This window comes from Pelmatolapia mariae, linkage group LG12 (genome assembly GCF_036321145.2).
Source record: "Pelmatolapia mariae isolate MD_Pm_ZW linkage group LG12, Pm_UMD_F_2, whole genome shotgun sequence".
In the NCBI taxonomy this organism is placed as follows: domain Eukaryota; kingdom Metazoa; phylum Chordata; class Actinopteri; order Cichliformes; family Cichlidae; genus Pelmatolapia; species Pelmatolapia mariae.
In genome coordinates, this window is record NC_086237.1 from 6098170 (window position 1) to 6168933 (window position 70764).

Here is a 70764-nt window from a genome sequence, read left to right on the forward strand (position 1 = left end):
GAAAAACCTAAATGCAGAGCAGAAACTACAGAAAGTAGAAGAGCTAAAGAAGAATCTGACATTTCAGCAGACTTTTTTCACCAGAGCAAAATCACAAAGTGAAGCTGTTGCGAAAGCAAGTTGTAGCAGAGGAGATAACCAAATCAGCCCAGTACCACTCTGAAGAGCTGCATGATGAAGGTGTGCGATGTCTTGTGTCCAGACAAAACGCAGATTTTGGCAAATGTGAGCCTGAGGAGAAATACGATTGCTGATCGGGTTTGTGAGATGGCCACTGATTTAAGAACACAGTTGTGTGAAAGAAGCAAAAACTTTATTGCATACTCTCTTGCTGTGAAAGAAAGTACAGACATGATGGACATTGCACAGCTGGCCATCTTCATCCATGGAGTGGAAATATTGGACATTAGATTGATGCACGGGACAACGACAGGAAAAGACATTTTTGAAAACGTATGTCAAAGTGTAACCGACATGAAACTGCCCTGGGACAAACTTCTTGGACTTACAAAAAAGTGGACTAGCCGGCAGGATGCGAGTAAAGATGCAGGAGGAGAACTGCACCGGTGAGTTAACAGCATATCACTGCATCATACACCAGGAAACACTGCGTGGTAAAGTCCTAAAAATGGAGCATGTAATGAGCACCTTAACGCAAACCGTAAATTTTATCCGAGCAATTTCAGTCTTTTATGCGGGAAATAGATTCAGAGTTTGCCGAAATTCCTTATCATACAGAGGTCCGTTGGCTGAGTTGGGGAAAAGTTCTCAATAGAGTTTTTGAGCTCAGCAAGGAAATCTGTCAGTTCATGGACATGACATGTATGATGCGGTGAAGGCATTTCAAGTGAAGCTGCTCTTAAGGGAGTCACAAATGCACCAGTGCAACTTGCATCACTTTCCCTGTTGCCAAGTAATGTTGAACCAAGTCGGCGCAACAGTGTTCCCAAATGCGCACTTTGCTGATAAGCTAAGCGCACTGCACACTGAGTTCACTCGGCGCGGTGACTTTGAAGCGCAAAAAGAGAATTTCGAGCTGCTTCGCAACCCATTTACAGTTGACATGGAAACTGCACCTGTGCAGATTCAGATGGAGCTGATTGAGCTGCAGTGTAATGGGACACTCAAGGCAAAGTACGACACTGAAGGGCACAGTTTATTCGTTCCATTCCTGAAGCAATGCCCCAGCTCCGTCTACATGCGGCTCGAACCTTGTAGATGTTTGGTAGCACATATCTGTGTGAGAAGCTGTTTTTAGTGTTGAAGATTAACAAAACAGCACACAGGAGTCGTCTCACCGATGAACGCCTGCAGTCCATCCTGAGAATCTCTACAACACGAGACCTCACACCAAACTTAAACAAACTTGTTGCCAAAAAAAGATGCCAAGCATCCAGCTCTGACAAAGTGGCATAAGAGCCAAGAAAACTGAATGTTATGATTTGTTGTTGTTGGGTTTTTTTTTACTTTTTTTAAAAGCAGAAATTTTATTTATATTTCCAGTTTGTTTTTTGCATCATGTTCATATTTTGAATTTGTATCAGGAGATATTTTTATGAAGAGCAAAATATTTTAAGTTTATTTTATTTTTTTATAAACTGGCATAATAGCAACAAAATCTCATTGTTTTGATTTGTTGTTATTTTAGGGTTTACTTAGACGCACAATTTTCATGTATTTTTTCTGGGGGTTTTGGCAGCATTTTCATATTTCTAACTTGCATAATTTTGACAGGATATATTTTTATGGAGAGCAAAATATTTAAAGTTAAAGTTAAAGTTTATTTTTTCTAAGTTTATTTATTCTGGAATAATATTCCTGTCCGTTTTTATTCATATTTATATTTAAAAAACATTGTTTTAGTTTGTTCAATGAATGTTTATCTTGTTTGGCCCGCGACCTAAAGTGTGCCTTGAGTTTTGGCCCCCTGTGCAAATGAGTTTGACGCCCCTGGTTTAAAGTAACAGAGTTGCATATACAGTCACATCATATTTCGGTTTGTGACGAATTTTAAATGACGTTAGAGACGAAAACACTCCTCTCAAGTGTTGCAGGAAGTGACGTATATAACTGTCTGGGTACAATGGCGCCTCTAGATTTGGATAAATATGCAGAGATTGCAAAGCAGTGTAAATACCTCCCAGAAAACGATCTTAAGGTAAATGTGACTTTCTTGACGTGTTTCTGCTGAATCCGTGTTGTGGGCTGATAATAACGGCGCACTCTCACTCCTGCTGTCTGTTGGAATAGCAGAATTAGCTATAGCTAGCTAGTGATGCTAGTCTGTTGATTTCAATATCTCAGACAGTAAAATAATAATGTATCTTAGCTGTCATGGCATAGTTAAAGTTTAGTAACATCCTCTGAGATGGTATGGGAGCAGGAGCGACAGTGGCCTGAGGGATTGTTATTTTTCTGAAGGTACCACAATATCAGCAGTGAGCCGATGCTGCTAGCTGTTATCATATGGGCTGACCGCTGGGTTTTTCTCACCGGTGTAAAGCTGTACTCAGTCTTGGTTGGCTTCATACGATTTTAAGAGTAGTTGCAGTGACCAAGAGTACCGTTCCTTCCCATCCTTTCAAACTCAATTACACTCCCCCGTAGTAGCCAGTGACAGTTTCATGGTTGTTCTAGTTGGTGAAAGTCATTGTGAAACCGGGAGACTAGTCAAGCTGATCAGCGGTTTGTGAAAGGAAACAATAGTTAATGTGCACTCAAAGTTATTGTCAAGATCTGAATTTAAAGGAAACAGTCGTTCAGTTACTGTAAGTGACACTGACGGGCTACAAATATGTTTTTGGTGACACGTCACCTAGGGGCAGAGGAAAAAATCGATACAGCGTAGTGTCACGATACTCTACATGATGATACTTAAAAGGATACGGGGACACAAATTATAAATTTTTTATTAAATACACAATTATACTCTGGCAATACTGTGAACAATACGGCTCATCTCATGTCCCACCAACCGAAGATTTAGCTGCACGAATTTGCATCAGATTGGCTAAACTGAAAAACAGGAACAGGTCTCTCTTGTGCTGTTTTTTTTTTTTTTTAAGTCTTTCTTGTAATTTTATTTTAAGTGGTCTTGAGCAATAGTTGTCCAAGCTTTCTGAAGGTCTTTCAGAGTTTGTATTTTGACATTGGTTACTTTTTTGAACAAATTACAGATTTGATTAGCACGTCTCATTAGATGTAAACATCTAATTGGCAACAACTTTATTTTTCAGTGTGAACAATTCCCAGCGCATTGCTACACTTAGATGGAAAATCCACAGTGAAACACTATCAGTTATGACTGGCCTGGGTGGCTGTAGGTCAGGTGGTAGAGCAGGTCATCTACTGATCGGAAGGTTGGTGGTTCGATCCCTGGCCAAATATCCTTGGACAAGATATTAACAACCAGTTTCATCCACCGGCGTATGATCGTGTGTAAATAGTAGCTAGAAAGCACTTAAAACCAAGTGCTTGTGTGAATGTGGCACGTTGTATAGAGCACTTTGAGTCCTCCAGGAGAGAAGAAAAGCATTATAAAAGAATCAGACCATTTACAATTTACCTCCTCAGAGGCCAGATGTCAACATTATTAAAGCAGTGACTGAAACAGTAACAAAAGGCAGCAAACATCCAAGGAAGAGCATTAGCATGCGTAAAAAAGCCTGGTGAACTATTCTTGAACACCACTTGGTTAACAGGGCTCAGGCAGAATGAAAGTAGTTGAACTTCCCAGTTGCTTAGGAAATGCTTTAGATTCATACTTCTATTATGAAATTGGTCTTATTTACAAACAGTGAGTGGCTTATGTTTTCTGTCTGTTATGCTGTGATCTGTACAGAGGTTATGTGACTACGTGTGTGATCTTCTGCTGGAGGAGTCCAACGTGCAGCCCGTCTCCACTCCTGTAACAGTGTGTGGGGACATACATGGACAGGTAAAAATGGAGTCTCAAAACACCCTGATCACTGATGTTTCTAAGCAACATGTTTACACTGACTCTTAACATAGTTTTCACCTTTTTTAATGTTGGTCTGGGTTTTAAATAAATACCCGAGTGTCTATGTCTGTGTTCTAGTTTTATGATCTTTGTGAACTCTTCCGAACTGGTGGCCAGGTTCCAGACACAAATTACATCTTCATGGTTTGTTTCTTTTATTAAGTTTGGAACACATTTTTAGAAGCAGCTTTCTTAATTGGTTCTGTTTAACAGGTATGTTGGCACAGTGTCTGTAATAAACCTCCGTCATCTGTAGGGTGACTTCGTCGACCGAGGGTATTACAGCTTGGAGACGTTCACCTATCTGCTAGTGCTGAAGGCCAAATGGCCTGACCGCATCACTCTTCTACGTGGAAACCATGAGAGCAGGCAGATCACCCAAGTTTACGGCTTTTATGGTGAGTTTTGATTCACAGAGCTGATGAGGAGCAGCCCTTTTTTTTTACTTTGGAAAACAACAAATGAAATAATAATAATATAGAACTAACAAATAGATTGTGTCGAAATAGGACCAAAAAAATCAAACAACAAAACAAAATATTTTTTAAAGCTGTTTTTCACAATACTTAGTTTATATGACATGCACAGTACTTTGAAGAAGCATTTTTCTCCCTTCCTGATATAATATTTTTGCATATATTTCACACTAAAATGTTTAAGATCAAGCTAATGTTTATATTAGACAAAGACAACCCAATTGTTAAACTGATGGTTTTATTTATTGACAATCCAAACGTACCTGTCCCTATGTGGAAAAAGTCATTGCTCGCTCTTATTATCCACCTTTATGGAAAGGTGAGTACAGTCACACCCAGACCTGATTCCAGGCTGACCTCAGACTGGAAATGGTTACAAAGCCAACTAAGGCAAATCACGAGCACCATTATCCACAAATTGAGAAAACTTCAGTGGTGAACAGTGGCAGGCCTCCCAAAATTACTCCAAGGGCACATCAATGGTGCAAAAGAACCCACAGCATCATCTACAGAACTGCAGGCCTCACTCGCCTCAGTTTAGCTCAGTGTGCATGATACAACAGTAATAAAATTCTGCAGTGAAAAGAGATTTTGCAGAAATGGCATCCAAGGCACAACGGCTTGTCTCACATTTGCCCTGATCTTGGTGATCCTCAGGACTTTTGGGAAAAATTCAGTTCAATTTTATTTATATAGCACCTTGAGGCAACCATTGTTGTGATTTGGTGCTGTATAAATACAGTGGCTTGCAAAAGTATTCGGCCCGCTTGAACTTTCCCACATTTTTTCACATTACAGCCACAAACATGAATCAATGTTATTGAAATTCCACGTGAAAGACCAATACAAAGGGGTGTACACGTGAGAAGTGGAACGAAAATCATACATGATTCCAAACATTTGTTACAAATAAATAACTGCAAAGTGGGGTGTGCGTAATTATTCAGCCCCCTGAGTCAATACTTTGTAGAACCACCTTTTGCTGCAATTCCAGCTGCCAGTCTTTTAGGGTATGTCTCTACCAGCTTTGCACATCTAGAGACTGAAATCCTTGCCCATTCTTCTTTGCAAAACAGCTCCAGCTCAGTCAGATTAGATGGACAGCGTTTGTGAACAGCAGTTTTCAGATCTTGCCACAGATTCTGGATTGGATTTAGATCTGGACTTTGACTGGGCCATTCTAACACATGGATATGTTTTGTTTTAAACCATTCCATTGTTGCCCTGGCTTTATGTTTAGGGTCGTTGTCCTGCTGGAAGGTGAACCTCTGCCCCAGTCTCAAGTCTTTTGCAGACTCCAAGAGGTTTTCTTCCGAGATTGCCCTGTATTTGGCTCCATCCATCTTCCCATCAACTCTGACCAGCTTCCCTGTCCCTGCTGAAGAGAAGCACCCCCAGAGCATGATGCTGCCACCACCATATTTGACAGTGGGGATGGTGTGTTCAGAGTGATGTGCAGTGTTAGTTTTCCGCCACACATAGCGTTTTGCATTTTGGTCTCATCTGACCAGAGCACCTTCTTCCACATGCTTGCTGTGTCTCCCCCATGGCTTGTGGCAAACTGCAAACAGGACTTCTTATGGTTTTCTGTTAACAATGGCTTTCTTCTTGCCACTCTTCCACAAAGGCCAACTTTGTGCAGTGCACGACTAATAGTTGTCCTATGGACACCTGAGCTGTAGATCTCTGCAGCTCGTCCAGAGTCACCATGGGCCTCTTGGCTGCATTTCTGATCAGCGCTCTCCTTGTTCGGCCTGTGAGTTTAGGTGGACGGCCTTGTCTTGGTAGGTTTACAGTTGTGCCATACTCCTTCCATTTCTGAATGATGGCTTGAACAGTGCTCCGTGGGATGTTCAAGGCTTGGGAAATCTTTTTGTAGCCTAAGCCTGCTTTAAATGTCTCAATAACTTTATCCCTGACCTGTCTGGTGTGTTCTTTGGACTTCATGGTGTTGTTGCTCCCAATATTCTCTTAGACAACCTCTGAGGCTGTCACAGAGCAGCTGTATTTGTACTGACATTAGATTACACACAGGTGCACTCTATTTAGTCATTAGCACTCATCAGGCAATGTCTATGGGCAACTGACTGCACTCAGACCAAAGGGGGCTGAATACTTTTGCAAGCCACTGTAAAACTGAATTGAAAATGGTCTGTGGACTGACAAGACAAAAGCTGAACTATCTGGAAGGTTTTCATCTTGTTGTTTAATCTGATGTAAAACTAACAGCATTTTATAATAGACAACATCACACCAACAGTCCAATGTGGTGGTGTGGTGTGATGGTCTCGGGCTGCTTTGCTGCTTCAGGGGCCGGACGACTTGCCGTACTTGAATGAACCTTGAATTCTGCTCTTCACCAAAATCTGAAAAAAACAAACAAAACAAAAACAAGAAAAAAAACCTGAAGGAGAATGTCCGCTATCACTTCGTGGCCTTAAGCTGTCTCATCACCGACAAGTCCACCTCTGAATGGCTCACAAATAACAAAATAAGGTTTTGGAGAGGCTTACTGAGACTTTACTGGAATCAGACTGAGGTGCTTTTGCGTAACCTTAGGTAGGATGTTCATTATGGCTTGATGAAAAAACAACTATGCAGAGAATGGTGGGCCAGAATTCCCAACTTTAAGGTCTCATTGCTAGTTATATCTCTCTCACACACACACACACACACACACACACACACACACACACACACACACACACACACACAGGGTTAGTTAGCTTTTTCTCTTAATAAATGAAATTGTTATTTAAAAACTCTTTGTCTAATATAAAAACATGTTTAAACAAAACGAAGTAAAAACAGTAGAAAAAGAAGCAGAAGAAGAATGAAATCAACAGATGACATTGCTTCTGTACCACTCAGCTCTCTTTTTTATTCTTACAGATGAGTGCCAGACCAAGTATGGGAATGCTAATGCCTGGCGTTATTGCACCAAAGTCTTTGATATGTTAACAGTTGCAGCTGTGAGTATTACACTGTTAATGTAATTTGTACTGTTATTACATCTTTCCAGGTACATGACAGCTGCTTATGCTTTCAAAGTGATGTATGTAGGGAATGACAGCTCTCCAGAAGTGAAGCAGCTGTGCACACTAAACTGATGTGCACCAGCAGTTATCACAAGATACCAAAGGGAGAGGTTAGAGGTGCAGACCACGGCTGAAACAAGTCAGACAGTGAGACAAGAGAAGCAAAACTACATCAAATGGACCAGAGACAGACTGGTCAAAGACAAAGAAGCATGATAGCGTGAGGCCATCTCATCTTTTACAGCATCGACAGGAAGGGAAGGGGCTAGCAACTGAACTTTAGAAAAAGATCAAACGGCAAATGTTTGCGAATGCTCTGCTGAGAACGTTTTTCTTAGCCAACAGTTTCACCTTCCTGATGACGTGGTAGTTCTTAGAAATATGATCAGTTTGTTTTTGGTTCAGTTGAGGTTGAAGTTCACGTTTGTTTATTTAGTATCAGTTTATAAAAACGGCTTTCTCAGGCTGCTTGTTTTAAATAAATCCCTTTGCTGTCGGGTGAAAACCATGGCATACTTTGCTGTCGTTAACCACCAAGGAGTCTTTTAAACTCTGAAAATCACCCATCCCTTAGTCACTGTGAGACCTAAGTAACCAGGTTTAGTATTTCACAACTTTTTAAAAAATGTCTTTATCTTTGATGTCTGTGTTAAGTGCAGCCATGCACAGCTCGCAGCACTCTTGTCGCTCTCTAAACACTCGATGGAAGTCAACCTGTCACACACGGTTGCTCTCCATGTCACGGTGCACCATGTCAGAACTGCAACTCTTCAACTTGAGTAGTTGAAATGTTAAATTTCTTGTGTTTGGGTGCTTCACCGTCATGTGGCGCCTGTTTGCCATGTAGCACAGGGCCCCACATGGAACACTGGCTCGCACGTTATTCTGTGCTCGTGTAAAGTCTCAGAAGTATGACCCTATAACGCATCTGTGATTCCAAATTATTCTTCTTGGCTTGTTTTCTTTCAGCTGATGGACGAGCAAATCCTGTGTGTCCATGGAGGCCTCTCTCCAGACATAAAGACCCTGGACCAAATTCGAACCATTGAGCGGAACCAGGAAATCCCCCACAAAGGAGCTTTTTGTGATTTGGTGTGGTCAGACCCTGAAGATGTGGATACCTGGGCCATCAGCCCCAGAGGAGCTGGTTGGCTTTTTGGTGCCAAGGTCACAAATGAGGTTGGTTTTTTATACTTGATTACTTTTGATGATATTGATGTAATAAATGTCCTGCTACATGAAAATGTGTTTTTAGGTGTAAAATGATAGCTGTGAAAATATGCAGTTGGTTACTATTGCCACAGCTGTAGTCAGATTCCCATCTGTATGAACTCATTACAATTTTATCCTCTTGCTACATTCAAACTGTAGCAGGCCCCAAGCTACGCTTTACCTATACTCCCTTCCCCTTGCAAATGGAAGAGATCAAGCTGATCCACAGCAGTATGGTCAGCTGCTAAACTTTATTCATAATGAGCTGTCACCCTTGGCCTCTCCAAAGCCACAGGACTCTGCTGACACAAACTGTGAACAGTCTGAGGTTAACTGGGATCCAGACTTGGTGTATCAGCAGGCCACCGTAGCTGGATGAACATGTACTCCTGTATTTGAAGTACTTGTAAAACTAACAGCGTGCCAGAGACGCGTTAAATTCAACTTTATGTAAATGATGTAGTGAACATGAGGAGAGCGATATCATGTGAACAGCTGAAGTGAAACACTGTTTACCTGTTTGTATAGGTGTAAAAACAGTTTGTGGCAGAGAAGTAGATTTTTTTTCTAAATAACATTTTTCAGTAACTCCTTCGACCTCTCTTACTATGACACAATTGCAGTGTTTGGAGAAATTTCCCTTGCAAAATCAACTTCTCACTTGAATTAGTTCATGGCAGCAGCACAGGATTACTGCAGCCTTGTTTTGGGATTGTAATAATTTTTTTCCTCCTCCTTTTCTTCTCTCATTTCTTTCTTTAAAAAAACTGCAGTTCGTGCACATCAACAACCTGAAGCTGATCTGCAGGGCTCATCAACTCGTCCATGAGGGCTACAAGTTCATGTTCGATGAGAAGCTGGTAACCGTGTGGTCAGCTCCCAACTACTGCTACCGCTGTGGCAACATAGCCTCCATCATGGTCTTCAAAGACGCTAACACGAGAGAGCCCAAACTGTTCAGAGCAGTGCCCGACTCTGAAAGAGTCATCCCGCCCCGAACAACAACACCTTATTTCCTGTAAGCAGGTTAAAGCTCAAACACAGGCATTTGTGCAGTGCACAGTGCTGACGGGGACAGCTGCATCAGCACTTGAGAGCCCATATACATTTAATACATTTAGAGTATCTAGAGTGCATTTTTGGTGCCAAGTGTCAATTGCTACTCCCACTCTGTGCATTTAATACCATTATTCTGCAGCTTAAATCAGTACAGCAAAGGAGGCTTGCTGAGCAGTGTCACACTGCTGGTGTGTAACAGAAAAGAAGAAAGTTGGCTAACCCCTGTAAAATATTCATATTTATAAATCAACATAAGTTGTCACTGCTAAGCAAACTGTGCGCAGTGTCCTAAAGACTCTTCTAATTTAGTTTCTTATGTAAATACAGCTGCGTGTCAGAGGACAACGCACTGCACAAACGGAAACGTTGTATCTATCCAACCAAGTTTCAAAAGAGGTATCCTCCTCATGTGATATCATAAATGAATAAATATGTAAACCAGAGAGTTGATGTATTAAATAAAATGTATTCTTTCCTATCTTGTTGGAAATATCAGTATTGTTAAATCCATGGTACCAAAACATTCTCTGTAACTTTCAACAATCTGCTCTTGTAATTATATTTTTTTCTGTGTGTTGCTTTAAATAAAGAAATCCAAAAAATTCTGATTTAACGTTGCTGCTTGGAAGAAGAGCCAAGAATGACCCCTCGGTTCATCTGTACTCATGAGCTTAACATCTTTGGTATTAGTGCTATTTATGGTATATCCTGGATATTGTGAAATGCAAACACTTCATTTATTTTTGGAGTGTCATTTATTTAAGTAAAAGAAAAACCAAAAGTCAGGCACTGTGTTACAATTCATTTTATACTGAGTACATGAACACACAGGTGTTGTAAAAGTTACAGCATTTTGAGTTTCATGCTTTTAAATGACACCAACTCCATAAAAAATACACAGAAGACTGTTTTTTATGAAGCCATGATGGGGGGGGGGGGGGGGGGGGGTGTTCTATGATTTTTTTGCATGTTCATGTCTTACAATTAATCCCAAAAGGTTGAGCTGACGGATTTCTTCCTTTAGTAAAGCAGTTTCTTTATCATCTGGAAAAACTGAGACATACTGTTGAAACTGCGCTGTGAGGTTAAACTTCTTTACACAGGAGTTTCACAGGTCCAGCCCACTTAAGGTAAAGTGGACTGTATGTGGCCCATCATGTTAAATAAGTTTGCCTGAGCTTCCAATATATTTAGCTGTATGAAAAGTTGCATTTAAAATCTGCCACAAATGTTACTTAATTTATGCTTGCTACTTTTATGCAGTGCTAACTAAAGGGCTGCAGCCTTTGCTGTGTTGACACAGAATGAAAAAATGATGGTTTTTCTGTGTAAACAGGGCTGTGGGATGTCATTATCTTCTTATTGCTGAGAATTGTAGCACATATACAGTTTTGGAGATGCTCTGATGCAGTCATCTGCAATCAGAATTTGGCACTTTTCGGACTTGTTCAGATCCTTACACTTGGCCATTTTCCTGTTTCCAACACATCAAGTCTGAGGACAAACTGTTCAGTTGCTCCCTAATGTATCCCACCCTCTAACCGCCATGATGAAGAAATAATCAGTGCTATTCACTTAATGTGTCAGTGTTAACATTTTACAGAAATAAATGTAAAGGATTAAAGGATGAATAAATAATACTTCACAGTCGTCTTTGAAGGGTCTCAGTCATCCAGGTCATCGTAGTCTAAGGCGCTTGGACAGAAAAGCGTCTGGACTTCTTTAAGTTGCTTGAAGACGTTTCACCTCTCATCCGAGAAGCTTCTTCAGTTCAAGGGTCAAATGATCGAGAGTCCCAGATTTAAGCCCTGTGGGGTTAAACTTATGAACTTCACAGTTCATAACCAATCGGAATTTTAATGACTGCTAAAGTAATTGAATAACTGATTATTTATTTATTTTTGTCTATTTATTTAATGCATATACTCTGAACCCTAGACTTTCCGTACTAATACAGGGCAGCAAATCTCAGGGTATTCACTGGATTTCATTTTTCCAAGACTTACAGTGGCTATCGCAATCTAATCGGCGGTTATGACAGTAATTTTGTATACAATACTTTTATATACGGTTTCTAAATGTTCCTGCTGGTTTTACATATCGTTCATATATATATATATATATATATATGTATATATATATATATATATATATATATATATATATATATATATATATATATATATATATATATAGTAACCATTGTCCTTAATGTAAATATTTAAGAAAAATTGTGTATGTTTCTGTTCTGTGTCCTGTGTACTGTTTGTTTGTATATGTGTCTTTTTGCTGCTGTTACAACCAAATTTCCCCTTGTGGGACAATTAAAGGATTATTCTATTCTATTCTATATGTGTGTGTATATATATATATATATATATATATATATATATATATATATATTTATTTTTATTTTTTTTATTTTTTTTTTATTGAGCGTCTGTCTCAAAGCCACCGGGAATCCCCCGCTTCTGATTGTAATTGTGATTGCTCTTAGTGCCTACAGGGAGCGCTACATTTCCCCACCTCTAACTCCCTCTATCCAATGAGCAGAGGGCTAATCGTGACGTCTTCAGTCATCTGGGGTGATTACGTGTAAAGTCTCCTGTATGAGCTGTAGCTCGCTGACTAGCACTGGCTAGCATCCCGTTGGAAACACAAAGTCTATAGCTCATATTCCGGACTGCCACGGCTCCAGCCTTCCTTTCAGTGTTTGTAGAGAGCAAAAAAGGGCATTTCACCCTCGAGAACCACACGAAGTGACTTTTAATCGAAGTGAAAATGGTAAGAGGAAGGCGACTTCAGTGTACGGGCAGTGTAACGTCAGCTAGCACCACCGGTGGTAATGTTAACTCTTATTGTTATGGTTAGAAGAGCTAGATGGCTAGCTGTCTGTCAGAATAGACTCTCATGTCGTACTTTGTTTTTCCCCTTAATTAATTTAACTCTAGGTTTGTCTTTGCTGCAGTTTGCGACTAAACTCGTTCTTTAGCTGTTGGGTTGAGTAGGGTAGGATACTCTGGAGCCAGGCCAGGGGAACTGATTTAGTTAGGAACTGCCCAGAGTCAGGGACAGTTGTGATGAGTAACTGTAAGGTTTTCAGAGCTGCAAGAAAAGCCACATCAATGACACAAACGTTTAAAGGGCTGGTGCACTTGCAACAGGAACCACACAGAAACCTGCGGTCTCCTCGGAGTAACCAAAATGATTGGACTACTGTTGGAGCTATGCTGGCTTCCCCGTGCCATGTCTGATGGACAAACGGTCTGTTTTACTGCCAGTAAAAGTTTGTCAAATAGGGCTGTTAGTGGGCTGTAGTGTAGCCAAATGAAACAGCCAGGATTTTGCCCGTCATAGATATGAGTCCAGCACATCTACCACATGATGCCAAAAACTGTGGATCTTGTTCTAGACTCATTACAGCAATGTGACAGTTGTCAAGCTTGGGCTTCTGAAGAATGTATATGGTCTCCGTGTTAAACACACAAATAACACATTACATATCCTTCCCTGTTGTGATTTCCTAACATCTCATACCACAGTCACATGTTGTGCACTAAGCTTCTTCCTGGATATTTAATAACTTTATTTTCTCATTTTGTAGATGTAGCAGTATGGAAGTACTATCAGGAACCTCTCTCAGGTGTTACTGCATAAGGAAGTGGTGCTGTCTGAGGCGACACAGCAGGGAGCCTTAAACTCTGAGCACTGGGTGAAGAAACTGAACTGCACCCAAGAAGAGAAACTGAAAGAAGAATATGTTTGCTAAGCTGAAAAAGAAGATTGCAGAGGAGGCCGCCACAGCACCTCGGAGTGGTGTTCGCATACCCCGTACCATCAGCAAGGAATCCATCACCTCAGTGGGAGCAGACTCCGGGGATGACTTTGTAAGTTCTTTAGAATTTTGACAGTTTGGTTAATAACATAAACCAAGTTTATTAATAGGAAAAAAAGGAGGAGTAGACTTCAGACTTGTCCTTCTTTTTGCTTTAACATGACAGAAAACATTCATCTCTGGGTGGTCATTCAGTAACAGTTTGCAATATGTTTTCCTATATTACTTTAACATGTTCACCGGTCCTTGGAGTGCTGCTTTGCATTAAATATTAAATGACCATTTAACACAGAGATGATTGAGAAGTATTGTATCAGCAACAAAGTAAATGCATTTCACTTTGTTTCTTTATGCTTTTGAACTCAGTTTTTCTCATGTTGACTCTCATGCTTGTTTTTTAGTTTCATATTGTATTTCACTTATTTATTTGCTGTTCCCTGTTTTTGCTGTTCTGCAGTAGTGCATCTACTAGTAGGATTGCTTATGCGTGTAAATTGTCAGTGTCAAAGCTCAGATATGAAGGCCTCACTGTGCTTCTCTGGCAGCTCCTGTTGATGCTAAACACTGTGGCCCTGGTACATTAGTTATCCTCTGTGGCTGTCAGCAGAGCCATTCCTGGGTAGCAGGCCTTAGTTTTGATGGACATGCCTATAGTAAAGGTGATGGTGGAGTGGAGATGTGCTCTTTTGTACTGATTGTGTGTCTTCATGATCATATTTGAGTCCAGTCTTAAGACCAACACGTTTAATGCAATGCTGTGTGTATATTATGATATTGTACTTGATTGTTTTCCTTATTTAAGAACAACTTTTTAAAGACAATTGCTTCCATTATAGTTTGTTAATCAGATCCATCTCATTGTTAAAGCTCTTTTAGTAGCTCTAATAAGTAGCTCTCTCTCAAGAGAGAGAGGAAGCCAGACTCCTGAGGCTCAGGTACAGCTGACTAAATAATTTAGTGAAGTTGCTTAGTCGCGTTACAGCCAGCTGATATGTTACTTTGTGTTTTTGGTTTGTAGTATAACAAACATAGTAGCATAGCTGCACACCCTGGTCAGCTTGTCTGCACAACTCTTACTGCTGGCACATGTATTTTTCTGTCGTCCAATTTATTTTGTTAGAGCTTTCTTGCAGCTGACCAGCATTTGTCATGTGACCCAGCAGAACATCTTTCCATGAATTAAAACACTGGTTCTCAGATGGCATGCTGAGTCAAGTCCAGCCACCGCCATATTTTACGACAATACATCATTACTACATCTACAACTACACAAAAGTTAGGATAAACTGTGTTGTTGGGAGAAGTTGGCTAATGTTATCTTGGTGCCACAGGCTAAAGAGGGACTTGGAAACCAATCAGGCCTTCTGTTAGAAATCTAGCCTACTTTGAAAGGCACTGGGCCCGACCTATAGACGTCAAGACTTGAGGCGTCTGCGATGGTCTGACCATTGTGGCAAAATCTATGTTAATAAAACACTGAATTGATGGCAAAACAGTCAAAGAAAACTAGAAACACAATAACGGCAACACTCTCCAATAACATAGTGTAGGTGTCCTGGTACACTGAGATGCTTGAAAGGCTGTCAGTATTGTCTTTGTTTGAAAATACAGTTACAAGAAGAATTGATGACATGTAGGATAGCATAGAGGCCTTTTCGTGCGGACATGGATGCAGGTGTGCTTTGGTATATCTTGGACAAAATCTCAAATGACTGAACACTATAGAAGAGTGGCGTTCATCCCTCCAGTAGAGCTCCAGAGACTTGGAGAGTTAATGTCAGGACACACTCCAGAGCATATGCAGAGCTTTGCAGACTGTCATCTACATGTTGTAGCTGTTAACTGACACCAGCGGGCCGTGTCAAAAATATGTGGACTGTCCTGTACGCTAATCTTGTTTGTTCGTCTTCTTTGTAGTGATGTAAAAACAGAGTATGAAACCATTAAAGTCGTGCCATGCTTCTCAGGGTGTTTTTCCCTTTTGGTGCTTTATCCTGTTTCTCTCCCTCATGGTGAGCCCACTTTTCAGCCAGTCAGCATGTGTTCAGTACCTGTTGTAGTCAGATACTACACACAGACTTCCAGTGTGATGGCACCGGCTTTGCTGCTGCTTCAAAGTACAGGTCCTCTTCCACTTGCCTATGGTGTATCATGTAATGTTTCTAGATATAACTACTATGTAGTTATATCTAGAAAGTGGTTAGAAACAAGCCTTAAGTTTCAAATCCTGAATAGTGCTTACATTCTATTAAGTTAGACAACTGACCATGTTTTAAACTTAATGAAGACTAAACAGTCCATATCTGTCCCACTGTGAGATTTGTGTTGAAGGTCATGGAAACTCGCTGCTCTTTGTTAAAACTTCTATCAGGAATGTTGGTGTTACGTTTAACTTTGGATACTGATGTTAAATATCTGGTTTGTTCTCGCTTCTACCATTTAAGAAATATTGCCAGGTTATGCTTGGCAATATTGGTTTCACACTCTGACCTTGTCATTCATGCTTTTACTTTATTTTGTCTGAATCATTATTAGTTAGCTGCCTCAGCAAAACCTCCTGGGAACCTCTTTTACTGGATGTTCAGAGTGTTACTGTGAGACTTCTGACAAAGTTGTCCAATTCCACTGCTGATTTACTATTAACTTCAGAGTCCATTTTAAGATTCTGGTTTTGACCTCTAGAGCTCTGCATGGACACACACCAGTGTGCATAAGCAAACCCTCACATCCATACGTCTCCAGCAGGTCACTGAGGTCATGTGATCAGAACCAGTTGACCGTCGATCACACTAGGCTGAGACCTAAAGGAGACGGAGCTTTTGCAACAGGGTCCAGGCCTCTGCACACTCTCCCTCTGAGCCTGGCATCTGTAGACTCGCTGATCACATTAAAGAAACAGCTAAAACTCATCTTTTTAAACTTGCATTTGTGTAACTTTTTGTTTTTATGTTCTAACATTATTTTGTTGTGAAGCACTTGATGAAGTCTGTCATGAAAGGTGCTATATAAATAAAACTTTGTTTTGCTGAAATCGTGAAATATTTGGCACTTTTTCTCTATAAATGACTGAAAATACTGGTAAATCAGAGTGGCTGTACATCTTCTATTATTCTAACCAATTGATTGACCAGTTCCACTTCTATAAACGTCTGTTTTGTTTTAATTTATTTTCAGGCATCTGATGGCAGCAGCTCCAGGGATGACCTTCCTGCCCAGCTCCTCAGAAGAAATGATCAGATCCGGAGGCTGGAGGCCAAGCTGTCAGGTATGATCTACAAGACTAATGCAAGCAGCTGCAGTGATGCAGTGTGCAGTTTTCAGGAGCAATCTGAGTTCAATTTAAATGCAAGTGCACCCTGTACCAGTAATGGAGAAGGCTGTAAGCAATATAGCGTGTCTTAACTGATAATAATAATAATAATAATAATCTGAGAACATCTAAATGATTTCAGTTTTATCTCACACAAGTTCAAGATGCATATGTTAAATATAGAATTATAATGAGTACAGGTGTTTGAGGATTAGCTGCATTAGACTGAGGCCTTTCAGCCAGGAGAAACCATGGAAACAAGCAAGAAAATCATATATACAAACATGCATTTAGACTTTTTATGGTCTTGGTAATAGAGTGTGAATGCTTCATGTTTATGAGCCTCACAGCACGACTGTTACTGCACAGCGTCAAAGCTGGGCAGCATGAATACTGGAGTTATTGTGAGCGTGTAAAGTATATTATATGACTAAGGCAAAAGTCTGTGCTTAATCCCATTTCAGTCAAATGGCAAACAGGTTTGAGTAGCAGGTGGGCGGGGCTGAAACGGATTTTTCAGAGCTGTTTGGCTCTCAGGGATTACGTGTACATGCATCGACCTTAATATGTGACACATATGACAGAAGATGAGGAAGAGCCTGATAGGCCAGTTTGAAGCAGGGTAGCTGACTTCTCTGCTCTCCATGCTGCAGTGCACAGACTGATGGCCATGAAGTGATTGTGTTAATGTCTCAGTGTGAATATTATTTTTAGTATTTAACTGTGTGTGGCTTGTTTTTCTGTTGTAAATAAATATTGAACTACTTCTTTTTTCTTCTCAGAATAATGACATTTTTTTTCCTTTAGGCAGCTTTAATGACTTTCAATCCCTAGAAAAAGGTTAAAGGTGGCAGATTCTCACGCAGCCTTTAAACCATTATGGTTTTCTCAGATAAGCAAGTCATCAGTATTTTTACCTTCCATTATTTCTCAACCATGTTTTCCCTTTTGTTTTCCCCCACTCCTTCTGTTCACCTCCTCTCCTGCTTCTCTCTTAACTGTCATCTGCCTCTTTCTCCTTCTTTGTGTGTGTGTGTGTGTGTGTGTGTGTGTGTGTGTGTGTGTGTGTGTGTGTGTGTCTCTTTCTCTTTCTTTGTGCGTGTGTGTGTGTGTGTCTCTTTCTCCTTCTTTGTGCGTGTGTGTGTGTGCCTCTTTCTCCTTCTTTGTGCGTGTGTGTGTGCCTCTTTCTCCTTCTTTGTGCGTGTGTGTGTGCCTCTTTCTCCTTCTTTGTGCGTGTGTGTGTGCCTCTTTCTCCTTCTTTGTGCGTGTGTGTGTGCCTCTTTCTCCTTCTTTGTGTGTGTGTGTGTGTGTGTGCGCGTGCCTCTTTCTCCTGTGTGCGTGTGTGTGTATTGTTGATACCCCACCCTATCACCCTACTTCCCAACACTAGACTACGCTGAGCAGCTACGAATTATGCAGAAGACCAAGGAGAAGCTTGAAATTGCATTAGAAAGGCATCAGGATTGTACGTACCTCTACTCTCCTCCCAATTAGCTTCCTTTCTGTCTCCTGTCTGTCAGCTGTACTAAACATTACCTGACACATTTTCACTCACAGAGATGGTTCAGGGTTCCAGATGCTAATATCTTTAGAGGGTTGATGTGGAAGTGCTTTTTTCTTTTCTTTTAATCTAAAGTAGGATTGGGGTTTTTTCATACCACTGGTATGTAGTGTTCAGAGCACTGATTCCAGAGCCATGCTTTGTCTGTCACTTTGCTCTCAGTTTGTTTGCTTTTGCTAAGTGGTTTCTCGAATTTGCCAGAAAATATAGCAGCAGCTCCAAAGTCAGACTAATAAAACCAAAGCTCTCACACACAGTGTTTGAATGTTTGTTATAATAATGGTACACACACCCAACATTTGTTACATTCTGGTCTATTAAACCTGGTACAGCCACCTATATATTTATATACTCTTTTGTTGGGCTGTGTCTCTGACATTGTTTTAAGTTACTCTGTGATGAACTAAAAACGGGGCTGGTAAGAAATATCAAAACCCGAATGCACGGTTGGATTGAACAACAAGACCAACTTGCTTGTGACTCAGTAAGTGTAGCAATAGAATTTTTCCACTTTGTTTAGAGAGGAAGATTTGGGAAATTGGTCTGTGTGTAGCTGCTGCGTGTGGCAGATGCTGATGCAAACAAAGTTTTTATACCTGCTGTAATACAAGCAAAGCTAAATATATTGGAGTATGCAAATGTTATATGTTCACACTAAAAGCCTCGAGCATTAAACACACACACTGGCAGAACCTCCTTTTTTTTAAGTTTAGTAACAGGTGATTTGCAAAATCTTTAAAAGTTAAAATTGACTTTTTGGCCATCTATTTTAGCAAACTGACTCAGTTAATCTGGAAACACTTCAGTTTGTCCCGTCTCTACCTTTGAATACACTCCAACCTCAGCATCTTGGGTTGCAGCTGCTGATTTTATTCCTTGTTCTGCTCTGCAGCCTTCATGAGGGTCATGCAGGTTCAGGTAAAGCGACCCTCATGCTCACAGCAGATCTCTTTTTTTTTAAATTATATCTTTATTTGGATTGGACAAGTAGAGATAGGAAAACATAAGGCATCTGCATAGCAGTATACAAGAAACATATGAGCCAAGTCCATTCCGGGTTTTTAGATTTAGTTTAGGAGAGCAGATGATAAACAACAATAATCAACAGATACATATTACCCTCCTTTGGCCATTACTGGGAGAGTTGTTCACCTGCTCTCCAAAGGGTGATGCTTAGAACACATTACATAGAACTATAAGCACAAATTGGGGGGAGGTCCGTGCTGCTGTCATGGTAAACAAGTAAATAAATAAACGAATAATAATAGTACAAAAAAAACAAACAAAAAAAAAAACAGGTAACAGTAAAAATCAAGTGAAGTCAGCTCTGGTGGGGGTAATAAATTGTATCCAGTTGTTCCAAATTTCGTAGAATTTGGCCTTTTGGTTTCTTAGCAAATATGTCAATTTTTCCATCCTAAATATCTCTAGAGTGATCCCAAACCAGTCCTCTAGTGTAGGCTGGACTGGGCTTAACCATCTTCTAGTAATTGTTTTTTTACTTGCCACCAAAAGTAATTGTGCCAACTTAATCTCACTCTTACGCTCCAGAAAGGGGACCAGACCCATGTATAAAACCTTAAAATCTAAAGGTATTTGGACATTGAAAACTGCACTTAGAGAGGTCTGGACACCCATCCAGAAATTTTTTAACTTGGGACAATCCCAAAAGACATGAAAGTGGTTAGCCATGGTCGAGCCGCATTGTCTCCAGCATTGCATATGGACCCCTTTGTATCTCTCCTGATATGGTGTCTTGAAATACCTAATGATATTCTTCCAGCCATGTTCCTTCCAGCTCATAGAACTGGATGTGGCCCACTGACAGTGCCAAAGATTTTCCCATTCACCCCCAGAAATAACAATCCCTGATTCCCTTTCCCATTTATCTTTGATGTATAAAGTATTATCTTCGCTGGCACTAGAAAGAGCTTTGTATAATTTGGAGATGGATTTAGTAGGAATCGTGGTTGTGGCATTTTTCAGAATAAGGAAAAAATGCGACTCAACATCACTAAAGTCGGACAATTTGCATTCATGATCAATATATGATCTCAGCTGTAGATACCTGTGGAAATCGTATTTTGTCAAATAATGGTTTTCCCGCAGGGCCTCAAATCTGAGCACAATATTTATATGAGTAAGAGAGAGGAAAGTCGTAAGGCCATAGGATATCCATGCTTTAAAATTAGAGTCATGTCTATTTGGGATAAAATCTGAATCGAAAGCAAACCACCTGAAAATTTTTAACATTTTATGTATCCCACAAATGCTAATTACCCTCTGCCAAACTTGGAGGGTGTGAGTTAGCCAGGGGTTCCCCAAGGTTTCCAGCCGACACATTAAACCCTTATCTGCCATAGCAGCTTGTAGAGGGAGCCGGTCCACTAGGCTGGATTCCAGTTCCTTCCATCTAGCTGTATATGTTTCGTTGCACCAGTACAGGAGAGGGGTTATTTGAGCGGCATAATAGTAGTTCCTGAGGCAAGGGAGGCCCAATCCTCCCTTTTCCTTGGGGAGCTGTAGGGTGGCATATTTAACCCTTGGCTTTCGGCCCTGCCAGATAAATCTGGAGATCCATTTATCCCACTCAATAAATTGATAATCACACACTTCTATTGGCAAATTTCTAAAAAGGTAAAGCAGTCTGGGAAGCATATTAATTTTAATTGCGGATATCCGGGAGCTGAGACTCAAAAAAGGGACCAGATTCCATCTATGCAGATCATCTTTTATACTTGCAGATATTGGCTCATAGTTTGCCTGGAAGAGCCCCGAGAGGTCTGCAGTCAGGTATATTCCCAGGTACTTGATTTTCTCATTATCCCAATTTATTTTAAATTTCCTACGTAAAGCTGTAGAAGCTGTGTAATTTAAGGTCATCACCTGTGTTTTTGAAATGTTAATCTTATAGCCAGATAACTTCCCAAAATCAGTTAAGGTAGACATCAACTCACTAAAAGACCTCTCTGGGTCCTCCAGGCAAACCAATACATCATCGGCGAACATTGCTACTTTATGTTCAACTCCTGATAGTGCAACGCCCTTAATGTTGTAATTTTGTCTAATCGATTGGCCTAATGTTTCTATTAATAAATCAAAGAGAAGTGGCGAAATTGCACACCCCTGTCTACAGCCACGTTCCAGGATAAAAGGTTTAGAGAGATCGCCATTCACCTTAATTCGGGCTGAGGGTTGAGCATAAAGACCTTGAATTATTCTAATAAACTTATCTTGAAAGCCAAACTTCCCCAGAACCTTGTATAGAAATACCCATCTGACGGAGTCGAAGGCTTTCTCGGCATCTAAACTTCCTATTGTGGAGGTATGTAATAACGACAAGAGAGGTCTCAGTGTCTCACTCCAACTTTATTAACTGACTCTCTCAAGAACTTCACAAACAGTAAGCGCCAAAATCTCCACCCCAGCACTTCCCTTCAACTTGGGTGTGAGTGGAGCCACCTGGTGGTCCGCCACACATACCCCCCCCTGAACACACAGTTAGGTCTCCATTCAGTCCAGGACCCTGGGCCTAAGCAAACGGCCCGAACGACTGAACCTGGGAGGGAGAGAACAGGCAGAGGAAGGTCCATCCTGTGAACGAGGCTGGTGAAGGCGAGCAGGAAAGGCAGGAGGAGGCACAAACGCCGGTGGTCGGGGGGTAATCCTGGGGGGAAAACCAGAGCGTGTTAACCCCGTCGAAGGAGGGCGGCCACGGCGAGGGGCCTGGGCCGGCACTACATGACTGTCCGGAAGAACATGTGCAGGTTTAAGTCTGTCAACACACACAGTCTCCCTACGACCCCCAAAATCCAAAACAAAATGTTTCTGGCCCGGTTCGATAACCCTGAATGGGCCGTCATACAGCGGCCGCAGCGGTGTCCTGTGGGCATCGTGCCTGACAAAAACAAACTTAGCAGTCTCTAAAGTCTTTGGAACAAAAGTGTCAGCCAGGCAATGGTGCACCGGACCAGGAACCCGAAGCGAGTGCAAAAGCGGGTTGAGAGACAGCACCGAGGGATCGAAGCAGGGGGGAGGGTTCTCGGGCAAGAATTCTCCAGGCACGCGGAGGGGCTGACCAAACACCAGCTCAGCTGGGGAAGCGCCGAGATCCTCCTTAACCGCAGAGCGCAGCCCAAGCAAAACCCACGGGAGGCGGTCAACCCAATTGCCATCCTTTAAGGAGGCGCGAAAAGAAGCCTTAAGCGACCGGTGGAACTGTTCACACATCCCATTAGCTTGCGGGTTGTGTGCGGTTGTGCGGTGGACCTTGGCCCCCAGTCCATCAGCCATGGCCGACCAAAGCTCGGAAATGAACTGGGGGCCTCTGTCTGAGGTAATGTCCGCGGGGGGCCGAAACGCGAGACCCAGGTTGACAAAAACGCCTTGGCCACCACTGCCGCGGTAGTGGATGCCAGGGGGACCGCCTCCGGCCACCGGGTGGTGCGGTCAACAATAGTCAAAAGGTGCGTAAAACCTTGTGACTGCGGCAGAGGACCCACCAGATCGACATGCACATGATCGAAACGTTTGCCGGGTATGGAGAACTGCTCCAGGGGCGCCTTGGTGTGTTTATGAACCTTCGCACGCTGGCAAGGAATGCACGCCGCCGCCCATTCCTTAACCGATTTGCGAAGGCCCGGCCAAACAAATTTAGAGCTGACCAGCTTAACAGAGGCCCAGACCCCCGGATGAGAGAGAGCATGTACAGAGTCAAAAATTTGACGACGCCAGGAAACGGGAACCACCGGGCGGGGGCGGCCGGTGGAAACATCACAGACCAGGAGGGGACCGCCGTCCTGCACGCGTCTGTCCTCCAGTATGAGGCCCGTCTGCGTGGATTTAAGCGCGAGGATGTCTGGGTCACTGCTCTGATCGGCAGCCATGGCGGAGTAGTCTACGCCGAGAAAGACGGGTTAAACCAGCGCACGGGACAAACAGTCAGCCACATGATTGGATTTACCAGCCACGTGCTGAATGTCCGTGGTAAACTCAGAAATGGCTGCCAACTGGCGCTGCTGGCGTGCACTCCATGGATTAGAAACCTTGGACATGGCAAACGTCAAGGGTTTGTGGTCCACGTATGCGGTAAAGTGACGACCCTCAAGAAAAAAACGGAAATGACGAGTCGCCAGGTGGAGAGCCAGTAGCTCCCTGTCAAAAACACTGTAATTGCGCTCGCTGTCACGTAGCGTACGGCTGAAAAAGGTGAGCGGTCGCCAGACACCCGAGATTCGCTGTTCCAGCACCGCACCCACCGCTATGTCTGACGCATCGGTGGTCAACGCAATCGGCACCGACGGGGATGGGTGGGCCAGAAGGGCAGCATTAGCTAACGCCGACTTAGCATCAGAAAACGCTTGGATGCTTTCCGGAAACCAGTCAACGGAGTCATTAACCTTCTTACCTTTTAACGCCCCATAAAGGGGCTTCAGCAGATGCGCCACTCTGGGGAGAAAACAGTTGTAAAAATTCACCATCCCCAAAAATTCCTGCAGTGCCTTAACATTCGTGGGACGCGGAAAATCTGAAACAGCCCGGACTTTGTCAGGCAACGGAACTGCGCCCTCGGCGGAAATACGGTGCCCGAGGAAGTCGAGAACCGGCAACCCAAACTGGCATTTAGAGGGATTAATGATCAGTCCATGCTCCACCAAACGCCGAAAAACCTGACGCAGATGGAACATGTGTTGCTCCTCCGAGCCGCTGGCCACCAGTATATCATCAAGATATACAAAAACAAAGGGCAGCCCGCGCAAGACCGAGTCCATCAACCGCTGGAAGGTTTGGGCGGCACCTTTCAGGCCAAAAGGCATGCGCAGAAACTCGAAAAGGCCGAAAGGTGTAATGACGGCGGTTTTAGGGACATCCTCCGCGTGCACGGGAACCTGGTGATATCCCCGCACCAAATCGATCTTCGAAAAAACCGAGGTCCCCGCAAGATGGGCGGAAAAATCTTGGATGTGGGGAATGGGATAACGATCGTTCTCTGTGACATTATTGAGACGGCGGAAATCCCCACAAGGTCGCCACCGACCGTCAGATTTGGGCACCATGTGTAACGGGGAAGCCCAGGCACTATTCGAACGCTGCACGATGCCCAGGCACTCCATGGTGGCAAACTCTTCCCGAGCGACAGCCAGTTTGGCAGGGTCGAGGCGGCGCGCGCGAACACCGAGGGCCCTACTGTAGTTATGTAATGCTCCACCCCGTGCTTCGTCACAGTGCTCGAGAAAGTGGGGACAGTGAGTGAGGGAAACTCAGAAAACAAACACTGAAAAGCGTCACCCGAAACCACTGAGTTAGCATGCACCACGGGCTGAGCACCCCGAGTCAAACAGGGTAATGAGGAAAATGACACAGCATCAATTAAACGTTAGCAACATCAACCAGCAGTCCGTGAGCACAAAGAAAATGAACGCCTATTATAGGCACAGAGCTAGCAGCAACAACAAAGTTCCACTGAAAGTCACGGTCATGAAAGCAAACAGTCACCAACCTTTCACCGAAGGTTTTGATGGGAGAGCCATTAGCCGCAGTTAGCAACGGTCCGCAGCCCTCAGCTAGCCTGTCCGAGCCAGCCGGGGGAAGAAGGCTCTTCTGTGAGCCGGAGTCCACCAGGAAACGCCTCCCCGTGCATGAGTCCTCTATGAAAAGCAGCCTTTCCTTGTTGCCAGCGGTCGCGGCTGCTACAGAGCGCTGGTGTGCCCGTTTCCCTGGGTCTGGAAACTGCAAGGCGGGAGACAGCGCCGTGCCTTCGCTCCAGAACGCTGGTGATAAAAACAAAGCCCTTTACCGCGGTGCCGCCGTGCAGCGATTCCAGCCACCGTGGACGAGTCGGAGGGCCCCTGGAGCATCGGTGAGGGGGCGGGGGAAACCGCTGGTGAGTCCGGGATAATCGCCTGGACGCCAAAACTCCTGGTAGCCAGGAGGATGCGATCCGCCTCTTCCGCAAGGGAGCGGTAATCCTTCGTGGCCAATAGCGGGGAGTTGGCAAGGCCAGCGCGCACTGGAGCCGGCAGCTGTCGGAGAAAGAGGTGGGTGAAGAGGAATCCTCCGTCATCCACGCCCAGTAAGGACAGCATGCTCTCCATGAGCTCGAGAGCGGTGCCGTCGCCCAGGCCCGCGAGTGAAAGGAGTTTCTCGGCCCGCTCAGCATCAGAGAGGGAGTAACGCCGCAGCAGCAGCCCCTTGAGGGCGGTGTACTTGGCTTGGGCTGGGGGGTCCCGGAGGAGAGTCATCACGCGGCGGGTTGACAGCGGGTCAAGTGAGGCCACCACATGGTGGTATTTAGTATCGTCGGCTGAAACTCCACGAAGCGCAAACTGAGCTTCTACGTGCACGAACCATGAAGGAGGGTCGTGAAGCCAAAAATCCGGCAATTTAAGCGCCACAGCAAATGCAGCCATCGGCGGAGGTGGAAGTCCAGCGGCAGCCGATGCTTCCAGGCCGGAGCTGGCCTCGTCGTCGAGCCTTAGCATGTTCGCCACAGGGGTCACCAATGTGGAGGTATGTAATAACGACAAGAGAGGTCTCAGTGTCTCACTCCAACTTTATTAACTGACTCTCTCAAGAACTTCACAAACAGTAAGCGCCAAAATCTCCACCCCAGCACTTCCCTTCAACTTGGGTGTGAGTGGAGCCACCTGGTGGTCCGCCACACTATTATTGATTGAATTTTATTTTTTTGTATTTGAGTAGAAATGTGTAGTATTCTCTTAATGTTGTCACTTGTTTGTCTATAATGAATAAAACCAGTCTGATCTAAATTGATGAGGACAGGTAGTAACCAATGTTCCCTCTAAGCTGCGCGCGTGCGCAATTGCGCACTGCTGTCACGGTCTCTGCGCAGAAAAAATCTGAGTTGCGCACAAAAAAAATCTAACCTGAATTGAAATTAAAGTAAATATGTTAACAATTCTGTTTTGCAGTGTTAGTCAGTAAGTGACTGGCTGCTCCCGTATGGGATTAGAACGATGCCACCTTATCCCATAGTCCAGCCAATAATTCACATTCATATATACGCAGCTAATCAATGTCGTTGAGAGGCTATGACAGCGTCCTTATGTGCCGACACCGGTGTTTTAGCTAGCAAAGCGGCGTGACTGATGTGGAGTGAAGCCATGTTAATGACAACATGTACAAACATTGGAGATGTGAGCAGGACAGACGGAACAATTGACTGAAAAAGTGTGGACTTTATACCAGTTTTTAAATTGTGTTGATAGGCCACGTAAAACCAGAGTTATGATAAAAATATATTCAATGTTTGGTTTTCTTCCTGAATACTGTCGTTGTTTATATTTACTGCGGGAAGAAACGGTAAAAACGGCATATTATAAGGAAAACGCTCGAAAACACTCCGTCTGTGAGCAAAAACAAAACCAAAACACCCCTCACCCTTTCCCATTGGTCGAAAAATGTACCATGTCGACCAATCAAAACATGGCATTTGTTGTTTAGGTCGGGGGGAAGTTTTAGGAGTGACGGCGGTGTTTTGAGATGTGAGAGATTTGCCACGTTTAGCACAAATCTTGTGTAGTTAGTGTGTAGTGTAGTCAATAGTTATGTTGTGTGTGTCAGAACAATGAGGCGACTGCTGAATGTTACAGGTGTTACAGGAGTGATACATCTCCTGTTGTCAGGCCTGCAGGTATCAGGCTGTTGTTCTCCTTTATCTCATAGTGGACAGAAATTATTTTTTGGGTGGCACAAATAATTTGTGTGGCATCAGATTTGATGCAGAACAGCTGATTGTTCTGTAAATAGTTTGAAATGTTTATTTAAAAAAAACGCATTTTTAGGTAAACAGCTGCAAAAAACTTTGTTGTTTGCAAAACTCAGTTACTTTTTTGAAGAAGTAACTATATAATTAATTACCCAACATTGGTCATTATATGAGCTTGTATTTTGCAGACAGAGAGTTACAGGACTCTCTCCCAGACCACACACTCATACTCATAATAAGTCAGAGCTATATATATATATATATATATATATATATATATATATATATATATATATATATATATATATATATATATATATATATATATATATATATATATTTTTTTTTAAAGAAAGCAATAAAGTTGTGTTTTGTTATTTTTACTTCCAATAGTGTTAACATACTACACAGGTCATGAACAAGATTTTTTTAAATTTTCATTGTAAGTGGGCTAAAGCAGTTAATTAAATGTAGTGTAACATAAATGTAAATGCTGTAATTTGATTATTTTAATAAACCATGTAACTTGGATGGATTCGATGCTGGCGTGACCACAGTGCACACGTCTGATGTTGCTCACAGTGGTCCAAGGGGTCGCTCAGGAGGTTTGTGCGGTCGCTCAGACACATGAAAAATTAGAGGGAACATTGGTAGTAACTTCTTCAGTCTGTGAGCAAGAATAGAAGTAAATAACTTGTAATCCAGGTTAAGGACACTGATTGGTCGATAAGTTCCACATTCTCGTTTATCTTTCCCCTCTTTTGGGATGATTGAAATAATTGCCTCCCTCCAAGAGGGTGGGATTTCTCCCTCCTGTAGAATATAGTTAAATGACTTCAGCAATATGGGGAGTAGATCTGCCCTTAGGGTGCGGTACCACTGGGAACTGAACCCGTCCGGCCCGACTGCCTTACCTGGTTTTAATCTGGAAAGAGCTACATTAATTTCTTCCGCTGAAATGGGATGTATTAAATACTCATTTTGAGAAACGAGGAGTGAAGGTAATTCTAAATGACTTAAAAAAGCATCAATACAGTTCTCCTCAGTAGCATTCGGTTGTGAATACAGTTCACTAAAGAAGGTCTCAAAACAGATCTCAAGCAGATCTCAAGACTAGAACAGAATCCACTGACCCCAGCTGCTATCAAGAATGGTAGATTTGGAGAATCCTCCGAAATGATATTGAGGACAACCACAACAGCAACATGGCCACCAACCAGTTGGTAGGAAAACATGAGATGCGAAGCAATGGAGCTGGCTTGCAGCAACTAACCATTCAAATTAAAAGCAAAGTGAATGAATAAAATAAAATACACTTAATATATAGTACTATAATATAGACAAAACTCTGAACTTTGCCTAAATGTTAGGTAAACGTCTTTTTTTGAAAACACCAAGGATATCTGTCCTTCACAAAAATAATGGATTAGTTCAGGGAGATAAGTGATGTAAACCTTATGAAAGTAGCACCAGGGATCGTGTGGCAAATGAGGAACTGGTTAGATGAGAGCTTATTGGAACATCCAGTCAACAACATCCTTAATGAGCGAATCTTGGAAGACTTAAACATTTCATCTTTAGCACTAAAAATATCAGAAATATCATATCAAAGTTCTCCCTGAAACCTCTCGATTTAAAGCCCCACTGCAGCCTCTCTGCTGTCCCTCCCTGCTTACTTCCATAGTAAGATGGACTTGCTGCTCTAAGATTATTTGTCTTGTGTTGTAGTAATGTGAGTTGAACTCTGCAGTTTCTAGGGGTTCTAAGCTTTTAGTCTAGACGACTTCATTTCTTTAGGGTGGGTTTGTTTTGTTCTGCACAGACGTTGTGTTAGGATCTTTACTACCTTTCTGTTTCTGCCATGTGTCACGCATTGCTCGTCTCTGCCTGTTTTTGCTTCTGGGATGAACACACTTGTTAAACTGACTCCAACTTTTCACAGCTACTAACGGTGCCGCTCTCTGTGCTGTTTAACATTTCTGTTCTGCTTGGTACGTACAAACCTTTCTGTGTCCTGTCTGTCTGTCTCTTTCTCCCTCTCTCACTGCTCAGCATCCATAAAGAAACTTCAGGAACAGAGTGACTCTCATCAGGCCAGCAGAGCCAAAATGGCAGAGGGGATGGCTTTAGCGTTGGAGAAAAAAGATCAGGTAAAGATGCGTTCTGTCTCACTTATTATAGAGTTCTGATTTGTTCACACTGAACACTTTCTATCCTTCTCCTGCAGGAGTGGATGGAGAAAATGGCCAATTCAGACAAAGTAAGTTACATTTCTTTTAAAACATGTAGAACAAATATAATTCTTTAATTTGAAGACTGTAAAATCGCCCCCTTGTCCACAAAAATATAAAAGATGGACGTGGTCTGTAGGTTTTAAGGTTGAACCCAGTGCAGAATTACCTTAGCCTGCATTCTTTCTCGTGGCTTGACGGCAGTAACTTCTTCGCTCTAGTAGAGGAAAAAGTCCAGTTGTAAAAATCTATGGCAAACTGGACCTTGAATGTTAAACTGGTCAGATTTCTTTTAAAAATAAAGCAGCATTCTTTGTTTCACTGGCACAAAGAGGGTCATATTTAAATAACAGAAACAAAATAGGAAGAGTGAAAAATACATTACCCCAGCAGTTGGGCAAATTATCATTCTTTAACACTCATATTCCTCAGAATTTCTGTCATTACATCCCTACTAGAATAACATTACTTATTTTTAAACATGGGTTCTGTCTTCTTGGTCACCCCTTTGTAATATGCTGAGTTATTGCTAACAATGTGCAATGTTTGGTGTATATCCCATCACAAAGAAGATAAAGGAGAAATCTTCCTGGGGGGGCGGGGGGGATCTCTAGTAATACTAGAGACCTTTAGAATTGGTTCTTTCATAGTATTTGTCTTGTGTTTCACTGTGGGGAACGCCTGCTGCATGACCTCAACAAAATCTCAAATACCATCATACCGGCTCCTTTACACTTGCTCAGTGACACTCGTGTCAGGAGTGGCCAGAGCAGTGTTAAATAATAGACTGTCATAACCTCAGATGTTATTCAAACACCTCTTGGTGACAAGTATACTATTGGGCAATAGCTAAACAGATTGAAGTGCACGACTCTGTCACTGCTTCTTTGTTCCCAGTATTTCAGTTCTAAATTGGCTCACGAGAGGTAACAGTGCTGTCCTGTAGCTGATGCTGATGCTAAGGTGCCACTGGCATTTCAGGAAGAAATACATCTTTTTTTTTTTTTTTAAAAAGTACAATTACTTTTTACTCCAAGTTAACTGAAAAACACTAATATTCTTCTCAGTGCTTTAACCTGGTGGCTTCACAAGCTGTTTAACTGTTTGTAACATTCATAGCCTAAACGCTAATCATGGCTATAGCTTCTGTGTGCTAGAGCGTAGTCTTACAGGACTCTGTATGAGCATAAGTAACGTATTTGAATCATAGGCCATCCCATTTCAGTGCTTCATGGCCGTGATCCCATCATTTCTTCAGGTTGAAGAGAGTAAGGCATTCTCCACCTTCAAGGTGTATTTGGCCACTATTACAGCCTGCCATGTTGGTTTTATGTTGCATACCTTGTGTCCAGTCCATGCATTGTAGGTTTACCTGGACAGGACTCGGGGTTTTAGACGAGGACCAGTTACCTGTGTCCTGGACTAAACCACACATGGCCTGTGTCTAAACATCGTCTTTCCCTTGGATAGCAGGAGCAGTTGCCCTTGCTTTTACTAGCAGGTGTCTGGCAGCCTCATGGCTTCTCTTAAAGGGAGTTTCTAAGAGGTTTGTGCATAACTGCCTTACCCCACACATTTGCTAGGTTTTACCAGTTGGGTGTGTCTACAGCATCTACAGAGCAGGTGAAAGTCCCACCCTTTTGAAGGGGACAATTTCCCTCTAATGTTTGAATTACTGCAGCAGGAAATCTGCATTGTAACTTATGATGTAACCAGAAGTCACTCTTAACCCTACACCATATCCTCACATGTAACTTAAGAAATGAAACTACGGCTGGATGGCTTGGAAGGTTACTACGCTGTGCAGACTTCCTGCAGGAGCTTGTTTTGACTCTGACAGGAGTGTAGCCAGCCAGGAGGGGCTAGTGTATTGGTATTTGAGCTCTTGGTGAGGCCATCAGTGAACCGGGGTCATATCCATAATCTTAAGATTCTTGACACCTGCATGAATCCAATAAATGGTGCATGTGAGAAACAATATTTACCACAAAGGTGTGTTTGTTTAGGAGAAGGCTGCCCTGTCAGCTCGGCTAGAGGAGATGATGGAACAAAGCTTAGCACTCTTTCAAAAAAGGGACGACCTGGATGAACTGGAGGGCTTTCAGCAGCAGGAGCTCGCTAAAGTTAAACACATGGTGCGTACATGTGGTGTGCCAGCTTCTTCCTGACATTTTGCGATTAAGGAAAAATGGCGGTCAGTTATGTAGTCGTACATTGATTGTACCTTAGTGCAGGACTGGCGAGTCTCTACATTGGTTTGAAAACACTTTACGATGTGGTGTGATGGTTGGATTCTGTTTATCAGTTGCTGAGGAAGGAAGAACTGCTGAGCCAGCGAGAGCGGGAACTTCAGCATAAGGAGGCTGATATTCAGTCGGCAAAGCGAGGGCTGGCCGAGGCTCGGGGGAAGCTCCAGGCTCTGGAACGGCAGCACGAGGAGAGCTGCAGACTCAACTCTGAGCTGGAGATAGAGCGGTATGGAAAATGCAACATTCGGTTTTTGTGGAGGGAGTCAGCATTTTCAACATTTAGTCGCTTGTTCTAGAAGTGAGCTTGGATTTGTTGTGGGACTGTGATTTATTTTGTGACATGACACTGTAATTCAAAGAGCATTTATTGGCTCCATGTAGAGAAGAGCTGCTGCTGCTCAGAGAGGAGGCTGACAAGAAGGTCGGCGAGCTAGAGGGACGATGCCAGGAGCTGCAGTCAGTCATCCAGCAGGTCTCTGAAGACTTCCAGAAGGTCAGCACTGAGCACACTACACTACTACTACTACTACTACCATCCTCTCCAAAACTGCTTATTCACTTGTTGTTTGTTGCCTTTGTTTTTCAGTCACAGAGTATGGTTTCCACGTTGGAGAAGTCCCTCCATGAATTACAGACAGAACATGATGCTCTGAAGCTGCAGCAGCAAAAGGTCAGAACATGAGGGGCAGTAAAAATGTAATGCCCTGCAGCTAAACATTGACAGTCTGTGTCTAACTGGGCTTAAATAATATTTTATCATTTTTCAAACCCTCTGCATTTTGGCTCATAGTTCATACTCGTTTTTTTACGTCATCATTTTACAGTGGAAAAGCAAAAACAGGACTAATTTTCATTTACTAAAAATAATATAAACCTGGACTAGCCATCTAAATAAACAGCAGCACAGCTGTTAGTGCATCACTCCACCAATCGGACATTTACAGTGAAGAAACCAGAAAAAACCTTTTCTTCACTAAGAGTTTCAGCACAGTTTGTCAAAAGGTGCCAAAGTCCATCTATGAGAGCGACCGGACTTCAAGTTCCCTGAAGACGTTTCACTTCTTGTCTGAGAAGCTTCTTTAGTATCTAGACATGCACAGTCTTCAAGTCTGACGAAAGAGTTTCAACCAGTATGTGTGGCATAAAGTAAACGCTCAGCACAACCTTGTAGTGGCAACATGATGCTGTGGGGTTGTGTACATGTGACACAAACTGGGACACCAGTTGGAGCAGAGGGAAACATGGATGCAAAAACATGTCATCCTGCAGGAAAACCTTTGCTCAGTGTTTAAGGCAATGACCTGAAGCACTGAGGCAATCAACTGCATGACTCAGGGAAAATTCTGGAGCGGCTCAGTTGGAGTCCAAGAAGTCCAAGAAGGCTGTTTGTTCCTGCCAAAAATGCTTCGACAAACTTGTTATTTTATTTTGAACAAAATTCACAAAACACCCAAAAACCTGTTATTTTTCCACGTTTAGGTTGTTGTTGACGTGTAAACAAATTGAATCTTCTTTTATAATGGGTCACATTAGTTTGTTCCACTTGTTTGAAATGCAGTTTCAGTCTTTTAAACCAAATGTTCTTTACCTGTCGTTGGCTTGTTGCTCCATCATCAGGCGGCTGTGACGGTGGAGGACAAGGAGCGCTTGTTGGTGGATCTTCAGAAGAAGGTAACATCGTTGGAGAGACGACTGCAGGGGAACCTGAGCCAGGATGAGCACCTACAGGAGCTGCTGCAGGAGGTTAAGAACAGTCTTGGGTCTACTTTATGACAGTAGCGCATGGCTCTCAGTTGACATGCTTACTGAGGTGTTGTTGTGTTTCATGGGCCCACAGATGATGACCAAGCAATGTCTTTATAGTCAGGCTTCCTAATGAGAAAAAGAAAGTAGAAGCACAAATATAAGTTTATTCATTTTTTTGTTGTCTTTCCAGAAGTCAAGTCTGGAGCAAAGTCTGGACGGGGTGAGAGCAGAGCTGCTGGCTGTCCGGACAGACCACGCTGATACCGTCAGCTCTCTGGAGGCTCAGGTAAAACAGCACATACGTGATGGAGAACATTGTATGGGGCCAAATACACATACCCTGTGTAAATAAATGTAATGTAATAGTCTGATTTAGTCAGCAGTGTATCACTTTAGAGGGAACATAAGATCGAAGTGGGCCTAACAGTGTAAGCTGTGTTTTTTTTTTTTTTTGTTTGTTTGTTTGTTTTTAAATGTTCCCATTTAACTTCTTACTTTAGTTATGAAGTTGTTGTTTTTTTTTCATTTCTGTTGCTTTCTGTGGCATTGTCCTCTTTTTAAAACAGCTGCATGTTTATTTACTCCTGTTTTCTGGTTTTCATTCCTCGGGTTACTTTGAACAAAAGAAGATATTAAAAAAAAACAAAAAAAACGTAAGTTTCGTGTTTTTTGTGGCCTTAGGTGTCGAGGATGAGTGTCACTATTACTGAGCTGCAGACTCTTCTGCGACACAAAGACGACTCGTCCAGGGCCTACAGAGAGAGGACAGACACACAAGTAAGCTATGAGACAACAAACACCCTGCTCCGAGGAATAATACATGATAAAAGGATTCTAACCTGAGATTGCAAAGTGAAATTGAAAAGACTTTACATGGTTACATTTGGTATGATGAAGCCTCGATGAGTATTCATTCATATCATATTGATTGAATTGTGGTTTTCAGATTGCTCAGCTGGAGCAGCAGGTTGTAGAGAGCAGTGAGAGGCTGAGCAGTGCACAGCAGCAGCTCGCAGAGAAGCAGCAGAACATGGAGAAACTGGTGAGCGCCACTCCAAGTCAGAGCCCAGTTTGAGCCTTTAGAAAGGAGCCTGATATTTCCCACAGTGGGCAGCAGAGAAGAATTATTTACTAAAGGCTACAGTGTGCTCTTTCAAAGTCTGATCATGTTTGTGCTCAGTTTTTTGTTTCTTGGAGGAAAAACATGGACTTTCAGCATGATTACAGTGAAGGTAAAGAGTGCATGTCCAACTTACTTTTGTCCGTGTGCTCAGCAAGGGGAGCGGAGTGCAGAGAAAGCCTTTCTGGATCAGCAGCTGTCTTTGTTAGAGCAGCAGAGTCAGGAGAAGATGAGCCGACTGGAGGACTGCGTCGCCTCTTTACAGAAGGACAAACAGACGCTACAGAACAGGCTGGTATGTTTCCTCAGTGTCATTTGTTTTTATTCTGTTTGATAAACTCGTGTCTGATCTGTGCCTGCAGACCCCAGAGTGAACATGGAGGTTTTTCATATGGAATTTCCAAAAGAGGGATTAATCAGTAATAAGGTTGGGCGATATGTAAAAAGTTTCCAGCCGGCAGTCGTCAGTCCAATAACCGACGACGAGGGATATATTCACACAGGCGCAGACTTTTGATGGGCGGAGCAATGATAATCATTTGATTTGTGCGTTTAGAATTTATACGTTTTGTCTGGAGGGAATATTTTACTTTATTTTCTTGTTTGTTTTAGTGTTGATATAGCTGCTTTTTGGATTAATCGTTTATTGAGATAAAAGACTTGATTTTGAACTTACTTTTGAGTGACTTTTTAGAGTGGAAAAAAGAAGCCAGTTTCTCTTTGTTTCCCTCCCCACCATTGTGTGACATTTTGAAATGAATCGCTGCGTTTGGGCACACTCTGAGGAGGGTGCAGTTAAAACAGCTGTTACTTTTTCTGTTGACTGCCTCTCTTAGATTCAACCGACTTTATTAGCAAACTTACTCATGGGCAAATAAATCGCTCTTGTAAAACCGATATATTCGTCCAACCGCCAACCTTAATCAGTACTCGTTATGATGTGCACATATGGCAGGCTGATCTGGACAAGCAGATGAATGAGGTGGACTCTGTTCTGAAGCAGCGGACAGAAGAACTGGAGCAGTGCAGGGTAAGAACCACAACACACTGCTGGGTTGTTTTATTCAAGAATATGAACATGTATTTAATTTAAACAGGGATAATTATTAGCAAACTTTTGGGGGACAAAATGAAAACTACTGGGACAAAAAGAAGCTGAACATGGTCCAAACCAGAAAATGGAGCACAAGAGAAACAATCAGAAAATTCCAACACAATAAAAAGTTGTTTTACAACAAACAGCTTATTTCTGTTCAAAACCTCCATATTCTTCATAATGGAGCAGTTCACATTATTTGTCTTCTCCGCTAAATAAATGTGAGTTTTAGTTTTTTACCCCTCAGCAGTAAGAGGCCGCCATGCAGGCTCGCAGGCTGGTGGCTGGTTTGGACACCTGAGCCTGTCAGTGTGATCTACCAAAACTCTGAGCCTAGTCTGAACATTTCATTTTTATTATTATCTTCTGTTTGATAGAAATCGAGTGTAGATTGTATCTAGTGGAAAGATTTTTCATTAAATGTTGGAAACGCAGTGAAGCAGCACTTTGTTAGCCTTTGTGTGTATAATTACTAATTTGGCAGTTGTTCTGGAGAAGCGCAGGCTTACTGCTCACCCTGTTGCTGTTGTCGCTGTTACTCCGTATATTACTCACTAATATTACCAGTGTTCACATTCTTTGGCACATTTACCTTGTTAGTGCATCTTGTGTCATAAGTTGTAATCATTTGTTTATGGTGCAGGTTTTTCACTCTGTCAGATGAAAAATAAAACTTGAAAGTTTATTTTATTTAATAATTTTTGAAGTGAGCAGAGGTTATTTGTAGCCCACATTTTTGGTCTGTTTGTGTTTCCCAGGTGGAGCTAAACAGCCGACAGACGCTAAGCACAGAAATCGCCAAAGCTCTGGAAGAAACCAGACGACAGAAGGAGGGCCTGCAAACACAGGTCAGTGGATAAACTCACAGCACAAACTCAAACACGAACCTAGGCTCTACTGAAATAATGTAGTAACTCTGTGTGTACATCACCTCACTGTTTGTGTATGTTGTGTTTGATGTCAGGTTGCAGAGCTGAGTGCGGCTCTACAGAGCTCACAGCAGGAAGTGACCACTGTCACTGAGAAGCTAGCACTCAGAGAGGAGGACATCAGATCACTCCAGAATGGTACACACGTGTACACTAAAGATCTTTAAAGAGATGCGCTTAATAAAGAGTTTTAGAACAATAAGAGTTTAAAGCTCTTTATGTCTCCAAAATATTGTGTTTGCGTTGCAGAGGTGCAGGGGCGACAGGCATCCCTGGTGGAGGTGCAGGAGGAGGCTGAGCGGCTGAGAGCCCAGCTGGAGCAGGTGGAGCTGGACAAAGACTCCCAGGTCACCAGCCTGAAGGAGGAGCTGCTCACACAGACTCAGCAGCTGGACAGCTGCCAGGCTCGGGTCAGCACCTGCACACGCTCAGACATCTTTGAACATACTTGTGCTGTATTTTATAATGTGATCGGTGTGCAGGTGATTTCCAGGCATTCACACTCATGAACTATTTTATCTTGATGGGATTTCTTGTTAAACTGAGACGGACTGAGTACTTTAATCAGACTGAATTAACAGTCCATGTTTGGTGTGAACTGTCTAGATCTCCTACCTGGAAGTAGAGGTGGAAACCCTGACCGAGCAGCTTCACAGTCATAGTGTAGTCTGTGAGGAGGATCAGAACGGCAGCGTGACCGTGGATGACCTGGATCACATCCAGAAAGTCAACAGAGAGCTGGAGCAAGAGCTCAGCGACAAGAACAGGGTCAGACGCTTTTTGGCAATTCACATTTGGTCCTCTAGCTATCAATGGAAAAAAAAACCTACATGCATGAAGGCAGGTAAACTCACCTCCACACATAACTCTCTGATGATGTTTGCAGACCATAAAGCAGCTGCAGCAGAGACTGGCAGAACTGAAGAGGACTTTGCAGAAAGAACTGGTAAGACACAATGAATGTTCAGTACTGATCTTTTCTATTGTCATAAAATTGCCATTAATGTAAAGTCGGTTGTAGCCATAAAAAGTATGAAATATGTCTGAAGTGAAGTCAGCGAGTACGTGTCTTAAGTAAAAGTGTGGCATTAAAGCTTACTGTCCCACAGCAGCAGATCAGAATGAATTATAACATTTTATACATTTTCCAAATCACTGAAGTAAAACACGTACGGTCATGTGACATTGCTTCATTCAGATGTTTAGGTAGAGTACACTTGGGCTGTGCACACAGAACGTAGCCCAGCAGAGAATCATGCACTTGAAACATTCTGTAAACAAACGACTTCCAGATGATTTTTAATACAGAACTCTGAACATAACCTGCTCCAGCCTGTTTCAGGTTTCAGTCTCTCAGCTGCAGACTCGGTGCTGTTTAAGGGTTTGAGAGTAAAGAATGACTTCTCCAGGGCGGGTTAGCTTCACAGAACAAGTTATTACGGCAAATTAGTAAGGCGTGAACCCTGAAGGTGCTTGGATAAGCCAGAATCCTGTGTCATACAGGCCTCAGGTTCCAAAGAAACAAAAACCTGTACTGTTGCTGTAACCTAAAACAATCAAGTTTTTTCTTAATTGTCAAATTTGTTATTGATTGGATTCTGCCTGCTTATCGGGTGTAAATGCAGAATGATTTGATTCTTTAAGTGCTTTTCTCTCTTCGTGCTCTGTAGAAATTAAAACCTGAGTCAGAAGCTGAAGGGAGGGAGAAGCTAACTGAAAGCAGAGCAGAAAAACCGGAGAGAGTTTGTCCTGACCCTGCACCTGCATCCACCCCGAGTCCCCCGACCTCCAACACCACAGTGACCAACACCTCTGACCTCAATGACTCAAGAGAAATTAATTTTGAGTATCTCAAGCACGTCGTCCTCAAGTTCATGTCATCCAGAGATGCAGAGGTAACGACCGTGTGTGGCTCTGCAGGAGTCTGGTTTGTGTTGACTGCATGACAGACCCTAGCTGTGCTCCACACGCAGACTGAAGGTGCGCTGCTTGTTTTGCTCTGATAGGCATACCAGCTGATAAGAGCTGTATCTGTGCTGCTGAACTTCACTCGAGAGGAAGAGGACATGCTGAAGCAAACTCTGGAGTACAAGGTGGGCGGATTCTTTGCAAAAAGACATCTGTACAAATCTCTGTGGGAAAACCTTTCTGGACTCAGTCACTGGATTGAGGGACTGGTGCCATGGCAGCTACCTCCATCTCTTCTGTACAGTCTGTGGTAGTCATTGTGCTTTGCCTTTATAGAGCACACTAACCTCCCGATACAGCCAAATGTCATCACGTGTTTTATAATGTCTTCACCTTTGCTGCCCTATACTCAGTCTGTGCTAATGATTACTATCCCGTTTGTGTTGTAGATGTCCTGGTTTGGATCGAAACCTTCTCCAAAGGGAATCGTACGCCCTTCTATCTCAGGATCAGCTCATTGGAGCTGATTTTACAGCAGAAAGAGCTGAAGTGATGGAGAGACTGAGAAAAAGACAGAGCACCTCCTTCCTGTCTAGCTCCCATCACTGAGCAGGACTCCAGCCTCCCAGTTTTTCCCTGGCTCTGTGGGAGGTACTGATGTGAGGACAGAGGAGGGGCTGCACATCATCATTTAGGGACGAAGGCTTACTCATAATCAGTGGTGATTTTTAAAATGACATTTTTGATTTTTCTTCAATCATATGACACTAATCTGATGGGGTTTTTTGTCAGCAAAAAGTGAGTTACTATGTGAGACATCACACAGGATAACGCTCTGACTGTTATTTTTGGGGTTGTCTCGTTTCTGTCCTTTCTGTTGGAGCAAACATCAGCGTGACATGAAGTGATCCTGTTCACTGGACAGCTAGTATAGTCTTTGGTTGCTGAAGGTCCTTTAGCTTGTTGTTTATCACTTCATTTTAAATCACAGAGGGCTTATTTAATGAAACAAGGTACAGTTGGCTTTAGTATCAATGAGTTTATTTAATGGTATATAAATGGTTCACACTGGTGTCAAAGGACCAGCTGTTCTCACATTCAAGAATGCTACATTGGAATCTGAAAGTCTTCTGTGGTTCACACAAACCTTTGATTACATCTTTAATCAACACAGTGATCTGTCTTTTGTCCCCGAGCAGAGTAAATCTGGGACCAGGTGTTTGGGTTTAATGGATTCATTTTGCTTCTCTTGCTGTTGATCCTCCATTAATAGTTTTTCTTTCAGGACCTGATAGCCACCACTCCATTTCTCTGCCACTGATGAGGTTTTTGGTCAACTGAGTCACCCAGAGACAGAGAGAAATAAAACCAGTTCAAAAATTGGTCAATATAGAAATCACTCTAATTAATCAATACTTTTATTTTATTTTTTGTTTGTTTGTTTTTTTTAATTTGATTTTAATAATTTGTTGTACATTTTTAATGACAAACTTTAAAGGTGAATTAAATGACCTGTGGTCCACCTGCAGTACCTGCTTTGGTGTCTAGGCTGCAACTAACCACACTTTGGGACTCAACAATCAAAGAAATCAAGGCTGTGATTAATGTCCAATATGATCATCATAATCCAAAATTTTCCTAATAGATGGCAATGCTGACCTTTCTCCAGCTTCCATGCATGTTGAAATGTAGTTGCTCTCTGTACTGTGGTGGATTAAAGATTTAAGATCAGCTGTGTAATACCAACATGTGCCACAGTGTGGTGCAGTCACATTCTGATTTACAGAGGCAGCCCGGGAAAGAAAACTGATGTGAAAGCTGTTTGATACACTCTGAGTCCGATCTCTACGGGCTGTTTTTCTTTTTCTCTCTCTCCTTTAACACCAGTGTGAAAAATATAGACTGTATATAAATTCAACTGAAATAATACAACTGTGGTCAAAGTTTTCATACATTCATTGTGTACATGAATATGAAGTAATTTATGGTTTGTATTTCTTTGAACTAGTTTTTTCCCAGGGTTGAATCATTCTACATCGTACATGTTTCATGACAAGGATACAGTCAGGCTCAAATACACACACACACACACACACACACACACACACACACACACACACACACACACACACACACACACACACACACACACACACACACTTCCTGTTAGTGATTGTTATTGACTAAAATTGTTAGTTTCTCTCTGTCAGCATAAAGTTTTTGTTTGACAGCACTCACTGCATCATCCATTACTAAGAACAATGGGAAGTCCAAGGACCTCAGTGAAGATCGCAGAAGGAGAACTGTGAATTTACACAAGTTGGGAATGTCCGTTGGACCATTCCTAAACAACTACACTTTTCAAGATCATCAGTTCAACAATTGTACATAAGTACAAGTTATTCCACTGTCTCAGCACCTCACCAATGTCTGGAAGAAGAGCCGAGCTGTTATTCTGAAATGAGACACAACTGGTTAGGATGTTCAGGAGCAACCCAGAAACCACCAAGGCTCAGGTCTGCTATGAACTGCTAACAGCTGCTAATAACATCGTCCACAATGAAGTGAGTTTTACATTGCCATGGACTGAGAGAGTGCTGACCAAGAAAGAAGGCCCCGCTCCAAAATGGACGTCTGCAAACTTGGCTGAAATTTGAAGGACAAAATAAAATAAAAAATAATAATACCGACAATACAAAATAATACCCAATTCTTCTTCTTGGTTTTTTTTAAAGCTATTAAAGACACATACTGTATAACCAGTCCACCCTGGAAAAAGAACGGTTGAAAGAAATAATTGAAGTCCAAAATGAGAGTTTGTAAACTCCTGACCACAGCTGTATATGATAAAAAAGGTGAATGCTCTGTAAATGATGATGAAGGAAAGGCTCTGCCTTCACCTGCCTTTGCTGATGTAAATCAAAGTACATTCCACTTGGCTGTTTATAAGAAGAAATCTGTACATACTGTATGCATTGAAAACTTTATAAATCAGTGGATGTCAACAGTGATCTGTTTATAGTATTTATCGTTATCATAGACCTGAGCCCATACATGTTTCTGCCCCAGACACTGTCCATAACGGTGTCTTGTCCTGAGTGTCAGTCATGTGATTTGAAGTTTTATCTGTTGAGTTTGTATATAGAGAAAGCAAGAGTCTTTGAATGCAGATTTGCCATCATGTTTTATTATTACAGGTAGCAGACTGACGTGGTTATGGACACTCCGTCAGCTTTTATACTCTGAGAATCAAAGAATGCACTTTTGAACCTGGTTGATTCTGCTGTGTTAAACACTCAAAGAGCTTTTCTGCCTTTTGTTTTTAATGACTCAGTGATGTTTCTATGACTGTTTTATTCTGTGACTCTGGGAGACACCACTGGTACAGTGTAGCTCAAAGTCATTCAGAAAGACGTGTTTGTTGTGTGAAAGTTGGTGGAACCGGTGCTGTGTGTTGGTCTGGTTATTCACATTGGCTTTTCAACAGCTGTGAATGTCCACTTTATTTAGATCATAAAGCAGTCTTAATTATGTGTCGCAAACTGTGGCCACTATGATATCACCCATTGGTTTATTATTATTATGAGGCCTCACCATTTATAATTTTTTTTTATAAACACATTAACACTAAACAAGTAAAACGATAATGAAATACAAAAACTTGCCTTACCAAAACTGAAGAAAAAGCTGATCTGTACCAGACAAGATAAAATCCATCAGATAATCCATTAAAATATCTCCAGTTCTGTGATCCTTGTAGTTCAGTTGGTAGAGTGCCACCAGCTACAGTTGTTAGCATGCTGCTAACTGTTATATCAGTATTCCAATAACCAATTTATGAAAAAACGAAAACTATGTGTTATGGTGGTGTTAATCCAAAGGCTTTCCATTGCTGTAAAACTGGCATTTTAAAATGGGACACTTCATAGTCTGACTTCCTTTTAGCGGCAGCAGAAGTGGACCCTAGAGGAACTGCAGTGATGGTTTGAACTTATAAAGCTTCAGTGTTTTTTTCTGCTTGTTTGTTATCCCTTTAAAGAAAATGGAAATTGGAAAAGAAAAATGCAAACCCACACAGATTAGAAGTCTGTGTCCACAATTTATAAACTAAGGTGGATTCACAGTGCCTATTTTTGGTCATCTAAAATTATCCAGACCCCATTCAGATTGCATTCCCCCCCCCCCCCCAGCAAGACTGTCCTATGTTTGTAACAATTCTAATACACTTAAGCACAAGAGAGAGGAGAAGGTCTTACAATGAGCTGAAGCATTAACTGTTATTTATTATTATTTGGTTTTCATATGTACCCGTTTTCAGTGATTTCAACTTTAATAGGAAATTAACCAGGCACATAATTCTTTCTCCCTTTTTTGCCATATTTTTCAAGTAACCTATATTTGACAACAGTGTAATAAAACTGGAAATTCTGTTTTTGGTGTGACACACCAATATTTTTAGTGGCCCCCATATGGCCAGCCTTATGAAAAAGGTCTGGAGGTGCCCCTGATGACCATGCAGATAATGGTTTTGGAGTTATACCGGGGAAAGCTGATATGTTTTGGTTGATGTGTCAGGGTTTCTTTTCCTAGCAGTAAACAAGAAAGATAAACGTAAAGGTAAATTAAAGGGTCATGTAGTCTAGAGCTGTCTGTGTGAAGTAGTTTGGCTGTTTAGTTGGGTTTGAAAAACAGCACCTGCCTACAGCCCAGCATTTGTTTCAAATTCTGCACATTTGGCTAGAAAATCAACGTTACCTGATTTTTCCCCACACTTCTGATACTACTGTGGCAATATAACTCTGATATACAAAGTTTTTTGCACACGTCCCATGTCCTGAGATCAGGAAATGACAATAATACAATAATACAGTTGTACTTTTTTTGTTTAGCGGCTTCATTTGGTCTGTGATTATATCAAAGTTATATAAAAGTGTCTCTTTTCATTTGTTTGTACCTGTTTTGCTTCCGGGGGGTGTTCCACTGGAAGCGATTGTACTGCGTGGGTAGGTTTGTTGTTCAGTCCTCCGCGCAACGGTGGCGCTGTTTGCACGGTGAGAAACTGAAATGACGAAGAAAAAAATCTCCGGAAACTGCTTTTTGTGAGCACGCGGTGCGTCCGGCCTTTCCGACGGAGCAGCGAAAAGGAACATGGTGGGTTACTCTGACTCTTCGACTAACTGCCAAATTTTGGTCTTTAAGAGCCGCAGAAACCCGTCTGTTTCGTGCTATATGCGTTCATAAACTTCTTGGGTACTTGTTAGTGCGTATGTTGATAGGCAGGCTGCTACCAGAATAGAATAAAATGATTTATTACGGAGCGCTAGTACCGACCAGCGCCGCTCAGCTGAGTTGCTAACCTGAAGCTAGTGGAAAAATAGCGACAAGTAGCTACTACTGCTACTTAGTTTCAGTAGTTGAACTGAAACATTTGGTACAAATAACGTATCCTTGTTAATACTGGTAGCAAATAGCTTGAATATTTCCCCTAAGTAATGCGAATGTAACGTACGGATGATAATGTTAGATAGTCTTGTGTTGTGAATGTTAGCCGAACCGATGGCGTGTTAGATGCCCATGCGCTCCTTAAAACGTGTTTGCTTGTTTTCTGTCATTCAGGCCAAAATCAAGGCAAGAGATCTGCGGGGCAAGAAGAAGGAGGAGCTGCTAAAGCAGCTCGACGACCTGAAAAATGAGTTGTCCCAGCTGCGAGTGGCCAAGGTTACTGGTGGAGCTGCTTCCAAACTCTCCAAGATGTGAGTACTGAACATAAATACATAAATCCTACTGAACCAAACCAAAGCAGATGATCCTTAACTGATCAGATACAGATACTTATAGTCAGGGATGCATGGGATGTCATTCACTTAACATATGATAGCACTTGAGTAAATACTTTCCCAACCACAGTTGTAATGAGAAATGTTTAGTTTTGCTGTTGTTTCGCTGGGTTAATCTAGCTAATAGGTTTAATTCCATGGCTCACTGCTGTCACTTAAAGAAGTACAGAATAAGTAATGGCTGGCCATAAAGTCAGCAAGTTCAGAGTTGGCACACACTATGAAAGAGTTGTCCTGGGATACTTTTCTTTGCTATAGGTAACCCCATCTAAAGAGAAACTTGCATATAGTTTAACAGAAGTTTACATGGATGTTGATTCATTTGAATAACATGTGACTGCTCAGACTTTTAGCTCTGGCTGATTTGTTGGCCATGTCCCTTTTAAGGTGTTTAGGAAGCAATATTCTATTAAAATGTGTAATTGAAATAACCTGAGAGTGAATATGAACAATGACTTAAAAGCTAAGAAGAACAAATGAAGAAACAATATAACCAAAAATGATTGTTTAAAGACCCACGGATTTGTCTTTAAGTCTTCATTTTTGCCTTAACATTGACAATTTCATTGACTTTGGTCCAGTATTTTAAAAGCTTGTTTGGTCCAGTATTTTAAAAGCTCGTTTGTATATTGACGTGTTTTTCACTCTGTTTTTGTTGCCTGACCTGAAACACATACACAACAAGAGATTTGTTATAATCATTGCATTGTAGGTTTTTTTTGTAAGTACATTAAAACAGCTAATGTGCTCTTGTCTTGGACACTTTCCTAAGTGCTGTTTATTCTTCACAGCCGTGTTGTTCGCAAGTCCATCGCCAGAGTCCTGACTGTAATCAACCAGACACAGAAGGAGAACCTGAGGAAGTTCTACAAGGTGAGCCCCTCCAGCTGTTCCCATGTTAAAACACACACGTCTGCCTGCTTCAGTCTCTTCTTCAGTTCTTGCTGATGCGTCGCAGCTGATTACCAAAATTACTTGTGACTGTATTTGATATTAACAAGTAAGAATTCTAAACAAGGCACGACTGTGATTAGCCTGCTCTTCGTACCAGTGAGAATTAAAAGTTAATTAAATGTTTTTGTTAATTCAATTTGATAAAATAAAGTTTGTTTCCACCAACATCAATTAAATTTATAACGGCTAACATCGGTTGTTTGACTAAAACAAGTAATCACTGTTATTAACAACAAGATTACTGCCTTTTTTCCATTTATTCCAGGCTTTAAGATAGAAGAGGTGTGTAATAGTGGGTCTTTTTTGTTTGTTTGTTTTAAGCACAGGGTATAAAAGCTGTGATGCAAGTACCTGCTTTGACATTAGCCAGAATAACATTTAGAAACTTCTCCTGTGTCACTCTTTGTTCACTGTTACATGTTGTAAGGTTTTAGTCAGTGTAATCACAGTGTGATGCTCTGATGCATTAATGCATCCGAATGCAGCCATGCTGAGTTCTTGTGTTTGCAGTGAACCCTCACACAAAACATTTTTCTCTCTAAAACATGAGACATCCATGTTTGCAGATGGATTTTGATTGTGATTTATGCTTTTTAGCTTGACTGAAACATGACTGTTTTTGCAGGGCAAGAAGTACAAGCCCCTGGATCTGAGACCCAAGAAGACCAGAGCTCTGCGCCGCCGGCTCAACAAGCACGAAGAGAGCCTGCGCACCAAGAAACAGCAGAAGAAAGACCTCCTCTACTCAGTCCGCAAATATGCCGTCAAAGCTTAGAGGCATTTTCTAGTAACAAAATAAAATCTGTGGAAAATACTGTTTGTGTTGTTTCTCCATAAACACTTAAATACATACATACATGAACCAGGCCATGTTTCTATGTTATAGTAACGTTTCAGAAGTGTGTGCCTGCTCTTCAAAAAGGAGATACCTGAAGTTAATTTCAGCAGCAATTCAAAGGGACATTTTGTGTTTTGTATCAATCTAATGACCTGTGTGTAGCCAAAAACACCACTAGAGGGCAGCACACAGTCAGGACAGTAACATCCCAAATACTGAATGACCCGTGCTGTGAATTTGTGAAGTCTTTATTTCAAAGGCACTGTGGCAACTACGAACAACTAAGTGGTAGCATCTGCTTAATATCATGTCTACCAACAGCAGCTCAGTGATGGTGCTGGGTTAAGTGGCACAACGCTGGAAGTCTCACTGCTGCCAATAACATATTTTTCACAACAGGAGCTGGTACACGATGTTTGGGGACATAGATGTATACCATTAGTCAGCAAACAGTGTCTCACAATATATGAACTTAAACTATTTAAAGTTATGCAACCATTTAACTTTGTGTTTTTTAGGGCAACATGATTTCTGCCACAAACAAACACACACACACATCTAAATAGATCTGAAAAGACAATCACCAATTCATATCAGACTGAAGTGGTATAGAATTAATACAAAAGGCAAAAACTGATGACATGCAGCTCCTGGACCGCCTGCTTCATGTACTTTGGGTTCTGTCTTTCATGCTGATGTGACTTTACACGTACAACTTATCTAAACAACTATCTAACCCTTGATGGCAGCGATGTTCCCTGTTGCAAGCAGCCTCTTTCAGGAGGATAATACACCCTGCTGTACTGAAAACATTGTTCGGGAATGGTTTGAGGAACATGAAGACGAGCTCTTCATATTACCTACAGATTCCATCGATCTCAGCATCTGTTGGATGTGTTTGATTGACAAATCCAAACTGTACCTCTCTATAAAAGCTCTACCATGTTCACAGGTTCAGTTCAGTTTAATTCAATTAAATCTTATTTATATAGCACCAAATCACAGCCACAGTTGCCTCAAGGCGCTTTATACTGTAAAGAGCCTACAATATTAATAATTAGCACCTGTAATAGTATTAATTGGTGCTAATCTCCTGAAGCCAGGACACCTTCACAGGTCCTGTAAAGTATACGTTGTATCAGTGCTGGTCTACTGTTTACATAAAGTTAGGAAAATGGTTTTAATGTGTGATGATGGAATTCTTCCATGAGGACACCAAGCTTGTCTGTGTGTATTTCTGTGTATGTAGGGGCATTAATCTGAGCTTAGAGAGTCTTAGGAATGTGAGGAATGGTAATCACCTTTACTCTAATTACTTTTCTACCCTCACCATACTGTCAGCTACACTTTAGGTACCTCACAGCACATAACTCGCCCCTGTCCACTGCTGCGGCTCACCGCCAGTATGATCCCTAACGCTGTCTTCCTCACACTATCTGTTTGTTTGGGCCTGTTTTGCCCGACTGCCTCCTCTCATGGGAGATCTGCTAAGAAGGCAGGCTGCTTCAGAGTCAACAGCTGCAAATGCATCATGGAGAATGGCAGCGGAGTTATAAACCTGAAGGCTATGGGAGATGCAGACGGCTTCCTGGGTCGTTTGAAGCCCGTGGCAGCGGGCAGTGTGGTCCCGGTGGACACAGAAGTCCTCGTGTCCTTCAGCCCCTGCCAGCATTTCTCCCTGCCGGATGACTTCACAGGAAGTGACTGCACCGATGTCGCAGCATGCCTCATTGTCAGGTAGAACAGACGCATTACTATAGCGACCATGTAGATTTATGTCACACCAACTGTTTCTGTAGAGACTGTACTCGCCTCAGCACGTCTCTCTCTGTGAATGTGAGCTGTGAACAGTTCTCACCTGACTGTTTTAACCTCTGGTAAACATTTCGATAAACTCCAGTGGTTTCCACCATTGATTAAGGCTTCCTTTGTACACTGTGTTGGCATCCAGTCCCAGGAAATGTTGAACTGTAGACACTTCGTTTCCTTCACTCTGCAGTCATTTTTGAAGGAAACGTCTTGATTTATGTAAAGGAAACATAAAAACAAGGCAGTGGCTCACAGCTTATTGAATTTTCAGACTTTTTAAGAAAAACATTAAATGTTAAACATCTTTCTTCCATAGTTGTAGACCTGCTTTGTGAATGTGAGCATAGGTTTTCTCTGGAGCACTCAAGGATGCCTTACATGTCTCGCACGGGATATTTTAACTGTAAGACACCAAGATTCCCACATTCTAGTTGTTAAAGCACCATTTGACCTTTTCCGACATCAGTATCGATGTCTTTAAAGGAACGCATGCTCAAACAAAATTAGCACTGGCTGACATAAACTGGAAAATACTGCTGTGAGGTTCTCTGTTCTGGATTGCTTTAAAAAATTCTCTGCAGGTTTCTCAGGTAATTTTATCCTGATTGTCCTATTTTGTAAACATGTTTGACTCTGTTGTGCTGTTTTGTGTTTTCATGATTCCAGAGATGGTTATGCACTGAGCTGACTGTTCTGTCTAACATCAGGCTTGTCTCGTGTCTTTATGAATGTGCATGTTCAGCTATAATAAATGTATTTTATTTTCTTAACACCATTTTAATAGCTCAAAGAACCTTGAAAAACTCTCCAAACACTGCTCATTACATCCTCCTATTCCTCACCGAGGACTGTTGTAGTAGTTCATCTGTTGTAAATGTATGTGTTCTAAATATTGGGGGAGTGTGTCCCCAGCACTCCCGCCTGAAACCTACACCATGTTGTGACTCAAGAGGCTGTGCAGCTGCTGACTGAGATCACAGCACTGTGTGTGTTCTTGGTGTTTGGGAGTAAAAAAGGCCCATAGCTGAAGAACCAGCGCAGTTAAAGGAATTTACTGAGTGATGTTATAGTCTTATAGAAGTCATCTCTTTCCTTCAGTCTTACTCAGGGGATGAATGTACAATATTGTGCAAAATTCTCAACCCACCACTTGTTTCTTTATATTTTAGCCCCCTTTAAACCCTCAGCTCTAATGGGATGTGTTTTTCTCGCCATTGAAAATATGCAGTTGTAGACTAATTGTTGCCTCTTTGGGTTTGATGTGACAGGCGTTCTTTGGTCATTTTCTTTTTTTTACTGAATTCACAAAAGTCTCCATCTGATAATTTAAACAACCTGTTTCCTCTAAATCCTCTTAAAGTGATGTTTGGTCATTTGTGATCAAGGTGAGTGGGTTTTTCCCCATAAATGTTGTCAGGTTAGAGTTGAAGTCTTTCAGTTGAATGCTGTGAGTGTTGTGTGTGTGTGTGTCGACACTGTAGCATTATTTCAGTACAGGTAAACTGAAAAGTTGTAAAGTGCAGTAGCTCAAAGTACTAACAATGAGAGGTGAAAGTAGTTCTTTACCTTACTCACTAACATGTTATGTGACAAGCAGTTAAAGTTAGTACCTAAATATGGTAAAAGCTTTGCAAACACTAATAAAGAATGAAAACCACTGTGAAATCTCCATCCATCTTCTTCCTCTTATCCGGAGCAGGGTTGCAGGGGCAGCAGCCTAAGCAGAGAAGCCCAGACCTCCCCCTCCCCAGCCACCTCCTCCGGCTTGTCGGGGGAACACCAAGGCGTTCCCGGCCAGTCGAGAGATATAATCTCCGCAGTGTGTCCTGGGTCTGCCTCGCCCAGGAGGCATCCTTGCAGATACCTGAACCACCTCAGCTGGCTCCTTTTGATGTGGAGGAGAGGCGGCTCTACTCTGAGCTCCTCCCAGATGGCTGAACTCCTCGCCCTATCTCTAAGGGAGAGGCCAGCCACCCTTCAGAGGAAGCTCAATGTCCAGCGCTTGTATCCACAAGCTCGTTCTTTGGTCACCACCCACAGCTCGTGACCATAGGTGAGGGTAGGGACGTAGCTCAACCGGTAAATCGAGAGCTTTGCTTTTACACTCAGCTCTGTCTTCACCACGACAGACCGGTACAGCGTCCGCATCACTGCAGCTGCAGCACCAAACCATCTGTCGATCTCCTGTCACTCGAAACAAGACCCTGAGATACTTAACCCTTTCACTCAGAGTGGTCACTACAGTGGACAGCTATTCAAAGGCTGTTTTCTTGTATTTGTGTCAGTGTTGATGGTATACTTGCACATAAACCACTACATTGGACACTGATGTGTCACTCCATACACATCAGTTGTCCAACTGAGTGGACATCTAATAAACTCTTTGAAAAGTACATGTTTAAAAAAAATGAAATTCTAAAATCTTTTTTTCATGCCTAAAGATGAATAAAAATCCAGAGGTCGTCATAATTCATGCATGACATGTTTAAACTCCTCCAACTTAAAAAAAACACCAGCAAAGAGGTGTGAGGATGCTTAGAATTTAAAACTGTGATCCTGAAAACATTCACCGCTACAGGGTTTATTTTGTATTTTATTAAATATGCTTTTAAAACAGAGAATTTGAGATTATTTTATCACTAGAAGAAAACAATCCCAGTTTTTCTGCTTTACAAATGTGGCAGGTGCCTCAATCCCTCTGTTGTTCATCTGTGAACAGGGATCACAGGCTCGGCGGACACATCAGCCAGTATATCAACTATGGAAACCATGAAGGGAACAAGTTCTACTACAACGACACACTAAAGCTGCTGTCTGTCTCCTACTTTGGTGAGCCTCACTAACACACTAATCCAACATATACAGGCGTTTGTTACTGTGCTGCCATACAGCCAACCCCTCCTCCTTCTTCTTCTTCTTCTTCTTCTTCTTCTCCTGTCTCAGCTCACAACAAGGACCCAATGACAGTCGTGCATTACCACTGTAATCCAAATCAGTCCACGTCTGTCATCCAAGAGCAGAGCCTGAGCAGCAGGGAGCCCCTGCAGATCTGGGTGGAGAGCCTCTGTGCTTGTCCAAATGCCTGTGCCGTGGGAGACCTGGGTCTAGGCACCATCTTCCTCATCATCCTCTCCTTCAGTGCAGCTGCATACTTCCTCCTTGGTAATGGTTTGAATCCAATAAGTAATCCAAACCTAACAACTTATAAAATGCAACAAAATGAAGTATGTTGTTACATTTTATCATCATGTTCACTCCTCAGCAGGAACATGAAAGTGTTGCTTGGATTCAAAACAACATCATTTAGTGATGATGATTATTGTAGATCAGATGTCACAAAGTCCACGACTGTTCAAGATGAAAGTGATACAAAGCAAATAGTGAGGCTGTATACAAGTAACAGAGTCCAAACATCAGGCCATGCTCATTTAATTTTCATTTAATGTGCAAAGTTTTGTTTAAAAAAAGTTTATAGTTTCTTCCCATCTTCTGTCAGAGAGAGGGGAACGTAGATGTTCATATAAACATAGCCAAGTTTCCAGTAATGCCATCCGTTGATGTAGAAGTAATCCCTGTGAGCCCAAAGCTCAGGCTCTCATCTGCTCTAAATACTTGTTTCTGCTTGTATGTCAGTGAGAGTCGCTCCCAGCTGTTGTTCCTTCTTCCTGCTGACAGGCTCCTGTGCACTGAGACCCTTTCGCAGCAGCAGTGGTGCCCAGATCTCTCCAGAGCACAGTGTGTGGTGCATGATCTGCTACCTGTGTGCTGACAGGAGGCCAGCAAGAAGACACTACACAGATGCGACAGATTGCAGGCAGGACGACGAACACTGCAGCTCGCCTCAGCCTGGCTCTATTCTACAGTGTGCTTAAAGCATAATGAGAAAAATCACACACCTCTTACAGAACAAGTCAGACCCTACAGTTGTTTTGTTGAATCCTTAATAACAGACACTTTAACACTATCAACCAGCAGTGACGATAGCAATAACATACTGTCACCTTAAAAGGAGAACTTTAACTTTAACCAAGAAGTTTTTCTTTGTACAATTAACAAATCAAACGAAAAAGAAATGTAACTCCAGTTCATTCATTTTACACTGCTGTTGGAATAATTGGGACTTTAAACTGAGTTTATTCAGTCAGTCAAGAGATTTGTAAACATGATGTGAAAATGCATGTTTGGGTTGCCTTTTTATTGAGCCACAAAATGGCAGTAATTTACAGGATGGATGCAAACAGTCATGAGAGAAACTTGACAGACGGCTGTTTTAGCTGCAAGGAAAGAAATGACTTTGACTTTACGTGGGCCATGAATGATCAATCATCAAACACTGCTCATCCTGCTTGTCCTGACAGAAGGCTGCTGCTTTAGAGAGGAGAGCACAAGTGACTGAAAAACAGGCTTTTTCATTGTTTTCTGACCCATCACTGAGTCCCTATTGACTCTCATGTTAAAAGACTAAAGTATAGCAATAACCTGTAACTTGGGTTTATAAAGCCTTAAAGTTAGAACAGTGACTACAATAACCGACAGGTGCACCAACAACAGCAGCTGTAGCTGATAGTGGACTGCCTGTCAGCAGACAACTATGGACTGTGTACTGGTGCCTTTGGATCATTTGTTTCCACAAGGACAGCAGACGCAGAAAAATCACACATAGTTATTATAAAAATAAGTAAAATAAATGAGTGATTTGTTTTATAGTAAGAAACAAATGTCTTTAACGAGACAAAATAATCCACAAATTCTTCTTTCTATTCATTGATGGCTTCTCAGTTATTACAACACAAAACACATAATCAGGTAAACTGAATAATCATGAATCCTAAAACTGATAAAAGTCCAACATCCGTGTGGATGGAAGAAAAGCTGACTGTGCAGCATAACAAAATAAAATGTAAAAAATCATTGACAAACCTATATAGCTGTAGTTACAGGTGAACACACCTGAGTAACACGGCCTTCAAACTGATTGTTTGCAGTCTGGAAGTGCTTGATCAGCTCATCACATGACTTCAGTGGACTCTGTGGTTTCTATCGCTCTAATAAACTCAAGTCTTTGGTTGTGGTTTGTTAGCAGTGTCCTGTTCTCTTCATTCTCACGCTCTCCGTTTTCCACAGTCTACGTTTTTCTAGTTTGTCGCTACAGCTGTCATTTATCCAGGTTTTATTTTGAAACAATACTCCTGCTCCACTAACAGTATATGTATTGCAGTGGCATGTCAGTTGTCCACAGAGATCTCATTAGTTTGACATTTTCTCAAGTGTCCCTGCGGTGCATAAACACCGTCGTCCATCAGTGGTCATCCGGCTCTCAGAGCAGAGCGTTGATATATATTCTGAGAAGAAACTACACCACCTCATTAGGGAGCCTGTGTGTTTGTGTGTGCTGGTCATGTGGTGATTCTTTTGGGGTTAAACTGGCTCTGAAGGTTATCCCCTGTGATCAGTTGGTGTCTGTGATGTGCTGTGGATTGCTGAGTCCTGGATTAGGCTCGTCTTCACTGGTGTGTGACGTGTGTGAGATGGTTAGTTTGACCTCACGTTCTTCAGCGCTGGTCTCCTCTGATAAATTCCTGCAAGGAAACACAATGAATATGTCCCAGTTTGAACCAGTATGATAAGTGTGCGTGGTACATAGTGTATAGTATATGTTTGTGTGCGTATGCAGGAGTACCTTAGCTGTTCCTATGAGATGTTTTAGACTATTTTTAAAAGCTAACTAATGTTTTGTTTTGTAGTTTGTCACTGATCTTCGCCACATCGGGAATAAAACGTCTCTAGCTAGGATGTAATGGTACAGTAATTCCATCGTTCCTTTCGGAAGTTTTTGTTTTTTACTGGTGATCCTTTGCGAAATGTAATAAAAAGATTGTCAGCAGCAGGGGGCAGCATGTTACCAGCGACTGGGTTGAGATATTCCTGATTTCCTCAAGAAATAAGAATATAAATAAGAAGAAACTGAAATAAATAAGAAGGTGTTCTTAATGGTTAAATTCTGGGTACACCCTCTTGTGATACAGTTTCATGTTATATAAGCACAGCTCTGTCGTGGTCCAATATCAGTTCCTATCTCCTGAACACAATGCACTGATGGGAATGATATACAGTCATTCTGCTTACACCCGGCTGTGTGGGAATACTGCTCTTGGCTCTGAGAAACAAGACAGTGTTGTACATGCTTGATAAACACCCAGTTCCAGTGAATCCCAGGGTCTCCCCCTGTCACTGCACTGGTATTTTACAGAGCTTCTTTTTATAAAACATCCTGTAACTTTATCCTTTTTCCTTCTTTGTTGCATGGAATAATGCCATGGATATAACAAATCCCATTTAGGCCCAGTGGACATGACTTTCCATGCACTGCAGTTGCTCTAATTGCTTGGGAAAATAGTTTTTGTCTCCCCACCCTCGTGCTGACATCACTTCTGAGACCTGTTTGGGAAAGGAGGGTGAAAACTACAAATTTTTATCCCAAACAAAGCTGAAAGTGATGCAGATTAATTGTTTCCTATGACTTAGAACAGCCTCTGTGCTCATACCTTATCTCCCGTCCGTCTGTGTCCTGCTTCTCATCTTCACACAGTGATGACGGCAGATATAGATGGAGCTCTGAAACCTTTGTGGAAGCAGGATGCGTGTGTCGAGCCGGCCTCTCGCTGTCGCAGGGGGTTCTCGAGGTCTCTGTGCAGAGTATGTGTTTCAAAGAGTTTATCAGTCTAAGACACGCAGCTTTGAACTTAGACACATCTACACTGCAGATGTCATTTACCGCTTGATCTGGGTGATAGATTGGGCATGACTACATCTGAACAACTGTGTCTGCTTATCACTAGAGGATATCCAAAAGGCAATTACCCAAACTGCAGCAAAAACATCCATTACAGCAAAGCCAATCGAATAATAGAGAAAGAATGCAAAACAGAGACTTTCATGTCAGTTGGCAATGAAATTAGATTATTTGCTTAAGTCACCACAAACATCTGTTTCTCTCCAAAGCCAGAAGAAGAATTCATATACGCATGTTGTCTGGATATGATTATAGAGATTTACAGGCAGATGGAAGCTGTTGTGTTTGTGTGCATGTGTGTTGATCAAAAAGCTCTTTTAAGTGGTTAGCAGTGTGAAAAAACAGCAGCTTTAGCCATCATTACTAAACGTACACATGAATACCAGATAGTTCTCAATAATAAAGACGATATTGTGTTTGTTTTATCAAATCCCCAAATCAGATCTGGTTTATTTTCATCAATCAAAATATAGAATTTCTCAAAGCTGAACATCAAAGACTTTTCTTAAATACCTATACATGAATCTGAATGACATCTACGTCTTACTTCAAAGAGCATTTACTGGGGTCAGGGGTGAGTTTGCTTAAAAATCACATTTTTAAAACCATAAGGTTACATTTCAAATGATTCATTTTGACATTAGAGATTTCGTTTAAGAACTCTTATAATTGATTGATCCAAATGGTAACATTTTTTATGAACAGAGGGACGTTAACTGAAGCCTAAGCCTAGATGGGATGGATGAATTTGGAGAGGCTGTCCCCAGGTGGCATACCCAAATGGAAATCTGTGACATTATATGGCCATTGAAATAATTACTTTGAAGACACTGACCAGGTTTGTGAGCACTCACAGTCAGTTTCTGTCTTTATTGGTAACAATAAGACAGAATCAGTCTGCTGTTAATGTGGGACTGAATGGGCTCAAGTTGTGAATGAGATGTTTTTAATAATGTTTATAATGATATGGGAAAAAACTGTAAACATATCTCATTTTTATTTCTGCAAATACAGAGATCCCTTAACGACTTAAATTCAGTCCAGCATAACTTGAAACAGAAATTTTAGCATAAATAGCGAGGCAGTTGTTGCAGGACAGCGATCGCCTTGTGACTGTGGTGGTCACTGCACTGAAATACTGAATATGAACATCTGAATGCATCACACATTTTTCCTGGTTGCAAGGAGGCTGCAATCCTATTTGTACTTTAGTGTGACTGAACTACAATATGTCACATGACCAAATGATACAAACTCCACTAGAATTTAATGGGATTTTAATGTGTTTTCTTTGAAACAACAGTGAAATCATATTTCTGCATTTAAAAGGAAAGTACACACAAATAAGACTGCAAGTCATTTTAAGCAGTGTGTAACTTCCAAGCAATTCAGTGGAAAAATAAGCAACATTTTCCCATCTTTATATTCACTGTGCTTTTAGTGCCAATGACTATGTTATACTTGTGGCTTAACCTTGGCTTTCTATATTTTTATTATGCATTGTATTGGTTTACATCAGTTGTCCTTTTATACTAAAAACATAAGATTTCACTTTTCATATTAGAAAAAAAACCCAGCAGCAAATATTGCAGGACATAGGCCCATGTTATCTTATAATGATGAAGCCAAGCCAAAATTAAAGAAATAATAACTTTTCAAAAATATTTATATTCAAACCAAAGTGTAAGTGAGAATAAATAGAGTTGTGTGGAGCATTTTTCATCTTTTTGGCCTGTTAAACAAACATATTTATGGATCTAGTGTAGAGTAATCACTAGAATTAAACAAATGTAACATGTAATGAAGGCTGTGTGCCTGCTGTGAAGTGAAAACTGAAAACACATTGTTAACGTCATTAGCACTGGACGCGCTTTTGGATTCATTCACCTGTTCTTTCATCGACTGGATCTTTGCTTTGGCCCACAGTGGGAGCTCCACTTTGTGAGGTCATCTCAGGTCTGCTCCCAGTTTTGGACCTTGATGCTGGTTTTGCTCTGCTTTCCAGCCTCACCCTGATGCTGCTGAACAGTTTCTCATCTCCTCCCCCTCTGCTCTGTGGGATCACCCTTCCACTGCTGGGCCTCTGCAGGAGGGGGCAGCAGTACCCCTGCACTGTCATAGAAAATTGGAAAATTAATCTTCATCATATTATATACAATATTTAGCAAAACAAATGGGAATAACTCCATACATCACAAAACAAGACAGTTTTTATTCTCCTGACATTTACACTTGTCTTTTCCTTTGGTGGTGGCAAAATGATGTATTGGGTTATGGTTAGTTATCAATGTGCCACTGCCAAAGAACATGCACCACCAATACAGGCTTTATAGGTATGTTAAGGAGAAGGGCGACCTTGGAGATGGTGGCATCATATTCCACATTGAGATAAATATCTTGTGAGTGCCTTCTTAAGTGGAAGCTCAAACTTTTAAAAAGTAAACTAAAATGAATAGAAAGAAAACTTTACTGTTAATCACAACTGAAGGTGTGCTGTGGTATCTGGCAGCAACAATGTTGCCAGTTAAGTCTTGTAACATACAGGTGGAACTGTCGTGGATCAGATTTGTTCCTTGAAGTCAAATAAAACACTGTGATAAAACATTACAACATGTGACGTTACATAAAATGAAACGACCTAACAAATCCCCCCATCCCAGCATTAACAAAGTATGGAATACCATTTCACAGGAATATTTCTCTTTCCACTGGAACTGGTCTGTGTAACACTGACTGCAATCACAGCATGTTGTCAAGACTTGACCAAGGTCCTGCACCATGAGTAAAATAAAAAAACAAAAAACAAAACCCCAATATAAATAATTTACAAAGAAAAGGGAATAAAAATAAAAATTGAGTAAAAATATAGTAACTAATATAATATATAAATGATAGTCAATAATAACAAAATAATAAAAGTAAAAGATAAGCACTGCAGAAAATGACACGTTACGTTAAAGCTAGTCTGAAGCTGAACAACCTAATGAAAAGAAGTATGTTTTCAGTTGGGAACTGAAGACTGATAGTGAGGTAGATGACCTAATCTGAAGACGGAGAAGCTTCCAGAGTTTTGGGCTGTGACTGAGAATGTACAAGCCAAGCAGGAATTTGTAATTACTGGAAGGTACTGAGAAATAAAGTTAGCTGCATGGGACGCAGAACTGCTAGATACCATGAAGTGAGGCCATGTGAGCACTTGTATGTGATCCACAATATTTTAAAACTGATACTACACACCTTGGAGGCCCAAACGCTCAGAGTCTCTGGACGAAAGCCACGTGCCAGTAGCAGTCCTCAGTCTTGGTGGAAGTAGGTGGAGTCCTGTACCCTCTTGAAAGGATTTGGACTGAAAGTTCCTTCTTTGCTCACTGTGGTCATTCATGCTTTCACCTCTATCACAGTGCTGCTGTCATTCATCTGTCAGCAAACATGTTTAACTGCAAAGACAGACAGGACACAGGCAGTGAGCATCAAATGTACTGTACCTCCACTAGGTTTGTTTTTGAACGCTATTACATTAAGCACTTTTATGGGCCTTGCAATTCTCATGAAATTAAGGAGTTACATGAAAAAAATACTTCTAAGAATATATATATATTCTTATATATATATATATATATATATAAAAATCTGCATTCTCAGAGTAAAACCACGATTTACATGTTACAACATAATGTGTCAACCACATGGCCTGGCCTGAATATTTCTTACTCTGCATACAGGAAGTCTGTAGGCTGTGCACAGGGCCTGGGACATCTGTACCACATTAATTAAAATTCTTAAATTATTCATCTAAAGTCTCAGCAATGCAAAAAGTCATAAATAAAAAAAACCCGTTTTATTTTGGTTTCCTGTTCACACTAAACAACTCGTTTTTGTTTGTTTGTTTCTTTATTTGGTGGTGAGTACTAGTATAAAATCGAGACAGCAACCATTACTGCTCCATCTGCACATTATTTTCAAATAAACTTAATTTTTTGGTAACAAAACATCTGTGTAAAATTCCCACAAAACTGTAAACATTTCCCAAATCAGCCAAGATGACATGTTTATATCTGAAATTCAACAGTCTGTGAACCAAAATATGAAATGTATTATAACACATGACTGACAACACAACAGCAAATTCAGCAGTTTTTATGCTCACTAAAGGATCTAAATGGAAAATACGAATAGTTACTGATTTATTTTCTAATGGATTTTTGTAGCTCTGTCTAAAATGGAAAACCTCTGATGTTTTTGGGTTCAATGACTGATTATTAGGGGTGGGTTTTGATTATCGATTTATCGATTAAATCCGATTCTGGCTTGGATAACGTGATATCGATTCATTAAAACCCTGAATCGATTTTTCAATATAAATTTATTTTGCCCGAAACGCCAGAATCTCAGGTTAAACCTCACAAAATTTCTACAACCACCAAACAGCTAAAACAGTAAATGAGAGCAGGTACACGGATTCTGCACAAAGACGCAAACACAAAACCCAAGGCATCAGAATCAGTGAGATGTCGCCTTTCTCACCCGACGGCAGGTACGCGGACACGGACACGCCGTCGGGGCTGAAAGCCGACAGCTCGCTGATTTTGAAACGCCGGCGGGTCCGAGCTTTGTGTTTACGTCCTTTTACGTCGATTCTGAAGCTGCAGGTTTGATCTCTCTCCAACCAAAATTGATTGAACCAGCAGAGAAAGACGATCCAAACTAGGCTTCACATTTCGCTTCACATAAACATCGTCAGGAATTTCCTCTGACTTTTGCTGTTTTGCTTCCACCACGTTAAAATCACACTTCATGCACCCCCCCCTCAGTTTACTTCAAGAACAGTTTCCCATCTAAAAATCTCTGTTTTCTGCGTTAATCGCTTATTACCCAGCAGTCTACGTTGTCGGCCGCTGTTTTCTTTCTTTCTTTCTTTCTTTCTTTCTTTCTTTTTTTTACTTACTTCCGACAAGAAAGGCTCATTTCTGCTGTTCAATACTGAACAAATATAAATTTTTGAAAATTATGCAAAATTGCAAAATGCTTAGCTGTGTCTCTTATCAAACCTCTGTAACTTTGCTCTGCTTCACTTCGTTTTTGATCTACTGCACAATATTATTAAGGTCATCTGCTATAAAAACCCAGACCAGGAAAACCGCCTTCATGTTTTTCTGTGTTTTATCCTCAGTTATTTTGATACAAAGGAATCTGCTGTGATGCTCACACCTTTGATAAAGTCTCACAAGTGTCAGCTTTCTTTTTATAGATATAAAAATATAGATATGTACTGATAAGTGATCAGAATTATAATATTTCTGACTGTCTGAGGCAACATTTCCCCGATTCAAATCGAATCGAATCGTGGATCGAATCGATTCTAGAAATCAGTGACGATACCCAGCCCTACTGATTATCAGTTTAGTTACTCTTATGCTTCTTTCAAAGAATGCATAGTCTTTTACTCCTTCACTGATTCACAATGTTGCTTTTTGTCATGATATCAATTTGCTTGCATATTAATATATGCGTCTGTTATGTTTTCTTAGACAAAGAATTACAATTAAAACCTTTAGCTAGTAGTTAATCAGAGATCTGTTGCACACAGATATCTGTATTTCTCCTAGAGTCAGCCTACATCCATTCAAACCTCATGACTGAGAGGAGCGAAAACAAAAATACACTCTGGAGTGTGCATCACCTCAGGGTCAACCCACAACCTCTGGGATAAAAATAATTCTAAACAGGGAGGGCTAGATTAGATCAACCAGAGGGACCCTCTGGTTGTAATCTTTGTAAACAGATATCAGTATATAAATATCCAGAATGGGCAGGCAAAAGACAAGTTACTGATATCAGAAGGTTCCCTTTCGAGTCCATCTGCAGCCTGAAATTCATCGACCAGTCAAATTTGAGCAGACTTTGGATGTATCCAGGTAAACAGTCCATGTGGCGAGCAAACAATGTCATTGCTAATTTGCAATCTCAAAAACAGCGACTATTGTGTTCCATGACACTTTTTAAATAAATGTATCTGTCTTTGTTTGGGTGTTTGTTGGATGCCGCCCCCACCACGATGCCGCCCTGGGCAACTGCCCATGTTGCCCGTATCAAAAACCGCTACTGGCTCTGGTCACTGTGGTTCTCTGTATTATTGCATGGTCTTTACCTTCCAATATAAGCCACCTTTAGGCAACAGTTGTGATTTGGCACTGCATAAATCAAAATGAATTGAATTGAATTAAACTGAGTCTTTAAATCACATCTGGACTGTTTTTGTTATTGTTCTTGTAATTTAAAATCCAGTGTGGTAGGCACAAGCCAGTGCATTCCTAGGCTGGTCCCTAACCTGGATAAATGGGGAGGGTTGTGTCAGGAAGGACATCTGGCAAAAACTCTTTGGAAAATCAAACATTTAATTCATTTTTGTGCATGTTTGTCACAATTAAATGTTTCAGATCAGTTTGCCACACTTAATGCCCAAAGCAATGTCAAAGCACTGGACAAGACAAGAAAAGTGAAAGACAGTGCAGGGACGGTGGAGTGGGTGAAAACAAGCATTAGGGATGATTTGTGACAGCAAGAGCAGCAAAAGTGAAAGAGAAAGGAATAAAAGTAACCTTTACAAGTCTGTAGTGACAGGAGACGGAGCTGGAGGTTGCAGATTTAAAGATGTCAAGGTCAAGTTAGAGAGGTAAGGTTGAGGTGGTTTGGACATGTGCAGAAGAGGGATGGAGGATAAAGTAGACAATACTCCATATGCATGTTGAATATGGAGCAGCTAGGCAGGAGGAAAAGAGGAAGACCTCAGCAAAGGTTCATAAATGTAGTGAAGGAGGACATTCAGAGAGTTGGTGTGACAGAGGAGGATGCTAGGCTTAGATGGAAGAAGCCGAGACAAAGAAATAAACCTTCAGTACTTTCTGTCCTCTTTGTCATGTTGTTCAGAGTGTAACCCTTCTGTTTCTGTATCTAACTCAGTATGGTCCTAAGAGAAATAAAATGTTACTAACCACAACCACATGTAACAGTTGGGTGCCCCTCCCTCACCCTAGGTCATGCAGACGGCCTCTTCCTGTTCTCCCTCCCCACTTTTCCCAGGTGCTTGCTAATAGTGGATGATCTGATTGTTTAGATCCTCTCTTTAATAATGTGGGGTGTTTATCTTGCAAAATAAAGAATCTTGAAAAGACTGCTGCTGTGAACTGACACTATCTAGATAACGCTGCATTTTGTGGTCAGCAGTAGACTGATTAGAGAATAACCATTTGTATAGTATAAGAAGACCTGACAGATGTTCGTTTCTAACCTGGGACAATCCTGGCCAGCTGTTCACGCAGGTTTTACAAGCCTACTTTAACAGCCTCATGGATTTTAAAATAAAACAGACGGCATGCACCTCTGGAACGGATTTGGCCCTTTGGTTTCAGTGACTTGGACTTGCGGGGTTATCTACAGCATTTTAACAAGAAGCATGTGTGTGTGGTTAGAGTTACAGTTCATTAGACTGTCTTTCAGCAACTTTCTAACTATGATAAAAGTTCTGCTCTTACCTGCTTTAATTCAAGTCTTTCAGCATGTCTCCCTGAGGAACCACATAGTGCAGTGTTGAATGAAATCCCATTTTGTAATGTTCCTCTGAGTATGGATCCACACCCAAACGCTGATTTTAGGAGCAGGCGTGTTACTGTAGTCCTACTCCACTGTTGCTAAGGAGCCGAGCGCTCGCTCTCTGGGTCTGTTTGTGGTTGGTAGGGGTGCTGGGGAGGTGGGGTGACATGTTTTTCTTCTGTCATAGTTACGAGCCTTGGTTTGTATGTTACAATGGCATTATAGTCGATATGACTTCTTTCTGGTTACCATGTTGAAGGTCTTAAGCTCAACAATGGGCTGAAAACAGCTGATGGAGTTTATATGATCACACGCAGCATGTTCATGATTTGACCTGTGGTGTTTTTCCTCCTTTCCACTGGGTTAATTGGTGGGAACAGTGCTGCTGGAACATGGCAGCAGCATTGAGAGGCCTGTTAGTCCTGTGCCAACAGAGCTGTGGTTCAAGCTGTTAAAGCGTGAAAATAAAATCCAAACCAAGTGTTGTAAACTATCCCAAAGTACAAGGGTTTATGGGTAACATAGACGTAACTATAATCTGAAATGATGCTCATTATTATCTGATGTGAACACCTTGAAATCGCCACAGGATACCAACATTATTCCAAGTTAGAGCTTGTAATGACACATTTACAAATAATACCAGAGTTTACAGATGTAAAGGCTCTGTAAATGAAATGAAATGTAATATTTGCATTAAATGAACCTTTTGTGCTTCTCCTTATTTTCTGTAATAAACTCTTACATATATACTGTTACATACATACTGTTGTGAATGTTCATATTGAGGCGTGTTGGGGGAGCAGCTAGTTCTCTCCCATCATGCCTTGGGACATGTGCTGCTGTTTAGATGTTCTTGTTTTATTGTTTATGGTTATGTTACTTTTAACTGTTATCTTCAATGATGTGTTTATACTACTGTACAAAGTCACTGACAATTATTGTTTTATAGAAAGAATGCAGTACCATAAGTGAGTTCTGTTATGCTGTTATCGACCCTTGAAGCACATTGTAGCACCAGCAAGTGTTTAATAAAGAGCTCCCCTTACCAGCTTGGGGTTGAACAGCAAGCTCCAACTTTCTGTAGAGCTTCATTGCTAAGATTTCTCTGCATGCCACAATATTAAGCATGGCTGAAACGTCCAAATAATGAGCTCAGTGGATGTACAGGGAATTTCTGTGAGCCAAAAACTCCTCTCTTTAGCTTGTTTCAGACTGTTTGGTTTTTTTCTCTCTCTGTATAACTTCAGAGCGGGTTCCTAACCTGGTGCTCTCAGGCAGACAGAGCACATCAACCCACCTGCTGATCAAACCTCCTGTTTAAGAGCGATAACAAATCAGAAGAAAGAGGGCTTAATGGGAGAGGGGAGGGAACTAAAGCATTTTGTTTCAGAGAGAGGATGAACTGAGGGGCTGAACAGTGCCATGCAGTTACTTTAATGTTATTTGTCATCTTTTAAAAGTTAACATTCATTATGAGCAATACACTTGAGCCCAGACTTGCACTTGCAGCACTTTATTGCACCCTACCTTGTTTTGTTGTTTCTGCGTTATGTGGTTTTATGATTGGGTGAAACTGACCATGCTTACGATTGGGTGTATATATGGATGTAGATATATGTATATACAGTACATGTATAGTATTTTTTAGTGTCACAATATGGATTTTTTAAAATGTCAACAGTAAAGTAAACGTAGGCAGACAGACACATATATCCTCCAGTATGTGGTTATGGTTGTTTTGGGAGTCTCTACTTTTCTCTGTAGTTTAGAACTGATATTTTAGTTTTACTTGAAGTATTTTTTGGCTGTGAGCTGTTTTTACTGCAGCAAAAAGGTAAAACAGCAGTTGGAGATTAATGGACAACCAAAATTACTGTGACCGTGTGAAATAAAAGTGAAATCTTATTGCCTTTGAAATGGATGCTGAGAAGATGGGGAGAGGACCAGGTGGGCAGCTACTCACAGGCAGGCAGTATTGGGTAAGTTACTTTAAACTAGTAACTTAGTTACATTACTAGTTACTTCTATCAAAAGTAACTCAGTTACTTCAAGTTACTCTTTACTTTCAAAGTAACTAGTTACTAGGGAAAGTAACTTTGGTTTTACTCAGAATTCTCTTGTTAATGTGTTGCTTCCATAACTGGATACCCAGCAAGATTGCCAGTCTTCTAGCTTGCTTACTTACCACAAGTGCACTGTGCCACCTACCAATAGAAAGGAAAAAATAATGTGCATATTTCCATGAGAGAAATCCCACGCCTGGACTGTTGTTGACTGCCGCCATGATTCTAGCCTACGCCACAGTGTCACGTGCGCTTTTTACATCCAACACGAAAACTGCAGTCGTGGTGCTTTCGATTGTACTCAGAACTCGGAAATTCTGCCTTCCGAATAGGAAGATGTAGGTAACACCAGACTGCAGATGAGCTGCATACAGAGCTGGACTGGGACAAAAAATCAGCCCGGGCATTTTGACTAGAGACCGGCCCGCCATTATAGGAAAAATCATAAAGCCTTTGAATGAAAACAAACGCTGTTGTGACAGTGATGTACACTGTTTTGATGGTATATATGCATCACTCTATCAATCGTTTGTTGTAAGATTCAGATAATTATTTTTTAAAAGCGAGACATTTTAAATGAGAATAAGAAAGAAAAGTATTTCTTTGTGCCCCCTCTCCCTGTTAATGTCCTACCTGGCCCCCCTGGCAAAACTTTGCTAGACCCGCCCCTGCACAGTTACCAGCTGTCAGCTACTTAGAAAAGGATCCTGGTGTTATTTGTCTCTCAGAAACAGTTCATAACTTCCCTTCAACTCATTCTTGTCACCTAAAAGATAAACCTGTTTCTCCATCACCTGTTCAGCTCTGATGATTCAGTAAGGACATCTCCTGGTTTCATCTTCATGTTTCCCTCTCACCACATATCCAGACCGAAATCATGACCAGCAGCTTTACAGCTGTGGCTCCAGCAAACATCAGCTGATACTAGAAAGTAATATTAAATAAATTCTAACAACAGCTGATCAAGCTTAAACGTGCTGCTGCTGTTTAGCGCGACCTCCGCTGGTTTCTTCTTTCTGGTGCAAAGTGGGCGATAAACAAACAAGAGAGAAAAGCCGATCAGCTGATCATTGATCAGTTTCATGATTGAAGTAGAAACAGGAGAGGGAGGGGAGAGGATGAGAGAAGAAGAAACAGCTGCAGCGTAATGACAGAATAAATCCAGCTTTGTGTCTTTTCCATTCTAGCTGAAGTCCGGGACAAACTGTGTTCCTTTTCACCTCAATATGAAACGCGTAATATTTTCTCTGAATACGGGACGATTCCGTTTTTTACGGCAACTCTAATAACTAACCTTATGAACAAAATAAAGTTCACTATCAGTAACATCATAGGACCCACCCAGCTGTATAGAAACTCCGTCATGCTAGCTAGCACGCAGTACGAGTTATTGTAACTGACTGTAAAAAGTCAGCACAACGAAAATAAACTCCACCTAAACTTGGTTTATATCTGACCCAGATAGACTGCAGGTCATAACTTCTTACCTGAAGTTCAGTTCACCTGACACTCGGACCGGCGGCCGCCTCAGGTCTCTCCTCCTCCTGCCTCCCCTGTCCCTCATCCACCTGCTGGCCTCCACCACTTGCTAATGTTACTGAATCTGTGGAAGCTCCGTGATAGCCACCGCAAGAAGTAACGAATAACGACCCTATCTAAATCCCAGTAACAATTAACGCGTTCCTGATTTTGGCATAATAACTAGTTACTGTGCTCGTTACCACAATAATAACGTAGTTACTGTAATGCGTTACTTAATAACGCGTTAGTCCCTACACTGCAGGCAGGTAACATCTTCAGAGCAACTTTGGTCCATCAAGATGGCAATAAAATGACAGTTGGCATGCTATCACTCATATTAGAATGGGACTGAGCTGGCAGTTACAGTAATATAGCAATTAACTTTGATAAACTGGCAAAAACCTCAAATGTGCCACTGTCACATACACAGAAATTCACAGTAACTATTTACATTAAGCATCCAGCAAGAACCTCATAGATTTGAAATTCAGAAATCCTCCACAAATAGTGACGTACTTTCTCTGCAAGAACGTTTTTATGTGCAAAACATCACCAAAATGTGAGCAGCTGGTACGCATTTGAGCCATTATTTGAGAAATTTTGCTAATCTGTCTGAGAGACTAGCACATGTTTTGCTAGTCACCAAGAGGTTGCTTCCTTTTACTCTAATATGAGTGAAGCATTCAGACACAATATTAAAACCACTGAGAGCGAATGATACAGATCATCTTGTTAAAATGGAATGCTCTGCTTGGAAACATTGTTTCCTAGCAATCATGTGGACACATATCACACACCTAGAGAGAACAAACAAACCTTCCTCTATGGAAACAGCACTCCCTGAAATCAGAAGCCCCCCCCCTGCAGGATAATGCACCACAAAACCTACTCAGAGTTGGCTTGTACAAAAGAGACTATGGCATCCAAATTCATGCAGAGGTCTTGTGTTCATCCTGTAGTGACTCACAGTTCTTTTGATAGCATGAGGTAGACCTACACAAGATTATACCAAAGAGTCAGAGACTTTATCTAGAGCACCATTTTATGTGAGCATTGCAGGGACAAGAGGAAGTGCATGCAAAGATGCCTGGCTGGGTAGTGAGCTGTGTTATGGTAAGGTGGCACATGCTTTAAAATGCCTCATTGACAGGATTTCAAGCAGGATTTCATTTTTATTTCACCAACACCATTTTATAATGGTGCAATCAGATGATGTCCTGCAGGCAGCAACATGAGGCAGGACACCCCTAGCTGTTATCAGCTAAGATAATAATTCAAAAGGTAAGTTACTAAAACTAAAGTCATGCGTGAGAAGTCAGCTCGACATTACTCAGTGGATTTAAGGTGCTTTTATCACCACATCATACTGATTTAACCTGAACAGAGGGCAGGTGGAGAAGGAATTCATGAAGTCTGCACTGCATCTGTCTTCACTTTCACCTTTGCTTGGGACCGGATGGAGCAGAGGAGAGTTTGTGGCCCTCAGAGGCGCATGTTAGTTTTCATTTGCATACAGATTATATACAGAGCTGTTTGGTAACATTTATATCTGGTAAAGAAAACTGAAGCTGAGCTGACGATATGGCTAAATGCACAACGCCCTGCCGCTGGGAGTTTCTATGTTTTGTAATGTTGCTTCTGTACAGCACCAAAAATCGAACAAGATTTGTAGGAAGTTCAGACTTGTTCAATAGTCCAAAAGTATCGTGGAAACTCATTTTATACATATTCCTACATCTTAGAGTCTCACCAGGAATCATACATATTTACACAGTTTTAAATCCAAGTAATAAAAACAGTCTTAACTGGAGTGGTGAAACAACAGAAATACTCTGTACACAGGTTATGTTATTGGTGGACGGTGACTTACAGAAAGGCAAGCTGAGATCAAATAAGAGGCTGCCTGCCTCACAGCCTCTTAGTTCTGTGCTTTCATCCTGTCTTGTTGGGGGGAGGGGCTTCCACCTTTATTAGATCTGAAGAGGAAACAGGAAAGTAGGGAGAGAGGAAGAGCTTGAGTCAGAGTCAAAGCAAAGCTACCACATTTAGTTTTCTGCCATATAGTCTCCTGCGAGCAGGTCCCTCCTTTGTTAATGGGACACATACTCACCCATGATCAACATCATGCTACAGATACCAGTGAAATCATAGTCACACAGAGGACAGCCATAAACAGTAATTTGGACAGACTGATTCCCACAGGCGAGAAGCTTTATGGCAGAATGCTGCTTGAAAAGAAAGAAGAGATCCCTTTGGAATATTTTAATTCATGTATATTTTTAGATCTCAATGGACAAGAGCTGGGAACCACCCATGAAATACCACTGGATTATACAATACAATACAATACAACTTTATTTATATCAATCAATCAATTTTCCTGTTGACTCCTGGGGGAGCATAGGTCCGCAACAACACCACGCCAACGGACTCTGTTCTGGGCTGTTCTCTTTAGCTGGGTCCACGTCATTCCGGCAGCCTTCACTTCGCTCTCGACAGATCTTCTCCACGTCTGTTTGGGTCTCCCCACTTTCCTTTTCCCTTGTGGGTTCCAGTCCAGTGCTTGCCTTGCGACGTTGTCGAGTGGTTTTCGAAGTGTGTGGCCTATCCAGCCCCATTTTCTCTTCTTGATGTCTTGACTGACCGGGTTCTGGCTGGTTCTCTTCCACAGGTCTGTGTTTGAGATCTTCTCAAGCCATCTGATGTTGAGGATGTGTTGCAAGCACTTGTTGATGAAAATCTGTATCTTGCTGGTAGTGGTCTTGGTCACCCGCCACGTCTTGGACCCATACAGAAGGACTGCTTTCACATTGCTGTTGAAGATGCAGATCTTGCTGCGCTGAGATGCTACTTTATTTATATAGCACATTTAAAACTGAAGGTACACCAAAGTGCTTCACAACAAGGTTAAAACATAAGATATAAGATAAAAGGCTATAACAGAGTACAAAACCCCCCAAAAGTACAGACAAAATAAGAAATAAAACATTAGAGCATAGTTTAGAAGATAAAATTAATAGGTATTCATAAATATAAGGGAGGGGGTATTTATACAGTGAAACATTAGTAGAAGATAAATAACATAAGTGTAAAATATAGGGGATGTGCACTAACTAACTGAAAACACTCGGTCAAACAGGTAAGTTTTTAACTGAGATTTAAATAATTAGATGGAATCAGAGGTGCGAATAGCAGCAGGAAGATTGTTCCAGAGGCTCGGGGCTGCCAGGGCAAAAGCACGGTCACCTCTGGTCTTTAGCCGGGATCTAGGCTGCACTAAGAGTAATTGTCCTGATGATCTTAGGGCTCTCCCAGGGGTATATGGACTAAGGAGTTCAGTGAGGTAGCACGGCGCAGTATTGTTTAAGATTTTAAAGAATTTTAAACTCAATTCGGTATTTGACAGGGAGGCAGTGCAGGTCAGCAAGGACTGGGGTGATAGAGGCAAACCTTGTGGTTCCAGTCAGAAGGCGTGCCACAGTGTTGTGGACAAGCTGCAATCTATGAAGAAGGGTGGAGTGGAGACCAAAGTAAAGGGAATTACAGTAGTTTAATCTAGAGGTCACAAAAGCAAATCAAATCAAATCAAATCACTTTTATTGTCACGTCACATGTGCAGGTACACTGGTACAGTACATGTGAGTGAAATTCTTGTGTGCGAGCTTCACAAGCAACAGAGTTGTGCAAAAAAACAATAACGTAAAACAAGCAAAATATAAGAATGGCTAAATCTGAAAGTAATAAATATATGTACAATATATAAGAGTATATGCATTACTGGATGTGTATACTAAATATGTTTTTCTACGTGTGTGTGTGTGTGTGTGTGTGTGTGTATATACATATTTTACAAATGAAATAGAGTAAACAATAAAATAAGATATATAAAATATACAGAGGTTGGTAGTTGACATGTGCAAAACAGTGGCATTAATGTACAGTATGGAGTGCATAATGTTGAAGTTCCAGTAATGAGGGTGAGGTGTCTATGACGTGTTCAGCAGTCTGATGGCCTGGTGGAAAAAGCTGTCTCTCAGTCTGCTGGTACGGGACCGGATGCTGCAGAACCTCCTTACTGATGGAAGTAGTCTGAACAGTTTATGGCTGGGGTGACTTGATGATCCTCCCCGCTTTCCTCAGGCACCGCTTCCTGTAGATGCTCTGGAGGGAGGGAAGCTCACCTCCAATTATCCGTTCAGCACACCGCACTACTCTCTGGAGAGCTTTGCGGTTGTAAGCGGTGCTGTTGCCATACCAGGTGGTGATGCATCCAGTGAGGATGCTCTCAATGGCACAGCGATAGAAGGTCCTGAGGATGCGGGGGCTCATGCCGAATCTCTTCAGTCTCCTGAGAAAGAAGAGGCGCTGCTGCGCCTTCTTCACTGTTTTGTTTATGTGTACTGACCACGTAAGATCCTCAGCCAGATGTACACCAAGGAAGCGGAAGCTGCTCGCTCTCTCCACAGCGGCGCCGTTGATGGTGATGGGGGTGTGTACTTCTCTGCACCTCCGGAAGTCCACTATCAACTCCTTTGTCTTTGCGACGTTGAGGGTGAGATGGTTGTCTTGACACCAGTGGGTCAGGGCGCTGACCTCCTCCCTGTAGGCCGTCTCATCACCGTTGGTGATAAGACCCACCACTGTAGTGTCGTCCGCAAACTTCACAATGATGTTGGAGTTTCTAGTGGCCGTGCAGTCATAGGTGTAGAGTGAGTACAGGAGAGGGCTCAGTACACACCCCTGTGGAGCACCAGTGTTCAGTGTGATGGGGGATGAGGTGGTGCTGCCCAGTCTGACCACTTGGCGTCTGTCAGACAGGAAGTTAAGGATCCAGCTGCAGAGGGAGCTGCTCAGTCCT

At 41.7% G+C, this 70764-nt stretch overlaps 4 protein-coding genes and 1 long non-coding RNA gene across 7 annotated transcripts; 4 read left to right on the forward strand and 1 right to left on the reverse strand.

The window, feature by feature from the left end:
• The first annotated feature begins 2057 nt into the window (after positions 1 to 2057).
• Positions 2058 to 10513, forward strand: LOC134639083 (serine/threonine-protein phosphatase 6 catalytic subunit-like). The gene is made up of 7 exons (XM_063490121.1): positions 2058 to 2158; positions 3842 to 3937; positions 4079 to 4144; positions 4257 to 4398; positions 7369 to 7448; positions 8484 to 8693; positions 9500 to 10513. Exons 1-7 carry the CDS (start codon positions 2084 to 2086, stop codon positions 9746 to 9748), a joined length of 918 nt encoding a protein of 305 aa, XP_063346191.1. The 5' UTR covers positions 2058 to 2083; the 3' UTR covers positions 9749 to 10513.
• Positions 10514 to 12386: 1873 nt separating this feature from the next.
• Positions 12387 to 41509, forward strand: golga1 (golgin A1). 3 transcript variants are annotated; one of them, XM_063489784.1, is made up of 24 exons: positions 12387 to 12569; positions 13390 to 13672; positions 16795 to 16885; positions 18321 to 18395; positions 29272 to 29369; positions 29447 to 29479; positions 31457 to 31585; positions 31756 to 31925; positions 32081 to 32192; positions 32286 to 32369; positions 33317 to 33442; positions 33636 to 33731; positions 34127 to 34222; positions 34392 to 34487; positions 34720 to 34860; positions 35521 to 35595; positions 36420 to 36509; positions 36626 to 36728; positions 36840 to 37000; positions 37197 to 37358; positions 37477 to 37536; positions 38261 to 38485; positions 38597 to 38683; positions 38948 to 41509. In XM_063489784.1, the coding sequence occupies exons 2-24, from the start codon at positions 13544 to 13546 to the stop codon at positions 39023 to 39025; spliced, it is 2517 nt and encodes an 838-aa protein (XP_063345854.1). In that variant the 5' UTR covers positions 12387 to 12569; positions 13390 to 13543; the 3' UTR covers positions 39026 to 41509. The 3 variants fall into 3 exon arrangements, with proteins under 3 accessions (XP_063345854.1, XP_063345856.1, XP_063345855.1); XM_063489786.1 differs by lacking the exon at positions 31457 to 31585; XM_063489785.1 differs by lacking the exon at positions 18321 to 18395.
• Positions 41510 to 43536: 2027 nt separating this feature from the next.
• rpl35 (ribosomal protein L35) lies at positions 43537 to 46103 on the forward strand. Its single transcript, XM_063489875.1, has 4 exons — positions 43537 to 43649; positions 44115 to 44251; positions 45127 to 45208; positions 45915 to 46103. The coding sequence occupies exons 1-4, from the start codon at positions 43647 to 43649 to the stop codon at positions 46062 to 46064; spliced, it is 372 nt and encodes a 123-aa protein (XP_063345945.1). The 5' UTR covers positions 43537 to 43646; the 3' UTR covers positions 46065 to 46103.
• Positions 46104 to 47496: 1393 nt separating this feature from the next.
• LOC134639458 (uncharacterized) lies at positions 47497 to 51933 on the forward strand. The gene is made up of 4 exons (XM_063490652.1): positions 47497 to 47864; positions 50656 to 50765; positions 50880 to 51098; positions 51612 to 51933. The coding sequence occupies exons 1-4, from the start codon at positions 47533 to 47535 to the stop codon at positions 51806 to 51808; spliced, it is 858 nt and encodes a 285-aa protein (XP_063346722.1). The 5' UTR covers positions 47497 to 47532; the 3' UTR covers positions 51809 to 51933.
• A 2571-nt stretch (positions 51934 to 54504) lies between these two features.
• LOC134639215 (uncharacterized) lies at positions 54505 to 58028 on the reverse strand. The gene is made up of 3 exons (XR_010573894.1): positions 57967 to 58028; positions 56617 to 56841; positions 54505 to 54623 (listed from the first exon to the last, which is right to left on the reverse strand). It is a non-coding gene; the product is annotated as an uncharacterized LOC134639215 (long non-coding RNA).
• Between the last annotated feature and the right edge of the window lie 12736 nt (positions 58029 to 70764).

Bases quoted from the DNA above. Each gene is read 5' to 3' on its own strand.
- golga1 (XM_063489784.1), top strand. From the start codon at position 13,544: ATGTTTGCTAAGCTGAAAAAGAAGATTGCAGAGGAGGCCGCCACAGCA. The intron at 29,480-31,456 runs GTAAGTTACATT...GTGTTTGTTTAG, and splicing joins AAATGGCCAATTCAGACAAA to GAGAAGGCTGCCCTGTCAGC. The intron at 36,729-36,839 runs GTACACACGTGT...TTTGCGTTGCAG, and splicing joins CATCAGATCACTCCAGAATG to AGGTGCAGGGGCGACAGGCA.
- LOC134639083 (XM_063490121.1), top strand. From the start codon at position 2,084: ATGGCGCCTCTAGATTTGGATAAATATGCAGAGATTGCAAAGCAGTGT. The intron at 2,159-3,841 runs GTAAATGTGACT...TGATCTGTACAG, and splicing joins TCCCAGAAAACGATCTTAAG to AGGTTATGTGACTACGTGTG. The intron at 4,145-4,256 runs GTTTGTTTCTTT...CGTCATCTGTAG, and splicing joins ACACAAATTACATCTTCATG to GGTGACTTCGTCGACCGAGG.
- rpl35 (XM_063489875.1), top strand. The intron at 44,252-45,126 runs GTGAGTACTGAA...TATTCTTCACAG, and splicing joins GCTTCCAAACTCTCCAAGAT to CCGTGTTGTTCGCAAGTCCA. The intron at 45,209-45,914 runs GTGAGCCCCTCC...CTGTTTTTGCAG, and splicing joins ACCTGAGGAAGTTCTACAAG to GGCAAGAAGTACAAGCCCCT.
- LOC134639458 (XM_063490652.1), top strand. From the start codon at position 47,533: ATGATCCCTAACGCTGTCTTCCTCACACTATCTGTTTGTTTGGGCCTG. The intron at 47,865-50,655 runs GTAGAACAGACG...ATCTGTGAACAG, and splicing joins GCAGCATGCCTCATTGTCAG to GGATCACAGGCTCGGCGGAC. The intron at 50,766-50,879 runs GTGAGCCTCACT...CTCCTGTCTCAG, and splicing joins GCTGTCTGTCTCCTACTTTG to CTCACAACAAGGACCCAATG.